This window comes from Cyrtonyx montezumae, unplaced genomic scaffold (assembly GCF_038088225.1).
Source record: "Cyrtonyx montezumae isolate F1298 unplaced genomic scaffold, pur_monq_1.0 scaffold_2, whole genome shotgun sequence".
NCBI lineage: Eukaryota > Metazoa > Chordata > Aves > Galliformes > Odontophoridae > Cyrtonyx > Cyrtonyx montezumae.
In genome coordinates this window covers 65736968-65809056 of record NW_027071936.1, presented here as the reverse complement: position 1 = coordinate 65809056, position 72089 = coordinate 65736968, and positions in this window count along the sequence as shown.

Sequence of the window (72089 nt, the reverse complement as noted above, 5' to 3'; positions counted from 1 at the left end):
GAACTGAGTAAAAATAATTTTGTTCATATCAAGATGCTGTTGGTGAGGTTGTTGAGCTGACTGTCACTGCTTTTTTTTTCCTTGGTCCTGTCTTTTTAAGTATCAGTGTATAATAATATGACAAATACATTGTATTTAGTAAATAAGCAAACAAATTTCAAAAAATAAACATTAAAAAAGTCAGGAAAAGACTCCTTGCACAGAGTGGAGAGGTGAAGACAAGAACAGAACTGATCATGTAAATAATGTTTGCAAGTCACATCACTTAGTGCATTACCAAGAGCTGCTCAGACACAATGTTGATAAGCATGATACAGATGAACACGCAGAACATAAAAAAAAGCAGAGAGAGACTGCAATCAGTGATATTCACTTTTTAAGCTTATCCAAATAGCAAGATCCAACTTAGTTTTCTTTTTATTGTTTCTCTGTCATCTAAACATGGAGCCCTAAATGAAGATAAGTGTGAGAGTTTGAAGCATTACAGGAAATTTCCTAGAGGATATTAGAATTCCCTAGAATCAGCTGCTTGAGGAAATAGAAAGTACAGAGACTCAAGCACCAATTAAGCAGAAAGATAAACTGTAAGGAATATAAACAATCTGGCCACTAACCTGGGGAGAAGCTCTCCTCCATGGAATTTGTCCATACTCTCTGTAAAACTGTGTATCCAAGGGAGCTGGCATGATCTTTGAGTTTTTTGTTTCGAGGATGAGAATCACCCCAACAAACACTCCAGCAATGGCCCAGAGCTGTGGAAAACGGCCTTTCCTACTGTTTGGCTTTATTTGATGTTTGATTTGGTTTTAGTGTTTATGAGAGATGCCAGAACTGATATGCTTGGAGGAAGGTCCCTTGCGTAGCAACAATTCACTCCTTTGCTAAGCAGTGATTATATTTTGATCGTATGCCACAGCCGCCTTCCAGCTCTCAGTGTGAAAGATTCATGTTTCATTTCTGAATCAATTTCTGGAAAATTAACAGAATTAGTCAAAGTGATACATGGTGGTGGTAACAAGGATGGGAGTAAGGAATTCCTCGATCCAGATGTTTTTGGAAAGAAAAGAGAACAGGGGCTATATAGAACAGCTAGAATGTTCTAGACATTATTAAGCATAATAATGCAGTAAGCAACTACATAAAACAACCACATAGAAAAGGAAATGTTATGAGTTTTCATTTAATAGGTAGGAACTGACTTAGAAGATGGAGATAGTTTGAATGAGACTGAAATAAAGTCAAGGGATATTATCAAAAGAAGGAGCAATATCGATTATAGTCTTTGGAAAATTTATTTCATCAAATTGTAGTAGGTAATATCAAGGAGAGAACGATTCTGGAAAACTGGCAAAGACTTAAGAAACTTCTATTAAAGGGAGACAGACTCATCCCAACATGAAGAATGGCCTAAGAAAACTGCACAAATCTACTTGGCTATGGACACTTTTAGGGATTTCAGGGATATGAAAATATGCAAGGTCTAGAAATTACATCAAAGCACTTAGGGGCAAATTTAATAGACAAGAACATAGGGACAAAAACGAGACAGTCAAAGGTAAGAAAATAAACATATGAATACAAATATATAACTATAAATATAAATATATGAAGAGTGAGTTGAATGTGCATGACAGAGTTGTTTTCCATCTCAAGAGAAAGACAGGTGTCTGCCATAAAAATAGAGTGTTTTGTTTTTGTTTTTTTTCTCAGATATAGTTAAGTGTTTGGTACTGTTACCATGACTGACACCGTAAGAAGTCATACTGTAATGGAAGAAAAATGATGTAGCATTTAGATGATCTTGGTTTGATAACATTCACATTTATGTATTTTGCAAGACAGCTGAATAAAAGCAGAGCTATGGTAATGATCACAGAGAAAACAGGGTAGAGGAATGGGAATGGATAAATACAGTACAGTGCCAGTTTTTGGAAAGATGGATGGGTTACTACAGTGAGTTAGCATCATCTCAGTTTCCAGAATAGTACTGACACAGTCATGAGTGGGGTTTCCCAGGGGTGGGCATTAGAACCTGTCCTGTTTAATATCTTCAGTGATGACCTGGATGAGAGCACTGAGTGCACCCTTGGTAAGTTTTCAGATGACACCGAGTTGGGAGGAAGTGTTAATCTGCCTGGAGGTAGGAAGGCCCTGCAGAGAGATTTGGACAGTGTTGTTAGATGGGCTGAGGCCAATGGGATGAAGTTCAACAAGATCAAGTGCTGGGTCCTGCACTTCGGTTACAACAACCCCAAGCAACACTACAGGCTTGGAGCAGAGTGGCTGGAAGATTCTGTGGAGGAAAGGGACCTGAGGGTATCAGTTTGGCATTTGAGTGGAAAATGGTGAAGCAATAATAACTATTATCTGAGAAGTATCAGACAGTGAATTACAAAAAAGCAGTGAAAGTCCACTGCAGGAGAAGTACCAGTGAACAATTTGATTTATTATTTTGTGGTACTGCAGACTGATGGCTCTTACTGTCCATATCAACAGGCAGGAGAAGGCTGACATCATATGAAAGAACCATATTGAAATCTAAAATTGTCCTGAAAAATTGGAAAAATAGTCTTGAAAAACAGAGTCCAATTCAATAGTTTTAAATGTAGAATTCTATCTCTAGGTAGGAATAAACAGCTCTGCAACACACAAGAGCAGGTGAGATCATAGAATTGTAGGGTTTGGAAGGAACCTCTGGTAATCATCTACTTCAATCCCTTTGTTAAGATGGATTCCCTATGGTATATTGCACAGGAAAGTGGTCAGGAGGGTTTGAATATCTCCAGAGAAGGAGACTCCATACCCTTTCTGGGTAGTTTGTTCCAGGGCTTTTTCCCCCTTACAGTCAAGAGGTTCTTCCTGTGTTCCAGTTTGTGTCCATTGCCCCTTGTCCTGTCATTGGGTACCACTAACTGTTGCTTCTCTTAGTCTTCTCTACCCAGTTACATATCACGAGAGAATAGTGAAAGGTCATCTAATGATATGACCATTGCTAGGATTGGTTTTACAAGGAAATAATGGAAACTGTGATCATGAGAAAGTTTTTGGCTTGTGATAAGCTCTACTACTAATTCAGAAAGGAGAACACATAAGATTATTGATGGTAGTTGATGAAACAAGGGCTATCTTTACTTTGGTAGTGTTGGTTGGTAACAGGTCTCCTACATTCTGCACAGTACACTTCTATGAAGGAGGCTACAAACACCTTGACGTGAACAGATTACAAAGTTAGCCACCATGCCACATCCATACGATCCTTAGGTCCCAGCCCCTTTACTTGGAATGAAGAAGCCTGTCTGGTTTACTGATTATCATCCACTATGGGAAATAGAGTTCTGTTGAAATTTCATAGAACCATGACACACATTCATCTGGAAGTCCAACACCTTGCTCATAACAGGTTTCACTAGATCAGCTTGCTCAGGACCATCCTCAGTTGACTCTTGAATACCTCCAAGTGCAGGGTATAGCTTCTATTTTCTTTTTCAGAGTAAAAGGTTGTTTCGTAGAGGGACTGAAGGGCTAAAACTGAAATTAGTTACAATTCTATAATCACCTTGAATGCCAAAAATCAGATGTTAGAAGATGATGCAGAAAAGAATGAATTACAAACATAAAGAAACTTAAGTAATGAGTGAAAAAGGCTGGAAGTGAAGGGGGAAAGAGTTAATTCGTTTTTTTTCTATGGGTTGCAGTATATACAGACAAACAGATAACAGGGTGTTAAAGTCCCAAGTTCTTTACTATTTTGATTGGCACAAACAACATAAATAAGTCAGATATAGTTAGAGTTTGTTCCTACATGTCCAGACAGCACTGTAAATGTTTAGAAATTTAAGGAGTGGTGAATCCTGCCAGCACTTTCTCAGACATGTTAAACTGTTGAGTTCAATACCGCTACTTCAGTGGGGAAAAGTTTTCAAGACTGTGTGCCAGTCATGTTCCTTAAACAGATTGGTCTGATATCTTTGGTCGACAGTCTTTTGAAAGCACATTCAATTCTGAGGCGCTTTGGAAACCTTACCTAGCATTAATTCCATTTGTATTTACAAAAAATATAAATTATAAGTGTCACGTGGACTGACATCTGCAGGAAAGGTTGTTATTTTTCAGACAGTTAGGAATAACAAGTCATCCTGCAGGCCAGAAAACATAATTTCCCATTTGGAAGAATGTAAAGAATTAATTATTTGGCAGAACAAATGTACTTGTAAAATTAAGCGCCATAATACATTTTCCCCTTTGATTCCCTCTGACATTTTCAGATAATCCAAGTTACACCAGATACAAAATCATATCAGCTGTCTAGCAGGAAAAAATTTGAATTTTAAGTGTAAATGAGTAAAAACTCATGTTTTGAGGGTTAATAGCCTGAGTTCCCTAAAATCATTTGATCCACAATTTAAAAATGCTTGAAATTCATTTTTTTGTCCTTGTTTTTGTACATGTTTTCCATGGTTATCAAAGACTTTGTGTCTGGAGTATATGAGAGCTGTTCATAGTGAGACTGTCAAGAACGGCATCCGTACATCCACTCCAAATCCAGAAATCCAGAAAATACCACAGTAACAGGGCAGAGCCTGAATTAAGAACCATTCTATCTCTCCAACAGTACCTTGAAAATCCCAGGAAAACATTTATGGAAGATTTGTGTATGTGCCCAAAGTAATATTTGTCTGATTGAGTTACTTCAGAGAAACACTTCTGTTTGGTGAAGTGTCTTCCAGACAAAGGTCACACTAAAACACTGCAGCAATGGAGCCAGAGCAAAGAAAAGAAATAAAGTGTATGTGTATAATATATATATATATATAGAAATATATATAGAAATATATATATATATATATATATATATATATATATGTAACATATCAGAAAAAAAAGTTATGTTTGCTATGGACTAGTTCAATGGTTACAAGAGCAACTGGAGCTCATTGAGGCCAAGAGCTCTGCCATCCTCATGGCTTTTTGGAAAAGATTCCCATAGCAAAAAGCAGCTCATTTCTGGGACATGCAGAGGGAAAGTGGTAGAAGACAGATCTCGTAACAGAGAAAAACTTCCAATTACATTGATAAAATCAGATATCTCAGATCATTTGTTTGGTGCTCTCTTTCTAACATGGATAATGCTACAAGTGACATCCTGCTGTCTGCATTTATTAATGAAGTAATTGCTCAAACAGGGTAGTTTCAAATTGCATTGCCAAAAGTAATGACTATTCACATGTAGATTGTTATCCATTGGTACCCAGAGTTATTCCTCACAGCTCATACTAATGACAGGTGATAATAAGGCAGTGATTAGTGAATCAGCTGCTAATAGTGTTTGCTCTGTGACTGCAGGTTTGTAGTCCTCAATTTTGTTGGCATGATCAGCCAACAAAAGTCATGCTGCTTTGACAGTGACAGAAGTTCCAATGGCTCCAGGAACGACTGATTGAGTTACTGAAGCAAAACACTTCTGTTCAGCGAAAAGCCTTCCAGACAGAGGTCACTCCGAAACACTTTGCAGCATTAAAGCCAGAGCAAACAAGAAAGTGAAGCACAGCTTCCCTTGAGGTTTTTGTTTTACCCTGTAGCTGGCCATGTTTAGTGCTGGTTGCAGAAAACACAGATAAATTGAGCAGCCTGATGAAAACTGAAAATGGCGTGGTCGTGGGGAGGCTGCAGCCAAAGTAAAAGGTGGCAGTTCAGGTTTCAATGCTGGTAGTAAGAAGAATTTAAAAAAAAATCTGAAAGTGTCAAAAAATGGAACTTCTTAACCAAAGTTTGGGAAGAGAGTGGCAGGGAAAGGCAAAGGGAATGAAATAAAAAAGCAGCAGGGCTTAATTCTGTGGTTGCACTGCTGTAGCTTAGGAAATGGGAAGAGGGAGATGAGGCCAGCTGTCTTGCTGATGGAGAAAAAGGGAAGGCAGCCATCTCCTGTACACGACTTCCTAATTTTATATGATTTAGAATGTGTTCTGTGAGAAATAAAAATCATTGTGCATGAAAAAGCAGTTGTAATGTGTTGTGGGTTTTTTCTTTCTTGATAAGGAAATTATAAAATGAACTTTAGCAAATTGTGTTAATTGTCTGGAAAGTTCAAAAACAATGTTTTATTGTACATCAAGTGAAAGGATGGAGAAGAAAAAAGTGAAAGTAATCTTCTTCCTTCAGCATAAACTGCTGATCCTATAATTATTGAAATCATCACCTTTGTAGGCTTCTGTAATAGAAAACCTAGACAGAAGATAAGGAGAACTCATTTGAATCATCCCTTAGACCTTGCTGGAATGGGATCTGTGCTGTTCAGCAGGTAGGTGGTCTGCACTACTGGATGAATGTGACCACCAGAACTATGGCATTGCACAGAGCACAATTTCCATTGAGCAGTGCATGAGATTACATTTGCTAATTCCTTTCTGTTCATAAATTGAGGTCAGCAGCAGCACAGTCTAAGCTGAGGTTATTGCAAAGTTTCTTGTTCAGATTCAAATCTCTGGCAATTTCTTATGGCCAGTGAACTTAGTTACCACAGCCAACAGCAAATTAAGCATTAGATTTATTTGGCTCCATCTTTTTTAGCAGGTTGTTGCAAATTGTTGTGACTTTATATGGCTGCCTCACCTGCAATGAAGTTATTCTCTGGTTCTGCTTTTCCTCTGTGGGCATGTAGTTTAATTTACCAAACTGCAATCAGGCCAATATTAATTGCCCATAATGAGTCAGTCATGCAAAGTAAAACCTAACCACCAGGAAAATATTAGAGGTGCTTTATCTTTTTTTTTTTTTGTGTGTGTGCATATTAATCTACTAACTTTAAATCCAGTGAAAATGCACTCATCATTAAAATTAAGGCTGAAACTTGTAATGCAGAAAATAATCTTATGTGGCAACTGTGACTTACAAATGGTTGTTACTTAACAAGAAGTTATATTTCAAGACTTTAACAATTCTGTAAACAGTATCAGATTAACTTGTATTAATTTAATGTTTGTTTTTTTTCTTGACCTGTGTGACTGGTACATGAATGTTAACATTAATATCCATTTAACAAAAGGTGACAGAGTAACTGAGGATACAAGGGAGGGAGGGAATGAAATGATAGCCAGTGTCTACTTAGAGGAGTGTATTCAAGCAAAATAGTGGTGAACTGCAGCCATACGCTTTTCAATTATGTTCAACTTGCCTGAAATTGCAATTCTTCTCATAATTCATAAGGACACCAAGCACATAGCTCTGGTGATACTGAAAACAGGGATGTTATGTCAATGAGTAATTAAGCTAAGTAAATGATGTATTTGCTGACTTCGAGATATGTAAAGTCCTCCCAAGGAAAAATTAGATAAGAGTATAATCTCAAGTATCTTAGGAATCTTGTGGCAGTGTATTTAGAGCAGTCCAACAGGATAATGATGTTTCTTTTTTGAGCATCAATTTCTGAGCAGATTTGAGATAACCCTCACTACTCTGCTCTTTGCCTAATCCACTGCAAAGCTGCCCTTTTCTGTTAGTAATAATCCAATAGTTTGAGCCTGGCACATTGAAATTTGGAGTGTTTTTCATATCAAACCATGCATTTATGGCAATTAACATAAAATGAAATAATTCTATTTCACAGTGGCTGATGAGCTGGAGCGTGGAGATGGTCACAGTCCAGTGGATAACAGCAGAGAACTTATAAGAGCACTTCAGTGTAACCAATAGCTATTAAATACCCATAAACATGGGAGCAATCTACAGAAGAAACCACCTCATATGAAATAATGACAGTCTCAGCACAAAGAAGGCAAAGCTGAAGATAGTTAAGACAAGTGAGAGGACCACTCACAGGGGTCAGTATCATGGGTAAAGTGCCTTTGAAGCAGCATCATGTATTAATTAGTTTGAGATAAGAAAGCTTTAAGAAAAAGGGCACATGAGCAATGCAGAGCTGTAAAAAGCTGTCAGCCAGTGTCACAGTAATATCATTATAACAGTAGTTTATTCTCTAAGACTTTGAGTTCAAATACTTAGAATTGATACTGGAAGGTGACTTTTTTAAGGTAAGAAGTCTGTTGGGTTGTATCAGTGAAAAGATGGATTTACTAGTCCTGTTTCAAGTTGTGAATATTTACATCTCTGCATTTACACAACTTTTTAACCCTAAAAGCCCATGTCCCATAAGGGAATAAACTCATGGATCATGATGACCAAACATTCATGTGAAGAGCCTCATCTTCCCAGTTTCCTAGCTGAAGGTGATCTGAGTGGTACTGGAAACAATGAGGAATCTGAGACTTCCTTTTGCTTTGAAATCCTCAGCACTTCAGGAACATGGGTGAAACCCATCTTGGCCTAGCAGAGGCCAACTGAGGTGAACCATCTCCTTGGAGTGTCTGAGAACATAAAGCTGAATTATGGTGAGATTGGACCCAGGCCAAATCTGGGGAGAAAAGCTTCTCTACATTCTGTACATTTGGAGTATACGTAGGAATCTCAGGCTCCTGTCCTGTCAATCAAAATCATAGAATCATTAAGGTTGAAAAAGATCACTAAGAACATGAAGTCCAACTGCCAGCACATCATCATCATGCCACTGATCATGTCCTTTAGTGCCATGTAACACTGAAGGTTGGAACTAGATTATTTTTAGGTCCCTTCCAATCCAACCCAAGACATTCTGTGATCTTCCTGTCCCTTGAATACCTCCAGGGGCAGCCTGATCTATGCCTGACCACTATTTCAGAGAAGAAATTTTTCTGAATAGCCGACCTGAAAATGCTTTCATGACAGCAAAAGAACACTTCAAAAGTTCACTTTGCTATTTTAAGCATTCAATATAGCAGAGCAGCTGAGCACCAAGACATGGCATTCACACTGGAAATGTATCTCTTATAGAGGAATTTCTTGGTCTTGGTTCAGAGCAGTTAGATTTGATCCAATTGCCTGGGCTGCAGAACAGCTCTGAGCAGACCCCTGAAAGGTCAATGACTGGCTGCATTAAACAGCTAGAAAAATTGCTTTGTTCCACAAAGCACTGAGCTGTGGTTAGTAGCTGTTATCTGCTGGAAAATGAGTCTAATTGTTCAGATATGCTGATAATGATCACCCCTGAAGTGGTTTTGATCAGCCAGTCTTCCAAAACATTTGACACATATCCAAAACTCTTTGTTCTTTCCATCAGCCACCCAACTTAGCAATCATGATTTTCTTTTCAATGACTTAATCTTTTACAACAGAGTGGGGAAATGGCCAGGCAACAGAAAGGCCCCTAGTGCATTACCTGAACCAAGCATTAGCTCAGAAAGTCGTTATGTTAAGTTATATTTACATGCAAAACCACAACATTCCTTTATTATCCACTTGGGTGAGACTCTGAAATGGCAAGAAAAAAAAAAAAAAGGAAAGGACAAAACTGCAGGAAACCAATTTTAAAGCTGTGCTCCATTGCTCCAGAGAGAGCTGGTATCGAGCTCAGGCAAGACTGCGCTGGGATGTGCACACATGATGGGATCTACACACTCAGATTTCAGTACTCACATGGAAGTTCAAGTTAAATATTTCCTGGTAGGTGAGAGATTCCTTGCTGATTAATGTGGGATCTTCTGGATGGATTTCTAAAAGGAAAAATAAGGAGAAAATAAGTCAAAACCCTCAATTTTTTTACATTTCTACTGTTTTGTTGTTGGTTTTTTTTTTCAGGAAAGTAGCTATGTGACAGCTTCACAGCACATTGTTTCTGATGTCTAAATTATAACAGACCCCCAGAGTAAGATGTCATAGTGGAGCTTCCTCTGTTGATGATCAGGTCTAAAGGACCTGGGGGGACGTGAGACCCTCTGTAACCCAGGAAGTCTCTTCCTACCTAGACTGATAAGAGAATGTCCTGATCTCCCTCCATTTACCTCTTCACACATCACCCCCTTACTCCTTCATCAGAGTTTGCACTAACAGAATTGCCTAAAATTCAGTGTTTAAAGCAGCTTGCTTTAGTAAACTGGTTATTTACGTTAATGTTTTAATTTGTAATTAGTAGATCTCAAAACGTTCTGTATCATCAAAAATGAGACATTATTTACCTCATTTGACAGGAAAAAATGAGGCTCTTACTGGTGAAATGAGTTGCTCTTCGTCACGCATTTTCTGCCATCTTCAGTGTTAGAAATAGAACTGAATCTCTTGAGCAATGTGATGCCCACTGTCTGAGAAGGAAAAAATTACCTTACAACCCAAAAGTACACTTAAAAAAAAAAAGAAAAAAGAAATTGCATAACACATTGTCATAAAGATGGCGATTTTCCATGCTGGAAAGGCCCTTCTGGCACTTAGTGATCAGCAATCCCAAAGTCACATGCAAAACCTATGAACCTATGAAAACATCTTTATCATCAGTGCCCCATGGTGTCATGATGTCCATGTAGCTGTCAGGTTCTGCCCTGAGTGTGTAATCATCAATGGGAGCTGCAGCTGTGGAAATGGCAACAGAATTTAGGAAAATTACCTTTGTCCACGTGCACACACCCTGGGAGAGGTGACTACTTGCCTGAAGTAGTCACAATGAATGTTTCATGGTCCATAACAATTGTGAGAGGCCATTACAAACTTCTCCCAAGAGTTCCTTTGCAACACAGTGCAAGGAGTTGACATTCAGATGATAACTTCTTGGATGTACAGTATGTTTTATTTTGCTTTATTATTTTGTTTTATTTTTAATCTAATGTTGGAGGATATCTCTTCTGCTTATTTGATCTTGTAGTAATGCTTGCCCAACTTGGCAGGATAAGTAAAGAAACCAACCCATGTTTTGGCACATGAGGTCTCATTGCTTCATTTCAGAAACTATTGGAGACACTGAAAACACAGCACAGAGAACAACTGTTGGCAGGCTGTTTTATTATTGCCATGCATCAGTAGGTGAGCAGTGAGTGACTGCATTGCAGATATAGTATATATATATATGTATATATAATTATGATCACATTTTTATATCAATTTTCCTATTCTATCATAGTAAATAATTTTTATCTAATTCTTCGACTTCTACTTTGCTTCTTGTTCTCTCTCTCATCCCACTTGAGGGAATAAGAAAAAGACTGTGTGTGGTTTGCTGCCTGATGGATTAAACCACGGCAACTACTAATCCCAGTCTTAGATACGCTTTCATTAGTTTTGAAAATCCATTTGTCATTTCCGTGCCTCCCATTTCATCTGCATCCAACTCCCTGGCATTGTCAATGGCTGTAAATACAAAGGGCATCTCAGATCACTCAGTGCTTTCTGGAGGCTGTCAACACCCTCTTACGGATGCAATAGATTCTTTTCCAAGAAGAGACACTCATTTTACAGGTGATTAGTGATTTTTTCCCTCTCCTGTACATGATGAGAAAATAAAGACTGTATGTGCTTTTGATTTTTTTTTCTCCCTTACTTCAATGGTCTCTAGAAGAAGAAATGTGTATTGGTATGTATTTAGGACATGGTTTAATGGGCATGGTGGGGATGAGTTGATGGTGGGACTTGATGGACTTAGTGGTCTTTTCCAACCTTAATAATTCTACAGAACTCTCAGTTTCTGATCTCTGTCAGCATGTCATCAGTCCTAACTGCCAACTGCATTTCTATGATTTTGGACTGGACAACTTCTCATGGCAGGGTTCTCAGTACCAGAAGTGAAGTTTACAAAGATCTTCTCACCGAAGAAGCCATTATTGGCACAAATGGAAGATGTTACTGCCATGTATCACTGTAGGCAGCCAGTGTGGGTTCCAGCCCCCAGGACATGGCTCATCCTTATCCATCCATCTCTGTACTATGAAAATACATTGTTTGGATCATCGTGTTGCAAGATATGTGAAATCTGCGTTTGTTCCTTCTATGCTACTGACATAGTAATTAGCACCTTTGGGCAACAGGATGCTCCGCACCTGCTGATGGTCTTGGGGCTGGGAGTTTGTGACTGTGTTACTCTTATCTGGCTGAATTACTCTTATCCATGTGCATGACCATGTGTTTCTGGTGAATGCCTTTCCGTTCAGCCCATTGCCTCTCCAAGCAGAAGTTTATAACAAGGAGAACCTTATAGCCTTATAGAACAGCTTAGAACAACCACTAGGAAAGTCACAGGTAAATTTCCTATGTAAAAAGTATTGGTTTATTCTGCAATAAATCCACAGCCTTATTCTGCACCTTGGTTTAGCCAGAAATGAAACAGAGACAATGCCAGCTGCAAGGACTGTGCGTGCTGACCTGGCCAGGAGCAAGACTGTTCTGTTTTGGAGGTGCTCCAAGATGCTATTATTGATTTTCTGCATCACATGTCAAATGTTTAGCACAGCTCTTGAATGTTTGAAATCCTTTCATGCTTCAAAGAAAGCATGACTGTAGGAGTCCCATACACAGTGGAACAGAAAGGGTTTGAAAATCATTTTCCAAAAAAATAAAAAAAGGAGGATTTTTGGAAATGAAACCTTTTATTTTATCTCCCTATGTTTTTAATTTGCCAGACAAGTGGGAGAGAAGTGCTGAGAAAGACAGTAACATGAACAATAACAGGGCAAAGATGAAAGCCATGCTCTTCTCTTGCTTATGCTTTAATTTTTCCTAGCCTTTAGCTTACATTATCATGTACATAGCAGCTTGCCATTCCAGGCTAAAAAAGATCAGCAGAAAATAAAAGCTCTTTTTCCTTAAAGAGCAACAGTAATCATGTGGCTAGAGAGCATCTTGCTCAGATGGAAGAGATACAAAGAGGGAGCCCACATATTTTCCAGCTCTTTTGATATGGAACAAGCTGCAGGCTCTGTCAGTCACTTCACAGAGGCTGTGGGGATCAGTTCCTCATAGTACTTTAATGAAAATTTTATCTTCAATATAACATAATATCCTTCAGACTTTACCCTTTTTGTCAAATTGGGTAAACACAGTAAAAAGGGCTAAAATTGTTTTAGGACAGGCAGAGGAGTGCAGATAACACATACAGTGTGACTGTGCTGCCTTGTTTCCTTTTAAAATAGAATGAAAAGTAAGATACTTCGTTCTTAGTACTTTGTTCCTCAGTTTCCCTGTTCTAAAGGGGTGTTAAAAGATTTTCACTGTCCCCCAGAGTGGAAAACAGAAATTCCCTGGCTACTGAAGATCAATACTGCTAAAATGAACTTCATTTTATCTGTTCCTTTGACAAATGAATGATATCCTCACTGGAACTATAGTAATTTATGTCTGTTGTATTCTTGAATATCCGGCCTTCCACAGGTCCAGGAACTTCACAGAGACTTGCAAAATTTTTATCATATTACCTGAGACTCCAATAAATTCCTCAGCCCCGAAAAACAGCTTCAACAGGACTGTTTGGAAAATGTAATGCTAAGAACAAATCGGCTTTTGTGCTGCTAAAACTTCTGTGTACAGTGGGATTGAAAATCCTCCATCATATTCAGAGTTGAATGATAGACCCAAAAGCAGGGATGGAGGGGAGGAATTTGGTCTTTAGTAGAAGAAGTAATGGAAGGTGCTTTACATTGGTGGCCCATCTGTAGGGCAGGCACTGAACCAGGTCCTGGAATGGTGCTATACACATGATAAAGTATTTTATATTAAATTTCACCAGCAAAAAAAAAAAAAAAAAGAAGGAAATTTGGATATATTTTGTTATATTTTTAAGTTTCCATTCCCCATCTGTATTTTGAGAAAACAAACAATTCCATTTGACCAAAAAAATAAATTCAGAACAAAAACGATGTTTCAGGAAAGACTGACAGGAGAACTAAAGTGACACTATCAAAGACTGCTGGATAGTGTCATCCACTATCATCCTCTGGATGCAATCAGGGATGCAGGAACAGCGGGTGGCCATACAGGCTGTGTGGTGGGAGCAGACCCAAGGTTCATCCATCTGTCTATCTGAGGTGCCTGCCATGTTCCTGCACATCACCAGGACTTGGGGATTCCCACCTTTCCCAGCCCATTTGCTGAGAGCAAGACAGAAAGATTGTCTTAATCTTTAACAAAAATCCCCTTTCCTGTAAAGGACTCTAAGTATTAGGTGTTCTACCCCAAAGAGGATTTCCGAGGTGCAAAGAACAACAATCATAGTCTTTTTATATGCAGTATGTTCTTCAGACTGCCTAACCATTATATCCTCTCTTCAGTCTTTTTATTTCTGGTCTGAGAAAGCTCAGTGATTCATTCAGGTCACTTTTTAACACACCTGCCTTGCCTGCTGTACCCTGGACTTCTTCCAATATGTTTCTGACTTTCTTAAAGTGAAGTCTGTCAAACTGTTTATAGGATTGCGAGTAAATCTTCACCCATTTCAAAGTACAGATAATTAATTTCTTTTCATATATAATAAAGTAGTTTTCAAAAACCTTATGGCTGGATTATTTGCATTATTTAAAGATGGTATGAAAAGGAGCTGGAAGGGAGCAAACAAAGGAAGAATCCTTTTCTCAAGTCATGCTGTCACCCACAGCACTCCTCATCTGAAGATGCTTTGGATGTCCAAAATTTACAAGGCTTCAGAAAGCAAACAGACAAATTTATAGAAATAAAATTCACAGGAGAAACAACCACCCAAGGTATATGAGTATGTGAATATGTGACAGAGGACTTGGTTAGGGTAGATGTCACCTTATCATAGAATCATAGGATCATTAAGTTTGGAAAAGAGCTCTAAGATCACCAAATCCAACCCCAACCCACTGTGCCCACTATTTCCCTCAGTGCCACATCTCCGTGGTTCTTGAACGTCTCCAGGGATGGTGACCCTACCACTTCCCTGGGCAGCCTACACCAATGTCTAACCACTCTTTCAGAGAGAAATGTTTCCTAATATCCAACCTGTACCACTCTGACAACAACGTGAGTTCACTGGCTTTCATCTTATGTGTGCAATGCATTCTGCCTCCTTCCTCATTCAATCGAGACATCGTCTGTCTCTGTTTTAGTCATAGATAAAATGACTTCTTGGGGATGGTCCCTTTGTTGGTGAATTTCATCCTGACACACAAAAAAACCCAAGTGTTCTTGGACCTTATTTGGTGTAGTCTGACTATTTTCAGATCAAAAATACTGAGCAAGAAAGAGGAATAGAGTGAAAAGTAGAACATGCATCTCATGTCAATTTGTCTCCTCCTCTCCGACCTGCCTCTGCAGCCCAGTTTCTTCCTCACTTAAGGAAGTTTCCTGCACTTGGAGGTGAGCAGAGGCAAAGCCATTTGTCCTTAAAAACTTGTGCAAAGAAGGAATTGAGGTGTTGATGGATGGCCTCTCTACACTTGGCAGCTTCCTTCTCTACTTGCTGAAAATGAGCAGCTGTTGCAACCTGGGTTTTGGCTGTTGGCATCATTAACAAGTGCACCTTCATCTCCTTCAGTTCCCCTGTGCTTCAGGAGGGTTTGAGTGTGTGGCGTGCCAGTCAGCTCAGTGCAGCAGTCAGAATCTGCCTTGATGCCTTTGCAAAATGTGACCCAATGGAGCCTCAGCTTCAAAAGAGCTCAGCCACTGCTGACACCATTATAGACAAGGTTCAGTGCTGCAATTTGCTTCATTTTTCCTGCAGCCTTCTCTTCCCCTTTTCTCCTCGAAAGGCCAGGTAAATTCAAGCTGTGTGGATTTTCCGGGTACCCAAGGAAACAAGTGAAGCTCTGCTATGTGACTGTAGTACCTTGGCTGCCACAATGCTTGAGTTTTCTTGCATTTGGTAGATATAGGCATGGGCATGCATCCCAAATCTATCTGAGCAGAAGTAAATTAAGGGGAGATGGCAGTGGAAGGAAAACAATTGTCCCAGCAAAAAAAATAAATGTAGATGAGTGAGAATACCATTTCTACACAAAAGAGGATGTAATTTCAGTTACAAATTAAAGACATAATGGTAAAACAAGAGAGCATGAAAGAAACACAGGTCAGACAACGTGCACCCTATCAAAATAAGCAAAGCTGTAAATAACATTGAAAAATACTCATCAGTAGAAGAGATCTGAACTCCAGTTCTACCTTTTTATGCAGAGCAGTTTTACAAAGAGCATGGGAAAAAGGAGTGCTTGGTGTTTTTCACAGAGTGTCACCGTGGGTGAAAATCAGAGCTGGTCCATCAGTGGCAAGAGTGGCAGGAGTGCAGCTAGCTGTCCTCCAGGGATTGTGGTACTCTAAGAGGAAGAAATGCACCAGCCCCTGAAATATCCCGGGTAAGTGTTGGTATTGAAATTTACAGATGTACAAAGAGCTTCTTTCAGAGTTTCCCTGTTGCAGAAGACCTCACCCTATTTTTCATTTGCAGGTATCTCTGTGCTTTCTGCAGATGTGGCGGATCCCTGAACAGCACACTTAAGCTTGCTGACAATAGCTTTGGTTTCCTAATTACTTTTCATGGGCTTGGAAACAATCCACAATCCACACTTCCCTCTGGGATTTGTAGACAACAGCCTGAAGACAACTGATAAGTTTATTAATGTATCTGCTGTTTCTTAGAAGACCAGAGTTCCTGTTAATAGCCTAATGATATTGCATATGTGGTTAGGGGGAGGAAACTGCCCCTCATTCTACTTTTGAATAAAATCAGAGGGATTCTGATGCTGTTTGTATGCCCCCACAGAGGATGGGGAATTACAATATGAGTATCTTCAGTTGCTACTGTGGCCAAACAGAATGAGCATCTAAGAAACATAGAGATATGGCACTGAGGGTTATGATCAGTTGGCATGGGGAGATGGGTTGTGGTTGGACTTGGGGATCTTAGTGATCTGTTCCAACCATAATCACCCTGGACTGGTGGCAGAGCAAGCACGCAAATCTTTACCCTAAGCACATAGAGAAGTGCTATATTACAGGATTTAGCAGTATTTAATCATGAGACCCAATATCATGTTTGGCTTAACCTCTATCTGACAGCAGGAAAAGGACTTCCTCAATTGACTTTCGAACAAATTCCAGTAATTTGTGTTTTCTTAAGCAAGTAGTTAGAGAGCCAGATTTCAGGAGAAAAGAGTCTGTTTGCCACAGCACATCAAAACGTGTCCTTAAATCCCGCTGTTATAAAAAAAGAAACCAAACCTCACTTCTCATTTAAAAGTTCTCATTTTATCTGCAGAACCTAATTATCTTTGGAGGGTTAAAGCATAGGGTCAGTATCGTCCCTGCTAATGTAAGAACATGTTGAATGGTCTCAGTTTGATCTTCATTTAGACTAAGAGTTACTTTCAGATTCAGACAGTGAATTACTCACATTCTGCACCAAAGTGAGTCATTTACTCCATCACAAAGGAACTCTTGCTTTTACTCCTGCACTTTTTGTACCTTATGGCATAAATCAGCACTAATGTCAGTGGGTCAAAGTAGCTTGCCACACACACGGAGGAAGAGAGTTTACAGATGTCACTGATTTTGCTTCCTGGGTCTGATTCTCCAGTGCTTTGCATTTGGAGCCCATCCCACTCTCAATTACATGACTGCAAAACATCTGAAGTTCCTCTGCCTCAGCATTCTCCACTTCTCTGGCACGATCATGAATAACTGCTGAGGGTACATCAAGGAACATGAGTTTGGCTCCTAGGATTTCAGTGGGTGGTGCCTCTGTTGGAAAGGTCTTCTGCTGATCTCTGTCATTGCAAAACAATATAAACACCGAGGGAGACCTGTCCCAATTAAGTTTCATAACAGAATTTAATAAAGGAAAGGTACAAGGGGCTGTGGTTGAAGGGAGGTCAGATTATCCAGTCGTAAACAAAAAACCTTATTTCCTTGGGCAGTGGTCTGTGTAGGAGATAACATCTTTCCCCGGACTCAGCTATTACCAGATGGTTTAATGAGAAAGAAATGTTCTGGACTGTGGGCCAGAAAAATGTTTTTTTTTTTTATTTGTTTGTTTGTGTTGATACTTTTATTTTTTTTTAATCTGACCTAATAAAAGCCATCGCCAACATTTAGTCACCTTGCCTTTTCCATGCCCTGTGGCTGTTGCTGGCACTTTTGTCACTACTTTGCCAGATGTGCCAATGCCCACATCCTATGGCAGACCTCCAAGCGGTGCCTGCCTGAAGAATCTCACAGCCTCGATGTTCCAGGTGAGTATGAGAAGGAAAACAACAGTCTGTCTTTGCAGTGCTTTTTCAGACTCTGCTCATCAAGAAGCCTTTTGCCCAGGAAGCAGGATGCAGTTTCTTCTTTCATCTTTCCCCTATTGCACAGATTGAAAACGCGAGCCATTGTCTTACATGGAAATGGATGCTGGAAAATGTGTCACTGGTAGCAATTTTTCTGGGGGAGGAGATCAGCTCTTTGCCAGCCATATATTCTATTATTCAGCATCACAGGCTTGATTTTTTTCTGAAGCTTTCAGCCAGATGCTCACCTGATCATCACCTACTATCACAGCAAAGCTTTCAGAAGATTTCATCTACCATTTAGACTATGAACAGAAGTTCCCAAAAAATCCACCTCTTTGCCTCTGAACTTTTAAGCCACCTCTTTTGAAAAGCAGCAGTGCTGCCTAAAGAGTCTCATAGAAGCCAAAATGAGGATATATCAGAAGCCATGCAGAAATGGATTTTCAATGAAATATCTTGCAGTGTCTTCACTCCTCAGTCCTCTTCATTTTCTTCTAAATAGTTACCACATCTATGTGGATTGGGATTGACAGCTGTGGGGAGAGGTGGATTTGGTTCAGCATGAGTAAATCTCAGGCTTGTTTTCCAACAGCATCAGAGTTCTAAGGACTCTGTCTATGAACTAAAACCTTTCTCTATTATTTTAGAATAAATTTCTATTTATAAGGTTTCTGAAAGAAAAGGAAAACCAGCCTAATACCAGTGAACCAAGAGCACAAGTCCTTGATTTTTGAGGCAGGCAACACAGTGGGAAGCACTAATGAAGCACTGATAATTTAACATCTGTTTGCAGTGAACAAGTCCCAGAATTCAATAATATAACCAACAGAGAAAAAAAAAAAAGAGAAAAAAAACCCCAAACAAACAAACAAACAAACAAAACCAACAGCGAAACACTGCTGCAATCACAGGCAGATACACAATAAACCAGCCTCAAAACCATTTTGTCCATTTTCAGTGTCCTCCCACAGGTTGAGGGGGAAATACGCAATTTCTTGTATGTTTTGGAAGAAATGTGTAGTGATTCCCAGAACAAAGCCAAGGTTATGTTTTCTGGGGTCATTTTTTGGCTGTACCTGGGATGAAATATCACAACAGGCAACCTTTCCCCACCCCTTGCTTCTGCTTGCTGGAATACACATCCTTCCCAAGTATATCAACAACCTGACGTTTCCAATTTCCAACAAAGAACTTATTCACCCCAGCAATCTGAATTTGGCTTGTATCTTTTGAGCTCTGAGCACTACACTTCAAGGCACAACTTATTTTTTAAACTAAAGAGTTAGTGTTTGTGCTAAAACTTCCCCCTTCCCTTCCCTTTCCATTCCTTTCCCGTTTTCCTTTCCATTCTTTTTTTCCTGTTCTGTTGGTTTTGTTGCTCTCTGATTGATGTATTCTCTCTGCTTACACAAAATACTAATGAAGAATTATCTCAGAAGCTGGATATCATCTGAGAATGCTTGTTTATGAGATAATGCAGTCTTCAAGTTATCCTCAATCAAAACAGTTTGGTTTACATAGTAGTGAATAATTCTATTCTGTTGGATTCCAGACTCTCCTGTGTCCAACAGAATTGCTCTGGTTCTTTCCATGAGCCACCTTCTTTCAATTCAATTTTTCACGATCAGACAGAATCTCCCATGAGTTGCCCTACAATCAAAACCCAGAAAATTTTTTTGTGGTAGGAGGAGGCAAAGATGTAGAGTGATTTTTTGAAAGCAAATGATTATCTTTGCTTGGAGAAGATAATGCAACTCTTGAGCTCATTTGCCAAAATAAAAAGAAACATTCCTACTAAAATTTACCACTTTTTTTCTTCGCAGGTTATGTTCATAGCTTTGTATGATCATGAGATATTGGTTTAACCTATGGTTGAAGTCAAGCTTGTAGACAACCTGGCATTTCCCTAACAGTGCTTGTAATCTCAAGAAATGTCACTTCTGCCTGTTGAAAGATATTTTTCATCTGCTGCTTCCAGCTCCCTGAGCCAGAAGGGAAGACTCACAGGCTGGTTCCTTCTGCGGTTCTGTCCTAAAACCAGAGTAGCAGTGAGACTTTCTCATCTGAGTGGATGCCTGAAATGGCAACTGCCATTCTTTGTGCAAAGAAAGCATTGTCATTGCTTGATTCGATTTCTATCTGAAATGTTTTCCTGGTCACTGTTTCTATTTGTTCAGCTGATTGTATCCCACAACTGTATAAATAAAAAGTTTTGTGCATTTTTCTTACTGTTGGTACATGTTGGGTTTTCAGATGAAAAAAGAATCACATAAAAACAATGTAGATATTAAATCCCAAAGCCATCTGGAATCAAAGGAAAAAGCTAGACAATCCTTAATCCCTGCAGTGTTATTCCATGAGGATGAAGAATAGTTCTGATTTCCCCTCCACCCTTATGGGGCTAGTCTGAAAATTCACACTAGATTGTGTGGACAGTGAAAATGAGATGGACATTAAGATCAGCCTTCAATTGAGCCAATCCCCTGCTTACTCTTCCATCTGGCCCAGGCATCTACAGATCCTGAGAGCTACAGTCAGGCCAAGAATTGGAGAAGAGTAGAGAGAGCTGGCTAGTGGAGCTGCTCCTATGGAAAGCATGCAGCCTACCAAGATGGACTGACATCCAACAAGACACTGGGCAGAATAGGTCCAGTGCCTTGTGAATCAGTGCTGAGGGAGCATTTCCACTTCCTGGAGAAGTGGAAATGCATAAGGCTGAAGGGATGACGTGGAACATTCATCTTTTGTCCCTGGTTGCCCAGAGGGGTGGTTGATGCCCCATCCCTGGAGATACCCAAGGTCACCCTAGACTGAGTCCTGAGCACCTGATGGAGCTGTGGGTGACTCTGTTCATTGCAGGAGGGTTGGACTAGATGATATTTAAGGGTCCCTTCAAACTCAAACAATTCTATGAATCTAAGAGAAGTTATCTGGTGATGGATTTTTGATTTTGTGGTGGTTCCAGATTGAGCAATGGGGAATATTACCCTCTTGAAAAAGACAAAGGAATTGAGTGTACACAGGGTGGTATTTCCAGCAGAGATAGCAGTTTCTTGTCTATCCCTAGAGCATGGAGATTTATGGCAAAGATGCAAAACAATGTGAATTCTGTTGAAGTCATGTTAGTGCCTGAATATTCACTACCTTGGTCAAACTATACGAGACATGGGGGTGGGTGAGAATACAAGCTGCCACAATCCATCTGTACCCAACAGCAGCGCATACCCTGTGACGAATGAGAAACTTTCATGCAGAACTTTCCACCTGCTTGTCTGTTTTTATAGCCTATTCACAACACAGTTTGCTTCTGACACAAAATGATGGGGAAAAAAAGCAGGATTTTCTGACTTAGTATATGAATTACGTACAGGTATCCTTAGAAATACTTCTATTTTTGATTTCTTTTCCACTTATTCCCACAAGCACTCCATACCAGCATAATATGCGAATTCTTCCTATCACAATTTTACTGTATTGTTATTTTATTTGCTCTTTGCTCTGTGAAGTTCTGCTGTTAGGTAGAAAGCTTTCTGAGAATGCAGCCTAGTTTCTTTGGTGTGTGTTCCTTGAACTGTCCTTGTTCTCAGACAGATTTATGGGGTTTCCCAGAAATGACCCTCAAAATCAGTGGAAATGCGAAAGCATAACATTTTTGCCAGACTCACATCCCATTCATAATTATCACTAATACTAATCACTTATCCTTGAAGACATTCAAGGTCATGCTAGATGGGATTCTGAGCACTCTGATTAAGGTGCAGGTGTCCCTGTTCACTGCAGAGGGGTTGAACCAGATGGCTCTTAAAGGTCCCTTCTAAACGATGCTACAGTTCTATGATGTCCTCACATAATGCTTAACTGCTCACATAATGTCCTCACATAATACTCATAACTACACTGAGGTGTTAAATGGCTGAAACATCAAAAGGCAAAGGAAAGAAGTACCATTGCTTGGACATTGTTGGTGTGGACTGAGAAGGAAGAGAACTAAGCAAACTATCTATGTTTAATGATGGCCGAGTTTGTAACTGAGACTGGCCTCAGCAAGTCAGCTTGATGTCACAAAGGACTGTCTCTTTTAGTGTATACTGAGAATAGCATAAACTCTCATACATCCTATTTCTTTGTCACCACTAATTAACTAACCACAGCCCAGACATAGTCGATGGCAGACAAACAGTCTAATTTTTAGTACTTCTTGACAAAGCTTCCATCCTCCACAAACTAATATTCTTCCACTTAATACTGGAGCACAGGAAAAATCTGACATAATATTTAGGCAACGGGTTCTCAGATTGCCTTATTTTACTTATTATAAAAGGTGAAATACCAAACGCTTTGCAAAGGTCTTCTGCTAACTTAACTACTCTGGCATGATTTTGATGAAAGCTGAGCTGCATATAGCTTAGCATTTCAGAAAAGACTGACAATCCCAGGAAGATAATCACCTGCAGCAGTAGGAACTGCCATTGTCCTGGAGGCTGGTAAATCCTTTTTATTTTTTTTTCTTTTCCACTTTGAAGATTATACTTGAATACCTCTAAGAAAGTGCCTATATTTGCTACAGAGAATGAGAACCTTAAGCTCAATCCTGATCTATCAAGGCTATGAGGCAGGAATTAATTTCTTAAGCAAAAAAAAAACAGTGTTGATGTAATTAAGAGTTTATAGTAGGGCATTCTTCACCACATAGCCTATCTTGCAGATTTATGATGATAAGTAGACCACACACAAAAAGCAAAATGCAAAATTGTCAGTTTAATGGTGTCTGACCATTTCACGTTCTTTCTTAAAGGGAGGAAATTCCTTCAAGTGGAATGTTCAGCAAGAGAACCTAAAATAGGACCTTTATTTCTTCCTTGCCAGACTTGGCTTTGAGCTTCAGACTCCTCCAAAGCATATTTCATGCAAGGCTCCAGGCAGTCTCGTCCCAGTCACTGGGTGCTTGGTTGCTTGTTTGGGTTGCCTAACCCAATCTTGTTTGGAAAGACAGCAGGTGGACAGACATTCCAAGGACTGCAGCTCAGGATCCCTTCCAAAATCCAAGAGAGTCATTTTCCCAGCCCTTGCGTGATCTAGTGATATTATTGAATAGCATAATATTGCATTACATGGGTTGAAATGAAAACTATACTTTTGTTTAGGCAATGGTATCAGGAGACTCACTCATGGGATGACTGAAAAGTCCTGAGCGTGAGTAATGAGGTCTCACACAGTCCTTCGTGCAATGACGACATAACAAGAATCACAGGCTTATTTGTGCTGAAGTAATTACGCCAATGTCAGCTTATCAAGCACAACTGTTCTGTGACCCTGTTTACAAAGACATCTTTGCTGCATGCAAGTTCTGCCTGTCTTCTCAGAGGCTAAATAAAATATTTTTGCAATTTCTTTTCCCTGAGGCCATAGGAGAGCTTTGCAGTTCTGGAGAGATGGGAGCATTAGGTGCAAAAAAAAAAAAAAGTGCACAGATGTTGAAGAACTCCAAAGCCTGTGAAAAGGACAGAAGTGGAGAATGCCTAAAAAAATATAATTGTAGCATCTACATCTACAGCTAGTATCTGTAGCTAGCAACCTGACCGAGCTGTAGCTGTCTATGTTCATTGCTGGGGAGTTGAACTAGATGGCCTTTAAAGGTTCCTTCCAACTCAAAAGCTTCTATGACTCTACAATCTCCAGATATGGGAAGTATCATTTCAAGCTTAAACACTTGTACTTCTTTTATTGTGAGGCTAGGCTGAGATCAACAGAAGAATAAAAACAACTGTGCCGGGTTCAGGAGTTCTCATTACTAACATCCATCAGCAAGACAGCTGCTCACTAAAATAGTACTACTGAGAGCCAGAGAGCTCCGAATTCAAAAACAAACCTAAAGAAGGTCAGGTGGTTCAGATGCAATTGATAAAGAGAAGGGACAAGTGGGAAAGGGTGCATGTGGCACTGGGGGAAATGGTTTAGTGAGAACCTTGGTGATGAGTTAGTTGATGGTTGGATCTGATGATCTTAGTGGTGTTTTCCAATGTTAATGATTCCGTGATTCCACGATTCTATGACTGATCAGTTCTATATACATACTTGTGCTGGAAAAGAAGGTCCTCTGTTGTCAGACATCTGTATAATACTACTGTGTAAAACAGGTGATGAGAAAATGAACTCAGTTTGACCCTTGGGTATGAGGAACTGGGGGAAGCTACATAACTGTACTACTAATATGTATATGCAAATAACAAAAATGTTAGTTTTACAGTTATATGTCGTGGGGATGAAAATATCTTAGTTTCATGCACAAACCTCATCAACTTCCCAGAAGAACATAGGAGTATGGTAAGCCAGTATCTGCCCACCTGTTGATCTGTCTATAGGGTCTATATGTCACCCTGTTTTTGTGGGCTGTGGCAGAAGAGAGCTATGAATTTACAAGGATCTCTCATGTCTTTAGGAGTTCAGCTACTTTTTCCACCCTTCATTTCCTGGATATGTCAGGACATGCTGCAAAGCCCAGTGTGGATGTAAACCTTGAAGAGGGACTTGTCTTACAGCCAACTGGGTTTTACAGATAGATCAAGGAATAATTCTTTGCATGGAGTAATACAAGGTAGAGGTGGTAATGAACAAATGCTTTAAAGTGTCCTTGCACTACCTTAGAGCAATAAAATGGGATGTAGTCTTGGATGAGGATGTATAGTAATGGAAACATGGATTATCAAAAAAGGGACACAGTTAGGTATACCCATGTGTCTTGTTTAAACTGTCTGACACAGATGCAGGACTGCAGCAAAATCCTTTTCTTCTTTTTTCTACCTGTTCTCAGATTAGGAGTAGACTGTGGATATTAAAACTCCAGTCTCTGCCAGGACTGAATGAGGGTCCTCTCTTGTTCCCTGTGAACAAACCTTATTTCTCCTCAAGAAAGTAGAAGACATCATTTGGAAAATTCCATCCTGTATTTTCTTTGTTGGTCATTCCTATGCATTTTGTCTCCAGTGAGCATTCCAAGCATCCTGATGGCAGATGAGATCTGAGCTATGAACAAAAATGTGTCTTGGGATTTTAATCTTCCATGGGACATTTGCTTGTGAACATCTGCCTGTTTGTGCAATCTGGCTTCCTGCAGCACAAAATCTGTTTCTGAAGGAAACATTTTGATGAACCCCTAGCATGCCTCTGGCATGGGGGGGGGTTCTGTCCCCAGAGCTGGGGGAGGGATGGGAAAGGGAGGCGACTCTGACAGATGCAGGGAAACTAGCTCTGACCTTCCCACCATTTCAGGGTAGAATATTAGCAGAGGGATTCCCTTGGGCTTCATCTGCACCATCCCTGCCTCTCTGCATTGACAACGATGTAAACAAAAATGGTTCTAAAATGAGAAAACTTGCAGCTGCATCCTCCAAGTGAACATGTTAGTGAAGTCACCTTGCAGGTTGCTATGGACAGAAGGGAAAAAATGATCACTAAAAGAGGACTTGGAGAACCTATCCAGATAGTTCTCATGGAGCAGCTGAGGTAGGGACCGGCTGGATAAGAGCTTTGCAAACTCCCTACCATCTCCTGCTGTCCTGGCAGTAAGTTAGTGTCCTTTCTGGATAGCTCTGGACTTGTCCCACCTTTCAGCTGCTCAGCAGTCCTACTTTCCTGGCCAAGCAATCCTGCCCATTGCAGTTTTTGGTATCATCTACTAATGGTATCAAATCTTGTGAACAAAAGATCTGTCTGGCTTTATGAAAGTTGGAGTGGCACACACCATATTCAAGAATTTCACATTCTACCATAAGGCTTTTAAAGTGCCTTCAACCATTCATTGTTGAAGCTTCCCTGAACTGCGCAGGGTCATTTTTCTCATTTTATAGATCCTGTGCCAAGGCGAGGTTACATGAGGGTATTCATCTCCCTTAACTCTTTAGAAATCTAAAATGAGTTGTTCTGCTCTACACCACTCACTATGACCTCCCATTAATTAGAATGAAAGAAGAGAAACTGGTGCCTCCAGGGGAAAATTCATTTGACAGATCTTTGTTAACTCAGTTTAGGAGGACATGCATCACCTTTTACTACATCTCTATAGTTTTTTTACAGGTGTTAAGGAGACCCGAGGGTGACTAGCTTGTTTAATGCAATGATTCTCACCTAGACTTATCTACTGAGTCTGGAAGAGACCTACATCCCCCCAAATCTTCCTCTTTATTTTACTTGACTATTCATATTTACCTCAGCACTTAGCATTGTGCTTGAGGATTTACGCTGAGATGATAATTTACTATTTATTGTCAGTTGATTGAAGTTGATGTCTGTCTTTTATTTTGTTACCAGAAGCAATACTGAATGCAATACTGCAAATATGGAGAATAAGGATTTGTGCAGTTTCAAATGTTATGTCAACCTGCAGCAAACAGCAGCTGCTCCAAAAGAAAGCACCTACTCACTCACCTACTATTACATGGCTGAGCAGTTATGTTTTCTGTCAGTGCAATATTCTCTGCTTTGGTTTCTTTACTGGGACTATGCTAGGGTCATTCTGCTCATTTAATAAAATGCTTCCGTGTGCTTAGTGCTTTAAAATGCCTTACTTCAGCATCTGACACTGTCTTTCATGTTCAATTCTCTGGGCATCTAAATCAAAATTTAGCAGCTGTTGACTTACACAAAATCCTCACTTGGTTCACTCCAGAGGAGCGCGGATCTGCTTACTGTGGGAAGTGAAATGGAGAACATGTTTCTGTTTTAATGCTCTCTGTTTTCTGACTGGTGGGATGTGTTCGCCTGACAGATGTAGACATGGAGGATATTTGTCTTCTTCCCAAATGAGTATAAAGTGTCTCTGTACCCATTCTGGGGTCCCCTGAAAGGCTAAGTCATTCCTGTGACCTTAGAAGTGCCTTCTTGTATGATATGAGCCCAGAGGATGAGGAAGTCCTTGCAGAAGATCCAGCCAGGCAGATGTGATGAAATCAGATCTGCCTGGTTTGATGAAATCAGATCTGCCTGGTTTGGTCATAAAATCACAGCCAGTTCCTAAAATACTTTGCCTTTTATAACCTCCCTCAGCTGATGATTTCCCTTCCTCTTGAAGCTGATGTTCACCAGATTCTTCTCCACTCACTTGGACATCACACCAAAGGACTTCACCTCCCCCTGCATGTCTATATGGGGAAAGGATGTGTCTGCACTGCTGTGCCTCTTTGCTCCCTGCCTTGTCCCTTAGTTCTGGATTATCTGATACTGAAGAAAAAATCTTGCACTTGACAGAGGCATGTTCCACCTTCCTTCCAGTTAGAACAACTGAACAGACCAAGTTGACAGTTAGACTCGATAGAGTTCAACTGAGGAGTCAAACTCAATAATCGTTATGGGTTCTTTCCAACTTAGAATATTCTATGATACTAAATGAATAGAGAGAGTGTACAAAGTCACAAAGACAACACAGCTAAATGGGCAATGTTTGCATGGTCCTAAGACAACAAATCACATGACAATTTATCTAAATAACATCTGCTCCTCCTTAATACTTCCCACTTGCTCCATCTCCATCTAACCTCAGTCTGTTGGGAATCATTGTAAAGAGAAGTTTGGAACAGTTTTAAAGTATAAGGCAATGCCCTTGGGGGTTGAATCAGGTTTGGGACATCAGCAAGTTCAGTAGGAACATATTTATTTGCTGGGAAGAGTTCACTGACAAAGAGTTGAACTGAGAGAAGTGCAAATACCCAAATATGAGTGATACCCTGCCTGGCTGGCTGAGAGGAGTGATTGGAAAAGCTAACCAATATTCTTTTTTTTTTTTTTTTCCCCACTATTTTCCCATCTGAGTAGGATTTTACAAGACCGCTCTACTATTCTATTTTATAAGTAGCAATGCTGAAAACATCAAAGTACAAATAAACCTGGAGAGCCTTGGAATAAAACTTTCAATTGTTATGAAGCCCTCTCTTAAGGTCAAATTTAAATTTCAGCAAGGTTTAGATTTAAGGGGTTTAATGCTACTTCTCAACAGCAATTTTTTAAAATTATTCATTACATATTTGGGAAAAAAAGGGAATGTTTTAATTTACAAATCTGAGTTGCAGTAAACCAAGCTCAAGAGGGCTCATTAATCTTTTCAACAGATATGGACAAAATGTGTGCTTCCAGTAGATGGAGAAGTGTTGTTTTTTTTTTTTTTCCTTTCATACACTGCTGAAAACATCTGGAATATGTCAGGGAATGCAAACCCTACTCTTACACAAGTATTTGGCAAGGTAGACTTAGTGTAAAGAGTCTTAACTTGATTAGCAACATTTTAAAGCTCAGTGAACACTTCAGTTTTGTTCCACAGAATATCCCTTCCAAGGGGGTTCCTTCACCTAAAACAAATTTCCTGGAGAAAAACAAAGCTCTGTAAAGAGTTAATCCACTGAAAACATTTCTTCACTGTAGAAGCCTTAATAGCAAAACTACTGCTCCCCTGTCTCACAGGCATTGAGTGTAGTCTGGCTGATTCAGAACAGAGCTGTTCGTTTGCTCATCCTGTGCTTCAGGGCAGCTGAAAGAAAAAACCCTCAAACATATTCTAGCTTCACTCTCACAAACTCTTTTTGTCCAAAATAAATAAATAATAAAGAAATGCACCCTAAGAGATGGACCTCACTGGTTCTGTGAAAACCAGGCCTGCAGAGTTCATTGCCTGAAATGTTGACCACTGCCGGGGTAACGCTGACCCTAGATGCACTGTAGCTCTGCAGCAGTCTTGTCTGCTTGGCAGATGTGTCTTGATTAAACATGTTGTGTTCAATAGCCATGAGTACAAAGTACTGCATGAAGGCAAATGATCTTTCCTGATACAGCCCAGGAAAGACAGCCAAGTGTGCTGACGTTGAGATGCATTACTATCAGCCCAGGAGAGACAGCCAAGTGTGCTGACGTTGAGATGCATTACTATCAGCTTGAACCAGCTGAGTATCTGGACTTTGTGATTTCCAATCTTCCCTAGCTTGCACAGCTGTAAAATTATATTAGTAGAGGTGCAGGCATCTGTGTAATGAATTTCAGCTGAATGACAATAGGTAAGGATCTTTCCCACACCCAACAGAGATATTCATGGCCTGCAGCTGGAAACTACTGTAGAGTCAAGAGCAGTGGTTCTGTACTTTCATTGGCACTAATATTAACCCAAGAGAATGGAAGATTTCCAATTCCTCATGCAATAAACAATGGGAGATAACAAATCCCTTACCTTTCTGTGGCTCCTTTGCTCATGGGGTATTTTTAGTCTGTTTTTTTTTCTTTCTATTCTAAATGTTTATTAAATACATCCTCGAAATGAAGCCCTTAAGGAAATTTTTGTAGGTGTTACACACTCTATCCAGCATGTCACATCCTTGCATTGCCAGTTTTGCACACTGCTCTGTGAATCCAGACATGGTTTTCTTACATTGCCTCCTCCAATAATGTAACATGTAGTAATTATGATAATTAATAAAAAATTCCCACATCCCTATCACTTCTGGAACCAAAGATCTTCCCGTTAGTGGTCACTGCAGCACAGGAGAAGCAGGAGCCAAAACATCTGCTTAATAAAAAAATTGCTATGTTTTCAGGATGCTTTATGATGCAAGAAATGTTTGCTACGTCACTTGGTGCTTCTCAGTGGGTGGATCATGTGAAGTAATTATTGACTAATAATTAAATGAAGGAAAACATTGAAGAAATCTCCAGGAGGGAATGCAGCGAATATGCAAGGAGCCTGTCCCATGATAGTTCTTTAAGCAACATGAGACCTGCAAACCTTAAATGTAAGCAGTACATGGGAGCTTGGTGTGCTGACTCTACAAGATACAGCACAGAGGGTGAGTGAGGTGTAAAACTCCGCGTCTGGACTCTGATTAAATCTCAGGGGTGGGAACTTGGTGGTACTAAGGGACTGATAATCTGTGCTGTAGTCAACCTGAGTTAGCAGCTTTTCAATTTTCTGTTGCACCAATCGCAACAGAGATGGGTATGATTAGAGTCGCTCGAGCTTCACCTAAAAGTAAGAAAATAGAATCAAACTGGCTTAAAAGAGAAGGAATTTGGGGGAAGATACTTGCCAAGACAAGTCAGGGCAACACATCTGTTTTCTGTGACTGGTTGATGGGCTGAACCTCTCTTCCCCCTCATAGGGACCCCTACTGGATAAGATTCAAACACTCAGTTATAGTGAGTGCTTTCCCTGGGAAACAGAAATCTCAGTGCTATGGTTTAATGTGCTTGAGGTCAGCTATATTATTCACATTATTAGTACTTGCACATGCTCTGCTGCCAATGTATTTATACTGAGCAGTTCAACAGAATCTGTAATCTATTGCTCCAATAAAGAACACTAATCATAAGAATACTCACTGGTTGTGGTCATACTCCTTCAGGGTGGTTGTACAAATCTGTTTGACTAGCAAAAGCTGCTCCAAACTATGGGTGAATCCATAATAATAAGAGTTCTCATTCTCATTCCCTCAGGTTGGTCCATTTGAATGCAACCAGACCTCAGTGCTGAAGAGGGCATTAACCCATTAGAGTAAAAACTATTTTTCAGGCTCCTACTGGTTTGATGAAGTGAAGATCTGCAGGGCAGAAAGGACATTGGATTTCATCATGCTTAAAGTTCTGCACTGAAATTACATCTATATGTTTAGAAGGAGATGAAGGGCAGATAGTGTGAGGCACGACCACAACCGTAGATGATATATGTGGCAGAGCTCATAGCCCCCTCTTGTTCCAAGATGATGTTTCTGCATCCACACAATTTATTTTACTCATACCCACATTCAGACTCACTGGATTGAACAGGGAAAGTGCTGCATGTCAGGCACAGTGGGATTTCCGTTCACTATATGTCTTCATCAGGGCCCAGAAATGAGGGCAAGATGCACCCCTTTTAAACACTAGATTTATCCATATGTTATCACCACTGCTGTTGCGACCCCACAACTACTGTTGCTATGTTTAAGGAGAAGAATACTGGAGAAAATGAGAGTACTATATTCACAGGGCTTGAATTCCACCTAGACTATCTATCGGTCATTCATGGTCTGCTCACTTAACCACTCCAGGGCTTTAAGATCCAAAAATAGTCCATGGCACTGTCTCGGTATTAAAAGTACACTTTTTCCTTTAGTAACAACCTCAAAATTAGTTTTTAAAGTTTTGAATCTTGAAGGTCCATCTTGCTTGTGGATACTGAGCTGCATACAGAACAGTGGGGTATGAGCTGTAGCAGGGGAGGAAAGGAAAGCCGTCACAATCTTGCTGAGTCCACGTGTAGAGCAAACCCACACTGAATGCTCCCAGGCAACAGCACCAACATCCATTTGATAGAACAAGATTTACTCCCTCCCAAGCTTATCCTCCGGTCTGATTTCAGTTTTGAACCTGCTGACTTTTACCAGTCAGCTCTAAATAGTAACTTCTCCCTTTAGCATGATTCCAAAAGGGGAGAAATAAATAAACAAATAAGCAAACAAACAAAAACAGGAATGCTCCATCCTTCCCCTTTTTAATTGTAGGCATTGAAATGTTTAGGGATGACTTCTTCTGCAGAATTTCTAATGGACTTCAGACAGCTGCAGCTATTTACAGAGATATATTCAGCCTGCACATTCACCACTGGATTAGCATCGCCTTTTCATGAACATTTTATACCGTGAGCATGGCATGGAGAACTTCAGGAGACAGAGCATGCAGTTTAACCGAGTGTGTGGAAAACAGCTTTTGACCTTAAAGGACCCCGAAGTATTTTGCAATGTATAAACAGTGTAGAAATACACCTGTGCCAGGACTAGGAACTCCGGGGAATAAAATGCAAAAACCAATCAAATTAAATCCTGAGATCTAGGAAGGAAGGTGAAAATATCACACTGTACTGTGAGCTGCATTTTCATTTCAGATTAAGGTTACTAGCAAAGGTGGATGTTGAGTGGGTCTGCTAAGGCTTTACTGATGCAAGTCTATGCATATAGTACAGAGCATTAAACTGACTTTGCAAATCACAGGCCAGCTTCAAAACTGAAGGAAAGGTGGATTTGCTTATCCTTGTTTCAACCTTTAGAAGTAGGTACAAGTGTAAAGTAACATTTCTTTTACTGTGAAAAGTTGTTCCACATGAGAAAACATCAATCTTTTTCTTGTAAAAGTGTAAAGATGGAATGATTGCTATTACACAGTTTTTCTCCTGTTTTCTAACAGTTTCTGTTAGAAGAAATACAACAGGAGATTCACTGAAGTCAGGCACTTCCTAAATATTGTCTCATTTGTACAAATTTGTGTACTCCTCATGAAAGAAATCCCAACCAACCTTAGTTTTATCTTTGTCTTACTACTTTTGCCCTTGGTAAAGCTTCATGAAGTGAAATATGGAAAAAGAAAAGATTAAAAAACAAAGCAAAGCAAAACAAAACAAACAAAACTAAAAATAAAAATAGAAAAGGCACTCAATTTTACATATAACAAAGTCTGCCTGGACAATAAATGATCAATGTGAAAAATGAACAGATTCTGTTCATCTCTTATTTATCTCATCCCCTGAAATTACTGATTGACTGAGATCATCAAAGAGGTGTTTATGAGCTTAGAATGAGCTCGGTGCCTTCCCTGCAGACGTAATGAAGCAAAATATCACCTGGAATATGGAAGCTACCGGGACTTGCATCAACTATAAACTTTTGCCCTCTGGTTTATGCGTTTACCAAATTCTTCACCTGTCTTTTTCTTAACAGATGTCTTTGTTGGTGCAATTTGGGTGCCTGGCCTATGCAGAGGCCTCACAAAAGGTTGTGTTTCAGTGTAAACTGGAATATATTTGGGCAGACAGGGAATAGTCTGTGGGGTGGAGGATGGCATAGGCTGTGGGAGAATGTCTACGCAAGAACATGGATGGGACAAGAAGGACCACAATGAACTTGATGATGTTGGTCAGGTACCAGGCTTCACCCAATATGAACTGATGGTAGGGTGGCAATGCAGCAGAGGGGATGTATTAATAAGGAGGAACACGTCTGGGGGCACAGCAAGGGTGAGTCAAGGAGAAGTGGCATAATTAGAATATTGCTGTCATGATGGTAGGACCATTGCTTATTGAAGCAGATGTTTTGTGTTAATGAGCACAAGAAAGGAAAACAGAAAGGAAACAGAGGGATTTAGAAAGACGACATAGGGATGGATGGATGTGCTCATATTTCTTTACTTGCTTAGGACTTACTTCTTATAACCGACTGAAATCCTGTGCATTGGCATTTACAGAGTACAGAGATCTTTTCTTATATAAATAAAATAATAAGATATTAAAATGCAGTGTTAGTTTTTTTCTGATCATAGTTTCACTGGTATAAGTTTGGAATTGTACTACTGAAGCCTGTCCATCACACAGCCTGTGTGAGAGCCACATCTGGCCCTTTAACTAATGTCCACTTTCACTGAATGGAGGCTACTTTTCCTTATCAAATCTGAATGCCATTTTCCTTTCTTTACCTCTTGTTGTCCTTCTTTCCTCAACGTTCCTTGAATTTCTGGAGTAGAATGTAGATAATTCAGAGAGACAGCTGTGGGTTGTGGGTGGTAGCGTGGGTGAGATACATGCATACCACGCAGGCAAATAGATATATAAAAATAGTGTAAATACAGCACTCTCAGACTCCTTTTGTAGCCTGCTTCATCATCTTGTCTTACAACTTGGTGAGATGATTTCACAGAATGTTTGAGATCAGTTTGATACATATTGTTACCATAACAACAAGTCTTTCTCACACTTTTTGTTTTGGTTTGGTTATTTCTTGAAATATCGTCTTCTTCATGAACTAGCTTATCTGAGAGAAGCTTCTCCTCTACCTGTATTTTTTAAGGGAATTAAGCTAATTAGTGAAAAAATGCTTAGAAAAAATGATACCACCTCATGGGAACAGCTCACTGAACCCCATGCACAGAGCCAACACACTATACTGTGCAATGAACTGGGGCTTGTACTACTCCTTGTATGACACTGATTTACAGCCAATGGAAAGTAGGGAAATACCTAGCTGATTTTCACTCTGAAGTGACTGAGATGCTATTTCCTTTGCAATGCCACACATAGGCCAGAGGACCTTAGCTGTTACCATTGACAGCTCCTCTTAATGGTGTTTCACAACAATAATGTGCTTCATCCAACAGAGGAAGAAGGACCTGGAGATGTGGTTTGAGGACTTGGACAACTCTGTTTCAAGTCGTGATGGATCTGTCTGCAAACACTGAATAGTTTTCCTTTGGCATTAGTGGGCTTTTTTTCCAGGGTTTTGCTGAATTATATGGAGAAGACAATGTTAAATGAAGGGCTTACTGTTACTACCAGGATTTTGGATTTAATCTTCTCAGTAAGATTAAAGATGGGTTCATTTCTGCTCCAGTTTATCATGTTCTGATAAATAAAAGATTTCTCCCAAAATAAATTCCATGATAACATGCTTTCTTCTTTTGCCCTTTGATTTTTATTAAAAATACACTGTGATCTTCAGCAGCATTGCAAAATGCACAGCATTGCAGGTTGAGTATGTGGAAGTTTGTCTGATGATCCCTAATATCTTTTCAATAACCTTGAGGCTGACTTATCCTCCCTTCTCTGGGTGTTATATCAGATAGAATAATTCAGCAATGGGATTCATGTTTCTGTAAGGAGATATGTACATAGCTCAGAAATGCAGATTTTAGTGGTGGGATCATGGTTGCATTCTTCAGCAGGAACTTTCATCACAGCTCCAGCACTAAGTGAATGGTTTTTCATTTCATGATCTAAATATGAAATTGGGCAAAATTGTATAAGCATGTCACCAAATGGCCAGGCCTGAGGAAGCCTAGGGATTTGTTCAGAGCATGTGAAGGGACAGTTACCAAAGGGAAAGGAAATGGTGAGTCTTTCTCCCAGGGGACAAACATACAGAGTATCAGGAAACGTTTCATAGCAGTGAAATCTCTTTGGCTGTGGAGTTGACTCCCAGAGGAAGTCCTCTTGGAGGGACTCCAATCCATTGCATGAGGCTGCACAAGCTGCAGGGGAACATGTGATTATTGATAATGTTTGCTGTGATAGCACTAAGCAAACCACAGCAGCACACAGTGTAGAAAAGATGATGAAGTGGTGGATGCCCCAACCCTGGAGACATTCAAGGTCAGGCTGGACGGGGCTCTGAGCTGTGAGTGTCCCTGATCATTGCAGAGAAATCTGACCAGATGGCCTTTAAAGGTCCATTCCTACTCAAACCATTCTATGATTCAATGAAAAGGCCTTATATGTATGTATATGCAATTCAAATTCTGCTTCCTATCCTAACTGTAGAAGTGGTTGAGGCACTCCAAAGAACTGTGTGAAGCCTGAGGTTCACAAAGTAGGCCTTCTTTTCCAGCTGCCCTGTGGGTGTGATCGCAAATAAAGATCAATAGCACTTACTGGAACAAATAGCAGTAGCCACAAGTCCTTTCCTCCAAGCCATAGCCAAGAGAAAAGGCAATGGCTATGTTTTGTGAGCAGTGGCTTGGGTACTGGAGCTTCCATGCAGAAGTTGCTGGGAAGCTCTTCTCCTTAGCCTGAAGCTTTTAATCTTTGCCTCCAAAAAAGAAGTCAAGGATGCTGAGTAGGGTAGTGATTGTCTGGAATGTAGTTGACCATTATACTTTTATCCAATAGGCTCTTTGTTCGTTAGAGTGGGCTACCAACTAAGGGAACCAAAGAGGAGAGTGATAGAAGCTGTAGGAACAAGATCATGCCCTGGCTGACCAGCACACCCTGAGCATCTTTGCAGATACAATATAATAATTTATCATCACTTTATGGAACACTGCACCTCAATAGCTGGTTCTGGAGGCAGTTTTCCTTGGAGTCAAAGAAAATACAAGCTTGTTAATACAGTATGTAGGAACAGAGAATGCAAAGCAGCATTATTTTCAGTTCATTCCTAACTGTGAGTTAGGACCCTTGCTTTCAGCAGCTTCCTCCCATGGCCCAGCACAATTTTAACTCCTCTGCATGTCCACATTCTTTTGGGAAGTTTTTATAATAGCATAAGGAGAAGGTGTTTTGCAGTTCTCTCCAGATTACAGAATATGGTTTTGAGGAATGCTTGGGATGGGAAGAGACCCTATGCAATCAAGTTTTGTGCAAACAGAGCCCAAGTGGACTGATCCATCTCAACAATGCAATGTGGATAATATCAGTAAGCTCATGTAGAGCTCTCTATATGTCTTAGTTACTATGCACAGACACATCACGAAATTTCTCACAAGTCACAGTGAAATAGCTGAACATTTTCTCTCCCTGGATCCTTTAGGGCTGAACAGTATTACAGAAGTACTGGCACAAATGGATGAGAGGTGCTGCTATCCCAGGACACTGGAAACTGAAATAGCTTTAACATCTTCACTTGGAGAGTTAATTGGTCTTTTATTGGGATGGAGTATTAGCAGTTTACCAAGGTATATATAACCTGGATTTTTACTAATCTATCATATGGGTGTGAAAATGAATTCATCCTATGATACAGGACACTGCAAGTGCATGTGACTCACTACAGGTTTTTATCTTCCTTTGTGGTACGTAGCACTGATTGGAGATTGAAACCTAATAACAACAGTAGAAATCTGGGTAAAAGGAAAAATATGGGGGTTCTAAGAGCCTCCACAGATCGATTATGCTGAGAACAGATTTTCTTTGTGATACTGCATGCAGTGAGGATGCTATGTGACTGTAAATCCCCTCTGTTAGTGCACCATCTGTCTTTGCTTGGAAATTCCTCATTTTCAGCAGCCTTGATAGGTGCATAGCAAAATGGCTCAGGTTTAAAGATCAGAAGAAGCAACGTCTGTGCCATTTATGACTTGATTTCTACCAAAATGAGCTTAATTTGTCTAAATTTGGTCCAAGTATAAATAGATTCTGTCTAGACAGACACTGTAATAGAGAAGCAAGACAAAGGTTTAACTGTACCATGCTCCTGGCTTTAGTAGATTGATCCAGAGGCATTTCCAGGCTGAGCTATGCTATCAAGAAAAGAAAATAGAAATGGGTCATCATGCACTCGTCTTTTAGGATTCCACTCCTTGGATTAACACAGTCTGGGAGATGAGACCCAAAATAAAGCCCCTCTCCCTCCCCCCAAAAATTAGTGCAGAAGCAAAAGAGATCAGACTGCTGAATTACTGCTCCTGTGCTGAAGTCCCCATGACAGACACCATGTCATGGAGGCTGTGTTTTTATGCCACACTTTTTGTAGCACCCCTCTGTGATTTGAAAGTGCAAAAGAGGCCAACAGCATTTACTGAGGCTGACAATGAGATTATGGTGAAAAAGAAGATGAACAGCATGAAGCTGTTGGATATATGGCCAACACTATGTTTCAGTGCACTCACAAAAGAATAGAATGTATTGTCTTGAATGCAGGAAAAAAAAGAATAATAACAAACATCACAACATAGATCCTCAACTGGTTTAACTTGAGTTTGAATGAAATCTTTGTTTAGAATGAAACTCCAAAACAAGTGCATACATTCTGCGTATTGATGGGTCAACAGTTGGACTTGATCTTAGTGGTCTCTTCCAGCCTTAAATATTATGTGATTATATGATTCTAGAAGTAAACAAAGAATTCACAAACAAGTCACAGAGGGAAAGCTGAGATGACAATTCAGGTCAGCTTTTCTTTGAGATCATTATGAAATGTCATGCTTGAAAATGTGAGGTGGTGAGAAGTCTGCGTTAAGGAACAAAGCGATTCTGCTTGAGTCATTGAATCTATATCAGTAGTATTAGATCCTTCTCTAAAGGAAAGGATTGCTCACATCAGAAATTGAACTAGTTGCTCCAGAAGTGATCATAAGTGAAGTACCAGAGATCACAGGATGATGTTATTGCAAGGTTTGTTTGATGCTGCACTTACGAGAGCTTTGCTCAGTTTCCAATCTTGAGTGCTGTATGGGAACTGCTGAATCACGGCCTGAACCACTGATTGGCCACCGGAGGTGAGCACCGAGTCAGCCATGGGGGCACAGGTGAAGGTGATATACCTGTGTGATTGGAAGGGGTGGAGCCTGGTTCCACCTCTCCCAAACCCCATTTAAGGGCTGACCAGCACCAGGGAAGGATCTCTTCTTGGAGATCCCTCCCACATGGAGTCCCCTGTGAGCCTTGACATCTTGAAGGCGAGCCATCTTCTCTTTTGTATTATCTGTATACTGTTTATATAGAACTACTTAAAATATACCATCCTCTATACTATCTCCTTGTGGAGTACCATCATTGGGAGTTATTTGCCTTACAAGTGCATATGGGACCTGGCATTGATTTTACTTGCTTAGAAAAGAGGATGAAGCCACATTTGCATTGTTTTTCAAATGTGTAAATACACTTTTCATTTTGGAGGGAGGAAACTCTGATTACCAAAACAAATTAGAGATGCAGCTCTAGGAGAAGAAAGCAAAAGAATCACAGCAATAAGGAAGGTTTATACCCTGGCAGTTTTCAATTGCAAATCAAATGAGGAATTAAAAGAAAAAACAACTTGATTGGACTTTTATAACAAACAGAAATCGAATAGATCTTTCTTTCTTTTCTGATTAAGATTTTAGCTTGGGCAGCCAGGAGTTGTAAAATCACTTTCCAGTGTGACCAGACTCTCCAGATTGCATGGTATTGTTCAGATAAAGTGGCAGGCTGGATGACTCACTCATCAGCCAGTGCGTAGGATAGTGCATGCACAAACAAGTGAGAGTCCCAGAAGACATCCCTGGGATGAAGATTTAAAAGTCAATATACTTCCTTTTTAAACATTCTCTACCAGATTGTAAAAATAGTTCTATACCTGGTCTTTCTGGAAATTCTCAGAAACCCAAGTGATCTACCAAATGTCATCTAGAAGTTATCCATTCAGAAAGACTTTAACCTCAGGCAAAATTGCTTTGAATATATAATGTAATTAGGAGATGTGGGGTTGATCCCCCACCACAGAAAGCGTTTAGCTGAAATGATGGATATTTTTGAAAAGAGCAAATAGGTGGTTTTCTGCAACACATTTATATAGCCCTGATTTCATAACATTGTAGGAGAGGAGGAAGTTAGTGTGAGGGACAAGTCAGTTCTCGTTATTCAACAAGAAATTCTCTATCAAGAAAAATGGCAATTGCTTTTAAATTATTCTGGAATCTGGGTTGAGGGAATGGGCTCAAAAACCCACTCCTGTTATTACTATTCTATTCAGCAACATGACAACTTACCAGTTAAAAACTTCAGATTTCCAAAAATAAGATGGAATACTGTCTTCATAGGAAGACAGTACTTTGAAAACAGTACAGGGAATTTAGCTGTCTGGTAGAAATGCTTCTGTCCTGGTATCCTCAAGGCTCTCTATCCCAAAGCAGTTATGGAGATTTGTAGTGTAATGTGAGGCAGTGAAGATGTTCCATAACTGGAATTAGTTGAGTTGCCTTCCAAAACCAAACTGCCATTTCAACTCCAGCATGCACAGCAGTATTCCCACTGCCTGAACTTGGACGGTGGTAGCTGTTGGTATCGTGATCTGAATATACCAAAGGAAGATAAAAAGCCTCAGGTCAGGGATAATAGCAGTTCTACCAGCATTGAAGATATTCACAGTTTAACCCAGCTGAGCATTTAAAATAAGATGTCTTGATCAATGACTTTTTTTTTGAAGGCATTGTTTGTTATTACACAGTATGCTTTAAGTAAAGGCTGGAGAAGAAACAGAAAGGAAAATATGATGGATGAAATTCTGAAAGTCTAGAAATCCTAAGGAAATTCTGATTTTCACAGGGACAAGATTTTATCTCTAATCCACTGATCTGATCACAAAATCTTGTAGCAAACACTTCACAAGATCAGCTATCTTCCATTTTACTGATTGTGAGGAGATGTTTTCGTCAAGTAAAATATGTCTTCCATCTGAAATCTCAAGCACACAGGTTTGCAAGGTAGTTTCTCCTTTGATGGTAAACTTGATAATTCACCAAGCAGGTCTTTTAGATCAGGATTGAAATATTAGACTTGTCACTTCAAGAACATACTTCTTTCTCTCTCTGTTTAGAGGGAGAAACATTTTCCTTGTCTTCTATTTTGTTGTAGGAAATTAAAGTATTTTTTATTCATGTTTCATCAATGGGAGCTATTGAAGTGTGGCAGTATATTTTTAGGAAGGTCGAATGGTTATTTTTGTATGTCTCTGCCTAAAAATATCTCTGTATATTTGAAACACTGCAAAATCTTGGCAGGATTCATAAACAGAGCATTTAACCCTTGAGATCCCCTTCTTAATAGAAGCCTTTGAAAACCAGCTTGACCCAACTATAAGCTGCTCATGACTGAGATAAACATAGCAGTCAGAGGTCCCAGATCAGGTCTCAAGCTGGAGGTAAACCAGGAAGTGATCAGATCTGACCTTGTTTGTTCTACTGTTCTTGAAACAATATAAAAATTGTCTATAAAAATCTGTACTTCGCACATGGGTTGAATGTCTATGGTCATTGGTCCAAGTTCAACGGTTCCATAGTGCCATACCTATCATGCTTGTTCCACCAGAAAACCCTGAAAATCTTCAGGGTTTCTCCAATTCTCTGGAATGGTTTATGTGTTACATAAAAGGCCACATGCTAAATGTTCTTAAGTCTGGCAACGCATTATTGACTTTCCTCCTCTTCTGCAGCATCTTGCTGCCTATTTGGTTGCCCTTCCTTCTCTGCCTGCTAATGTTGCTTGTTGGATTTGGAGATGAAGAAACTTCATTTAGGAGCTGCTTTTCCTTCTACCAGAGTGCCCTTTCCTGAAGTTCTCACAGTCTCATGTTCAGAAAGGCTATTCTGCTGGATAAGCTATTTTTATACCACTTTTATATTGGATCTCATTTTAAGGTTCCATGAACTGTAGACTCATTTGCAGCACTGGGTACAACCAAAATGAACTCAATGAACAGCTCTACTTGACAGTTTAAACTTCCCTGAAGAGTTCTTGTTCTCCTTAACAACAGTGGTTGGGTTTCTACACCATCAGTGGATGCACTTGCATGCAGACAGTTTTGCTTTGGCTGTGCATTGGACTTGTAAAAATCCTGGGACAGAGACAATCTGCTTCTGCTTCCCTGACCCATGCAAGTTTTTCCACCTTTCTGACAGGATGAGGTTCCTTACCTGATCTCTTCCTTTTAAAATCTATGAGGAAAAATTTCAAACTTCACTGAACAGAGGTGGAGAAGAGGTTTGCTGGTAGCTTTGCATACAAAAAAATTATTTTTTTGTACTTGACATCAAGACTGAGGGTCAAATGTTCAATGACATACAGATAGGGAATAAAGGATTATCCTATTGTGCCATTCCTACACAGAATCATAAAGACTGGGAAAGATTTCTAAGGTCATTGAGTCCAATCATCAACCTATCCCCACCATGCCCACTAACCATGTGCTACATCTTAGGAATCTGATGAACTCACCAGTTTTCTGGAAGTAGTCAGAGCAACCTATGAGAAGAAAATATTGTTGACCTTTGTGAGGATATTTTCAGAGTAATAGAGCTAGAAAGAACCTGCCAAAAAACAACTGGGCATGAGAAAGTATATGAATATGACACTCCTTAGAGTACAGTGATTATCATATCTCTTTGACAGAAAGCCTGAAACATTCAGAATACCCATGGATGAGGGATTTCCAGACAGTTTTCAGAAGAGCAGTAACTGATCACCAATTATGTAATTATTTTAATTAGAGAAAATTACATGCCTGGCACCCTTAGCATTACACCTGCCACAAACGGAGTCCCATGGTCTGATTCCAAGTCTGCTTTATTTAAGCCATGACTATTAGAAAACATCACTGTGCTACATCAGACCTCCATCATTTTTGGTTTAGATTCTAGCCCTGTTGTGTTGTCTTCCTAAGAGACACTCAGCCTCATATATTCTCCTCCAGCTTGCTGATTTTTTGTTTATTTGTTCTCCAAGTCAAGACTAAAATGAGGCGCAAAGATCAGTTCATGAGCAAATGAAGGGTGGAACTTGGTTTGCTGATGTGTGCGTTTTGTCATCATCTGAGTGAAAAAGTATCAGAAAAAAGTATCAGAACGTCATTATTCCTGTGTAAATGCAAAAAAAAAAAAAAGCAAAAATATCCCACCAATTTGCTGAAGATACAGAGAAGATTAAAACAAAACCAATAGAAAGTGTTCATATGAAGCATAGCAAGAAACCCTGAATCTCTGTGTAATTACAGACTCAAAGGGAATTTTAAGCAAGGAAGGGGGTGTGCATATGAATCTATTCATGTGCAAATAGAGAAACCTCCATGAAGAAATACCTTTGACTGTTAATGAAGAGCCATCAGTGGAACTGCAGACAAATCTCACTTTTTCCAAGGATAATGTTACCAAGGAGTGATAAAGGTCTCAAAGTACAGGGATGGATTAAATACAGTGTGGACACTGAGGTCCTGAAAGGGGGAGGAGATGAAGATATAGGAATTAAAAGATTTGGGTAGGTGTTAGGGTTGGTTCTGCTGAAGTTTCGCCTGTTCTTCCTTTGTCTTTCCAGCTTTCCATTACCTTGTTATTATATGCTATTCTTTTCTTGCATCTCAGTAAGAGCTGGAGGAGCAGATCTCATCTGTACAACTTGACACTTCCTGCTCTGAAACATTCCCTAGATAGGAATGTGTGAGGAACAGCATGACTTGTGAGCTCAGTATCCCTGCAATTAGCTCTGTGTTCCACACCTCCTATTGCATCTGCCTGAGCTCCCTCCATTGTAGAAAGTGCAGACTCTGGGGTCCAAGGAAGAAAACCCTTCCCTTATTTGTATTGCCAGAGAATCCCAGGCACTTCCAGTCCCTGCCCACAGGGAAGTCTCCCTTTTGGTAAAGTAAGGTCCATTCCTGTGATGACCTTCAATATTTAATCCACACTTTCTGCTGGGTATTTTTGCCTGGGGACATTAAGTATCTTGGCCATGTAGTGCCCGCAGTCAGAGACTGAATGCGAGAACATTGCCTCCATGACCATTTCCCTCTCTGCATGAGCAGTTAACACTTTGTAGATTTGAAGCAAATAATTGAGTAGAGTACACAGTGGAAAATTAAGTACACGTCCATGAGAACGTGAGACTCTTTATGTCTGTACTTGTGTTCTTTAATAATCTGAAAATTGAGACTCTTGGTGCTTCCTCTTTTCTAGTAAAGATACTGTGATAGAGGATGTCATCCTGAGGGACAATAGCACTACACTGAACCATAAAAATGCATTCTTTTCAGGAGAAAAGGGCAAGTAGCTTTATATTACTGCCTAAAGATCATGTCTTGCTAGGTTTTTCTAACAAAATAAACTTTACATGCACTGCATTTCTTTCTTTATAAACAAGGTTGAAAGATCACTTCATCTGGGAATGGAATGATGTGCAAAGAAGCAGTCATCCAAATGACTACTGAATACGTGTTCTCAGCAAATCCATGTATGTGCTTTAAATGTCAAGCTTTTTCACATTTATTCTCTCTGACATTTAAAGACTTTTATGATCAATGCCAGGCATCACCTGGATCCACTGACCTGCTGCAGGTCAAAGAAGGAAGAATTCCATTGCGTTTTAAGAGAACTTAATTCTCAAAATATGTCACATTGTTTTAGAAAATGATCCAGATTTACAGATTTGAGAAAAAGTCGACATTGGTATGTCCTGTGGTAAACTGTCAGAGCTTAGTTATTTTGGAAAGCAAACGTGCACTCATCAGAAATCTTTACTCACTTGGCCATATGCCTGGCATCATGAAGGCAATTTTCTCCTGCATTAATTAAAATGAACATCTATATTCCCTCACATACATGAACGTGAATATCACTTGAACATTTAAAGAAATATGGATAAAACTATACAAGAATAGTTATTGCAGCTCATTAAAGCCCTTATTGACTGTGATGGTCATGGTTATGATTAAAGCCCTTATTGACTGTGATGGTCACTGGTTTTCTGTAATTGTTCTGTCCCACTTTCCTCCAGTATCTTAAGCATCAGAGAGTGATCAGTCACTGTATCTTCACCGCTGTCAGCACTTTTGTAGGGTATAGGAATATTATCTGTGAGTCTGTCATTAAAATACTTGTCAGTTAGACATAAAGAAACCTTCTGCATAGAATCCTATCAAGTCTGCTATGCAGTATGGTACGGTATATCTATAAAGAGATGGACACCCAAGAGAAAAATATAAATCTAATTTCTTAGTCCTTGCAGTGAGATGTGGTCTTCTCTCTCTCTTAATGTTCAGAACATTAAAAAACTAGTCTATCAGGTGCCCACAGATCAACAGCACATCCTCTTTGTTATCCTCCACATGTACTTTTAAATAGTCTACAAGACCATATTTACAGGCATAATTTACTTTGCTCTGCAAAGAGGTCAGTTTTCAGCAATATCTTCAGCACCAACTGACCTAAGGCCACGGAGGAGAGCGTTGCCATGAAGAACTGCTGGTATAGCTGTGTTTATGCTAAGGGCAAAGATCAATCTGTCAATCCACACTGAAAAAGTCATCAAATCAGACTTCTTAATATTACTGCTATACAAATGATTGCTAAATGTCCTATCCTTCCTTTTTCAAGCAGCATAGCAGCAGGAAAAGCAGTTGCAGTGATACTTCTTTTTTGGCTGAGCAGATACTGGGGAAAGTTAATTCCGAACTCACCTGACTGCTTTCAAGGCAACACATTTCCAAAGCTATGTGTTTTCCAAATTTACAGTCTCTCTGGAATGAGGAGTTTGAATTTGAAGGAGCTGGTGTACTTGAGGTCAAAGTGAACCACATTCCCTACTGCTAAATACAAATGAAATCTCATACTGCTGTGCAAAAGCGAAATAAATGCCAAAAGCTAACAATCCCAGATGAGTGTTTGTCTCTGTGCTAATGTGAAATGAGGGTAAAATAAAGTTTTTATTTTTCAGTGAAACTTTCTGATAACATCATCCGAAAGACCTTGAGCTAGTCTCACACAGATCAGACTTCAGACTTCAAAACTTTTAAAGATGTTCAAGAGTTCGGTCATAGCAAGTCCTGGAAAGTATGCAATGGGAATTCTCACATTTTAACGCCTCCTGGAACAAAGCAACTGAACATCAGTCTCTGATCAAATTTGTGTGAGCAAGAAATGAAAATGACAGGAAAGGCTTTTAGTTCTGTAAAACTTAATTTATCTATTTTTTCAATGGAGCAGTTGATTACAATGCACAAGCTGGCAAATTATACACCTTTACTTGCCAGCTTGCTTCAGCATCCAATTTCGAGATACCCGGTTTCCAGGTAAGGTTGGAAGATAAGCACAGAAGATCGTGCAATGAAAACAAGCAAGCTATCAACAAGTTTTTTCCCTTAGTTTCTTCCATGGTGATTCCTTGTAATAAGGTAGATATCTGTGCAGCAAAGCAAAATCATTTTCAAAGTATGACATATATCCTAGATTGGGGTCATCACTAACTAAATTTCTATACTGCTTTGCACAGCCATGAATTTCACTGAGGGAGTGTAACTTTGAAAATGCTTTCAAATCCATTAATTTCCTGAGTACTTGAGTAAAACAACTGCTAAACCAGTTAGGCTAATTACCAGTAAAATATAGATCACAAGTAATAGCCAGTGATGCAATTCATTTACAATATATATATTTTTTTTAGGAAAATACAGACTAGCAGTTCAGAAATTCTTGCACAAAGGACAATTTAATTGTATTTGGTAAATGTTTTTGCTGTTAATTAAGTATGATTGGGCACACAAAATAATACTATCTAATATGGCATTAGAGTTTTGCTACTTTTAGCTTCCAGTGCATGACTGTATGACAGAACAGAGATTAGCGAAAAACAGAGCTTCATTCATGTCTCTTTTTTTGTGAGATCCAGAGCTAGCAAAATACAGCACTTGTATAACATAGATGGGAATTAAAATTTGTTTTCTAGCCTAAGTCACATGACTTTGATCGGAGTTACAAAGGTTTACTTACTGTTGGATACATCACTTGACAATATTATTCTTCTCTTTCCAAAATACTTCAAAAGGAATATCATCTCCTTAATGTTTTTACTATGATAAAACACTAATGAACTACAAATGGATAACCTTTAGCTGCCAGTGAATTGCATATTTATTTGGACAGATTTTAATTTTTGAAACTCCTGCAAGAAGCTTCCAGGGAAAACTCATTTTTCTCTCTGACATTAATTCATATTTTCTTCTCCTTATCCTCATTGGAGTATGATATAGAAATATCTGTCAAGGATCAAGACTCCAATAAACTAAATATTGAACCTGAAATCTCTCAAGCAAACACAAAGGCCATGCATACATTAAGTTCTTCTTCTTGGAAGGGCCAAGCAAGAGAGTTTCTGAAAATCTATAAGGCAACTAATACAGCCAATCTCACCCTAGGACATCTGCACATTTCTTTAGCAATGCAACCAGTCCCTGAAGAGCAAGGCATCCTTCAAAGCAATCTGTGCTCAACAGGAGATGGAGGACTCCAACAGTAGCCATGGAGGGTTGTTTTCTTCTCCTCCTCCCCTGCAGTCTTTGCAGATATTGATCTCAAAATTAATATATATATATATATATTTTTGTCACTGCTGCTCCAGAAGCCCCAAGAGTATTGAGCAATGTGGAAATGGTTCACGCTGAATCATACAGTGCTTTCAGCCAAGGCACTTTGCAAACTCCATGGTTATCCCATAAGGTCTTGTCATTATCCGGGGATTGTTCTCACGCTACATGAGCGCTAAACTTAAAGTTACATCTGCTTTGCTGACCTTGCCTGAAGACTGAACATTGTTTGTGTGTTCTCTGACTTGGAACACTCTGTGTAACTCCTGTACTGAAGTGGGAAGGAAACATTTTTCTCTATTTCCTGTGTCCTGTGTGAACTTTTCTGTTGTAAAATGTGTTTGTTTTTTAAAGACAGAAATTAAGTGGAAATCAATACTTTCCTTCTGTTACACCCATTTAAAATTCACCCACTGGAATTCTGGTTTTCAGCTGGTACAAGAACTTTAATGGAGAAAGAGGAGTCCTGGGAACAGTAACAATCATAATTCAATGGATAACACACCATTTGTCATATCAAAGTGCCTATTGCAAAAGTGTATGAATGTATAACTTTCAAGTCAAATTGAGGGCTACAGGAAAGCCAAAAGGACAGGGTCTCCTTTGAAAACAAAATATTCAAGGAACAAATGCACAACTCCAGATGGTTGTATCTCTAAGATTCAGATGTTGGTATGCTAGCAGGAGGCATGCTTACTAAAAGAGAACAACCATGGGAAATTTGCCATCTACACAGACAATACAGAGAGAAATCCAGGTGAGCTCAACCACTTCTTACATTATTATAAAAACCTCAGTCAAACAAGCTAAACAGATCCAGAAGATTATTTTATTAGGCAAAACTTCTTGAAGAAAGATATTGTGTCTAATGTATTCTTTGACAGGTTGAGGGGGATTAAGGGAGACGGGAACATCCAGTTTGTAGTGGATTCTTTACCTAACTTAGGATACAACTGGTCACACTCTGCATCTGTGTTTTTCTATACTGACATCATATTAGACATTGATGTCAGAAGGCCTACTTTAAAACGAGCTAAAATAGGTGAAATGAAGGCCTAAGAGTCACAGTATCTGAACTGGATTTTTCTGACTCCTGAACTGATTCTCTTCACTCTTTATATGCTTCAGAAAGAGAAGATGATTGCTGTTTGCAAACATTTGCTGGTCCCTACCATCTGTGGAAGTTTAAACTCTCTCCTCTCCCATGAGGCTCCACTAATGTCTTTGTCAGCAGACAGTCTACGTGTTTTGGGGAGCGGGGAGTGCATTATTTCCCTGCTGTAAGGAGGCTGAGCCTTCATGCAACAGATCTAAGACTGAATCTCCTCTGGATCAAAGACAGGTAGCAGGAAGGTCATCTGTTAGACAAACTATTAGTGTTGCCTGAAATGGGGAGGCTAGTTTCCAGTTCCTGTTCCAAAGGCTATTTGTACCTTTTCGGCTAGCAGTTTTTAAAGGATTGATTATGATTACGTGGCATCCTTCTTATGCAACAACAAATAGGTTGAAAGGCCTGTAATTCAGATATCATCTAGTTTGTGTTGGAGAGGCAGAAGTTGGAGCCAGTCTAAAGATCTAGATCTTCTGTCTCCATTTGACTATAATTACGTGACAGAGGGGCAGGAAATCTATCACTCTTGGATTTTTAATCTAGCAACATTTGCTGGAATAAAACCAAGTTTCACTTAGAGGCTGGAAGAGATCACAAGGCCACAAGCTGCAGGAACAAGTTTCTTTCCAAAGTAAACCCTTACGGAATGAGACTTGGGTTTCCTGTCATGGGAACTTCTTACAGAATCAACTCATAGAGTGGGAGACATGGAGATGTTGAGATGCATCCCTCATGCCTTTGTGACATGGATGTGAAGTTTAGAGGCAGTCAGACACTGTTTTTTCTTTATTTTAAAGGCCATTCTGTTTCCCTTTCATTTGTCACTAATGAGAGAAAGTTAGAAATCCATCAACCAAGCTTATCAGAGCAACACATACACAAAAATGGAACCACTGATCAAATCTTGCTTTCAGTGAAGAACTCAACTTGAAGATAGCTGTAAGTTTTACAAAATGTTGAGGTAAAATTTGTACATGGATAAAATAAAAATGGTAGGCCTTGCTTCATCTCTGGGACACTGCTAATAAGAAGAGAACAAAAGAAACATCCCCATTAAACAGATAGAAAATATTTGCAACACACAGTCTAAAACACACAAATTACTGATCTCCTTCTGGTTTCAGCTTGCAGTATCGTGTCCAATATCCTTATAACATAATCAGCATTACTTAAATAAAGAGGTCCACTCTGCTCTCTGCCTGTTTAGAGACCCTTGAAAGACTGAGAAAGAATCCCATTGCCACATAGTGCAACTGGAAATCTAAACCAGCTGGTAAGCTGGTAAGCTCAAGAGAGCAGTAGTTATCATTTGGCAGCAACTTTAGAGGCAAAAATATCTGAATTTCTTCATTAATTTTGTACAGAATAGCTGATGATGCTGAGGAGTAAGATTAAAATATATTTCTAGGACAACTGTAGGCAATATCAGGATTACAATTTGGATTAGTTTATCTTTTAAGCATCTAAGGATTACTTTTACCTCACATCTGTTATGGAATTAATATTGGATATACGAAAAGTGGTACTTAAGGGACTGTTAGCATACTATATAAAGAGTGAAGTCTATCTTCAAATCCTAATATCCACTGTTCTTAAAATGTACCATGCTCGTCCCTAGAATGAATAAAGCAGGCTTGCTTAAGCAGATTAAGATGTTTAGTAACAAGATGAGTCACAAATCATAATAATTAATTTTCATTACTCCTGTAAAAATTTTATCAATTAACTTTGAAAATAAAAAGATTTTTTCAAAGTATGAGAGGTTATAAGTACCAGTTTCAATAGAGTATTCAGGCTTGTTATAACTGAATGGTATGTGAAAGCAGCAAAAAGGCACATTACTCAAACAACATGCCTTACTTTCATTTGTGCATGTGGACTCACACTCAGAGAACATTTTCCTTTTCTCCCATCCTACAAAGATGACCACTTTATGCTGAGGATGCACGTACTTGAGTTGATGGAAAAGCCAAAAATCACTAGGGAAAAAATAAGACTGGCAGGAAGCCATGGGGATTGTTTACTTTGCCTCCCTTTGAGAGGTGTGACAGCCCTGTCTCCTTTCCAAGGGATTCCTCTCACTGCTGGTGCTCTGAATGTAGACATGGCTTTACCCAGAAGGGCTCTGCTGAGCCGCAGGGCAAATGAATTCTTATGCTCAGGATTTTGTTCCTATTTTGTTTTATGGCATGCCCTCCCCAGTGGCAGGAGCATACTTTTACCAATTAAAGTCATCTATGGAAGCCAGGAAGCAGGGAGGACTCCTTGTCCCTATGGCTCTCTGTCCCTGCCGAGGTTGAGTAACGTCAAACATAGCAGTGGAGCTGCGGCTCCCGCAGGGTGGCTATTTAAACAGCTGCAGACTCCTGGGAAAGGCCATCCATACAACTCATCTGCCACCATCTGACCACAAATACTTGGAGCTGGCTGCCCATAGCCAGTATCAATTATGATGGATGTTGGTAATCCCAACCAGATGAGGCATATCCCTGAAAAATTTCTGCTTTCTTCAAGATGGGTTAATGATTTCTTCATTCTCTCCTCTTGAAGGACATCAGACAATATGGATAGCTTATCCATTCCTAAATTTCTGTATAATTGGTGTAATAGATTTGCTTGACTTTTTACCTCCATCAAGTCATTCCTTTCTCTCTTCTTTTTCTTGTACATAACTTTAACCCCATGATGCACTGCTCAGCTCAGTTCACACATGGCTCAATAGAATTTCAGTTCATCATGCACGTCATGGATACAAACTGAGTAGAATACTTCAAGTTCTCCTAAGCACGGAAGAAGGCAGGAAAATGTGTGTCATTCTACTACCTGCTGGATCTAGGAAATGATAAATTCATGGTTTCTTCTAAGATTATTATAGTGATGGTAATCTGTATCTTACTGACTGGTTTATAATTCTAAAGAATAGAAATAAAAAATATGACACTTCCTAAATTCAGTCCTCCAATCTTTTATAGTTTGCCTTCAACTAATCCGAATATAATAGGCACTCACTATAAATAAAAAGTTGTATTTTTTCAGCAAGAGGCTACAGAGAAATGTATATGTTCTGATGATAACTGACCTTCCAATAGCTGATGTTGCCCTGTCACTTATTCAGGGCAGATCATATATGATAGGATACCTTTGCTGATGTTCTTTCTGTCACGTAAGTACAGTCAAAATGCAAATGAAAATTGTTCTGCCTCATGCATGGGACAGTTTGATAAAATTCACTGCAATCGCATTTCAGCTCAGAATGTGTAGAAGAGTACTCTCTTTAAAAATAAATGAAGCTATATGAACTTTGCTGTTTGCTATGCATCACAGTCAGTCCTTCTCCATAGAGCATGAGCACTGAGATTCTGTAAAGGTTAGGTCACAGCTGTACTTAGATACACCTTTAGATAATTCAAGCTGTGCTTTCTGTTTCAGAAGTCTTTTGGTAACTATCTAGTGTCCTCACTTCTTCCTGCTGTTTCAGGAGCCCATAGTGCCTGGCACTTTAGTGAAGGAAAAATTTTGCCATTGTTAATACGAGGTGATCAACTCAGGTGCAACACCAGAATGCTGAGGTAGACATCCTCCAGACAGAAGATTTTAGAGAGAGGAAACAGTAGAGGAAAGGATGTCCCATCTCTGGAGGTGTTCAAGGCCAGGTTGGATGGGATGCTGGGCAGCCTGATCTGGTGGCTGGCAACCCTACCCATGGCAGCTGGAAATAGATGATATTTAAGGTGCCTTATAACCTAAGTCATTCCATGATTATTTGAATTTACACACAATAACGTTTTTCCTCATCTAGGAAGCCTGGAAAGACAAATGCAAACAAAATCCAAAGAATCTATAGCACTAACACATCCCTCAAACCCCTTCCACATTTTAATTAGCCCATGCTGGGCCAAAATCCAACCCAGTTGCCTGAATGCATACTTTATCATGCCAAGATTTAAAAATAGGATTTCTCTCACTAGATAACTTAGAGCTAATATCATCATAAAACAGCTCTCTGGGATTTGAGAAAAAGTAGCCTGAAGCAAAATGTCATTCTCTCTTTCCACTTCACTTTTATACAGTGAAAATATAAATCCTTCAAGCAAGTCTGGATGACAGTAACCACAAAGAACCAGCAAGTCCCATAGACCAGAGTTTTTTCCTCATTTTAGTTCTAGCTTAATGCGGGTAATTCAAGCCAGGACATCTTTACAGGAAATTGTTGAAGATAAACTCACCAAAAACTGCTTGAATCAACTGTTTTGCATAGTCCAAAATAACACAACAAAGAACAAACAAATAAACAACCCCCCCCCCAAAAAAAAAACCCTATAACAAACGAAAAAAGGACCCCAACCAAAACATCTGCAGATACTTAACTGCAACTTGATCAAGTAATCACAAACATGACATCAAGATAAGCAAAAAAATTAAAAACGGAGGTACCTCTGTATCCAATTTCAATTTCGGTTGTTACCTTCACCATCCTCTTTTGTGAAGACACTGGGCCATCTGGGGCTTTTGCTCACGAAACTCCCACAGTTTTTCATCTGCTCCAGCAAGTCCTCTATCATCCAACTTCTCTCTTGCTCATGAGAGATGAAGGCAGCTCAGGTCGTTCTAATCCCTGAGGCATTGACCAGTTGTGTCTGACTTAGGGTGATGAAGAGAAAAATAATTAATACAGAGGTGCTTCTGTCCTAGTGGAAAGCACCCAGGTGTTCCCAGTGAGATGATAAATATAAAGATATGTTTGGCATAAGGAAATGCAAAGCTTGAATGACCTAACTGGGCTGTGTAGTTAAAATAAATCCTAATTGAAGGAATGTTTGAAGCCATGCTTATTCAAAATATTTAAGCTAACCTACGAATTCTGTATAATTCACTTTTTTTGCCAATAGGTGGTGCTAATAATTTATGCTTTTCTATCTTTTGCTGGGCAAATGACTGAATAATTTAGCTATACTGACTGTGAGCAGACCACCTATAGAGGTGAGTTTTACCCCACTTTGAATATACTGCTGGGAAATGTTAATTTTGCTGAAGTAGAAATAGCATGCAGGAGTAAGAAAACCTTTATGTTTCAGAGCAAGAGTTATATGGCTAAAGTAGAGTATTGTTCCTTTGTATGATTCAGAAAATAAATAAATAAATAAGGATTTTCATGGCCAAGCATACATCCTCCTAATCATTTATCAGCAGAAGACTTCCAGATACTTTGTTCCTTCTTCTACACTAAGTCAATAGCAGTATGTCAGAGAGGTCAAGGGAAGTGTATTCATTCACTGAAAGGAAAATTACCAGAAAATACCCTTTTGGCAAAGCCTTTTACATTAAAGACCCACAGGTGTGGGCTCTGTTGGTCTGCGGGTCAGTGTCAGCCAGACAGAAAAATGCTGAAGCTTTCTACTTCAGGCTGGACATTATCTTTCAGATAATTAGTATTGTTGCATTTTTTTTTACTTGATTATTAAATTCTACTCATTTAAACTATTTCTTAACCACTTCCCACTGCAGATTTGTGATCTTGGATCAATATTACAGTGTAGCAAAATGTCACTAATTAGATGAAAGATGTTTAAGCAGCTTAAATCATTTTTTGAAGTCAACATATTCAATAGTTGACGTTAAAAGGAGGAAAAGATTATAAGATGCCGGTAGAAAACAGAGCGTACCAGAAAACGAGTTCTAGAAGCCAAATCCTTATCTTCAAAGTTAAGTCTATTTGGCTTTGGAAAGTCTTTATGATTAGAGGTCATTAAGCATAAGTTGACTGAGGTATGCTTGAGGACTTGTAGAAGTGATCCCATTCCCTGGCAGGAAAGTGATGTTAGACAAACTCTCAGGATCCCCTTAATCTCTACAGTGAAGTTTTCTCTCCTATACTGTGTAAGGAGGAAAGCCTATCTTTCATAAACTTCTGATTCAAAATTTGGAAATTTTGTGGGTTTTTTGCTAACCTATTCACAAGAAATTTCTCCTTAGGTCTTCAGCATTGTCAATTAAAGATTAATGAGTCAATACTGGGGATGGGGGAAACCTTGAGTGTCAAACATCCAGAAAACAGCAGCTTCTTTTGTTGCTAATTTACTACAAATATTTCCTATTCCTTGTGATTGAGTATCAGTGTACCAGACAGCTTGTGCCAGCTATTTTTGGGTCAAACTGCCTTGACAGCTAATATATTGTAATATTACAATTGTAAATTTGCAGTGGGAGAGCGGCTTCAGGAAACTGGCTGTGAACTCACAGCCATCAGTGTAAAAGCTTTTATACCATTAAGGCAATGAGTCTAAATGTTAGGCAATTCACCAACAGTGTGGGGTACAAATGTAATCATGAGACCTTGCAGTGATGATTAATTCAGTGCATCTATTTGTTTCTGACAGTGATTAATATAGATCCGTAGGTGTCTGGTTGAAGTCCTAATTATTTATTACCAATTTCTAAGTATATAACAGAAGTGGAAAACAGGTCTTTAGGGGATGGATCATGTTTCTGGATCTATCATTCTTTGATTTCTCCAGTCCTTTCACTTATACTCACTGAAGTTAAGTCACGCATGAGAGTCCTTGGTTCAGTAGGAGCCTCCCCATGCTACTGTGACCCTCAGCATTCAGACAGAACAACAAATGGAGAAATCCAGCAAGTGTCAGATTATTTTGCTTCCCCCTCTTTCAGTTCCTGACTGCAGTGGTGATAAAATGCAGTATTTCTTTTTTCACAGTTCAACCTCGGAGAATTTACTGCTATAATCTGACAAAGCATCCAAAACGAAGGCAAGCTGGTTTCCATGGTTGCAGAAACAAACATCCTCAGAAATGCTTTTAATTAAAAAGGAATTAATCAGAATGGAACTTCAGAGCATTTAATTTAATGGAGTTTCCCTTTCACACAGCTACAGGTCTGGCTCAGTAGCCACTGAATCACAGAATCATAGAATCATTTGAAATGGAAGGGACCTTTAAAGGTCGTCTAATTGCTTTAATTCATTTTAAGTGGAGCACACTTTGCTAACATACTGTACTTCTGCATGTTTACCTCTTATTTTTACTCTCTATATGAAAATACTAATCGTTCTTTACCCTTCTAAAATGATCAGTTTTTCAAGTATGTGCAAAAATTTCTGAGCTAATACTGAATTATTTCTTTTGGATAGACTCGGTGATGTCAACAGCTGAACAGCATTTTCTTAAAATACTGATTGCTCTACAATTCCCTGTAGAGCTGTCTAGAGAAAATCAATGAGCTTCAGTTGAAGAAAGGAAGGAGAGAATGAAAAGGTAATATTTTCAGGTACATAAATTGCTGGGCGTATTTATCAGAATCAAGAGAAGGAAAAAGCAAAACTAACATCTGTAGGAACATACTTTACAAAACCTAAGGAGTTTCTCTTTCTCTTCCAGCAAAGAATACGTAATGGGGTCATTGAATGAGGAAGAAAGTCATTCTAAATGCAATTTACTTCTCTCTTCCATAGAAAAGTACTGATCAAAAATTTATATTTTAAATGCATAATGAAAGTAAATATATATATTTATATGCATAAGGAAGATCTTTCATGGGTAAATTTTTACATCTCTAAATATAGCAACTCAGTACCAACTCTGAGAAGCCAGTGATTCACATCCGGAGCAATCAGAAGATGGATACTCCAACTCCCTCATATTTTACCATCTCAGGGATGTTATACAGAGCAGTAATTAGCTGTTGACATGAGACTATATTAGAATCCAGCTTTCAAACTGCCCCAGGAGTTTCATTTGCCCAGAACTGAGCTGATGGGGACTGTGCTCTCTTCCAGCTAGCGAGATGTGCCAGCTGCCTTTGGAAAGCCTCAAGCAATACAGTCTCTGACCTGAGCAGCTCTGCAAATCCTGCATCAGCATCTGCCTCATCACCTCCAACTGTCCTTCTCATTCTCTCTGAACACATTCACTAAACATTTGCTGAATTGCTTTTACAAATGTGACAGCTATAGACAAATGTCTCTTTCAGATCTAGGTACATATCAGGTAAATTCAGTTGTTGGTTTTTCCTGTTTCTTTTGACCTGTCAGGCTGAATCCAAGTCTTTTTGCCAACAGACTGTGGGAGGTTATGGGAAGACATCCTAAATTGTCTTCTCTCTCAGCCTGGAATATGCCAGGCCCACAGCCATATTATATCAAGCTGTATGTGAATGTGCTTTGTTCAATTAATGTCGTTGCTGAGATCCACAGACCGAAATCCTATTTAAGAAATGTTCCTGTAACAAGCTTTATAAGTGCATGAGCACATTTATGAAATATTATCTCTTCCTTATTTCAGAACCTTAAAATCTCTCATCTCTGCTTTATCATGATTAGCAGATGTAGGAACAGTTTTCTCTCTGTTGCTTATCAGGAAGAGCAGGAGCACGAGTTCTTGACTCTCATCAAGCAGTGATTTTCTATTGCATATCTTTTGGGGTTAAGCTGCAAGGAACTGAGAGAAATTACATACATGTTGGCTCTGAACTTTTTGATTGAACACGAGGGATTTATAGCTGCAGCACAGTAAAGACCAGTGGTCAGTTTTGGCCCTAGGTTAAATGTATGCTAAATGTCTCTAGAGTCTGAATTCATTTACTGAACAAAGTCTGCACACCCAGGCCACAGCTATCCTATGTAAAACAGGTTGTGGTGTCACCCAGTAAATCCTGCTTTAATCTGCAGCTTATCTAGACTGTCTCATATTTAAGGAAGCATTTAAAATATTAAGAATTTTATCAACAGAGTGTGACATCACTACTTATTCCTAAGCTTCTGCCATAATCAAAGAAGGAGCGAGTGTCAGAAATGCTTCCACCTAGGAGTGTGGCTGACTTTCCACTCACTTAATCAATCTTCTCTAAATCTGACGTCAAGTTTTTGGGCCAGGGACTTTTCTACTCTATATTTGCTTTATCTATAATAACTGAGACACAGCAGATTGTGAGCCCAACACTAAGACTTCATTTCAGAATATAAGTCCTCATCTCCACTCCTCACATGGCCCTAAATGCCCATAGAATTTGATTAATCTTTCCACCTAATATCAGCAGATGCATCCTTAGATTAATACCAAGATTAGGTCTTGTATTTCTCTCTAGAAATATAAAATGTGGTGTTACTTTGCTATGAATCAGATTAAAAGATTTTTTTTTAGTGTCCCTGATCCTTTATATAAAATCAACCAAACAAGTAAAAATTCCAAGTGTAAGACTTCCTCTAAGTCATGAAAGAAGATACATGGAATAGGTGGAGTTTTAGGATCTCTGAAAACTGATGGCTTTCAGAGTAAGTACACCCATTCTGTTGATTGCCCAAAGGTAATTTCTCATTCAAGTGTAAAGGCAACTGTCCTAGGATCTAGCCCCTGGAAAGCAGAAATATTCAGGAGAACGACGCAGATGAGGAATCCTAGAAAGATAATGCCTATCTTGTGCTGGTCTGGTACACTTTGTTCTCAGCTTATGGAAGCAAAATGAAACCTCGTTAAAAGGTCAGCTTGGAAAGAGAGGAAACGGGCCAGTTCTCAGGAGATGTTTTTGTCAAATTTCCAAGAATACAAATGCAGTTTGGTCTGAGAAAGAGCCCTGTTCAATACAATAAGCTTCTAGAAGAGAAAAGGCACTTGGTCACTATGTGTTTCTCTTGCCTCTGAGACTTGCACCATGGCTGCTCTGCCACCCTGGCAGAATTCACTCATCAGCACCTCAGTACAGGTATTCCTGTTCATCATCTAAACCTTCATATTCTCCTAATTGAATTACTCATCTGCTTTTCTTCAATTCAAATATTGTCACTCCTCTAAGAGAGGTAAAACTTTCCAGTGTTTCCAAAAGATACTGTCCTTACACCAAAGAGTTTATGCTTCAGACTTTTCTTTCATGGACAATATTTAAGCAGGTGTCAGAAGACAGCTGACTCCATCCTAGGTCCTCTCCATCACCTCCCAGATTTGCCAAGGAATGGAATTGTTTTCCACTTGAAGGGAACATTTGGCAAACAAACTATCACCTAGTCCTGTTGGATGTTTTTCCAGTTACTTCTAGAAAGGCTGATAACCGAGGGAGGTGATATCAAAGAAGGCCAGCATCTTAGAGATCTGGACATAATACCTGTGGATCCCAGTGGACAAAAAGTATAACATGGGGGTGAGCAACTCATGTGCACTGTATATCACTGGCAAATAAGCACAGATACTCACTTTGATATATATGATTGTAAATATATTTAGATTTCTAGCTCTACCATTTGTAATAATTGACAGTCTTTGGCTAATAATTGCTCTTTTGGGGAAATAAATTCATAAATAGACAAATATATCAGTGTTATGACAGCTGAAGTCTTGGTTCTGTTGAAGTAAAGGAGAACTTTACCTATCACATCAATAGATAATCAGAATCATTCAGGAAGACCATTAAGTTCTGTTCTGAACTCTCTAGCTCAAATCCAAATAAACCCCACTTCCACTTCACTGGAGAGTGAACCCACACTTAAAAGGAAATAGCTAAGATAAAAGTTTAGATTATTCAGTAGAGTTATCGCTAGAGATCTTTTGAATCCAAACTTCACTTCCATGAGTATAAACCAGGAGGAATATTACAGTGGTCAGTGGTTAATTTTAAAATCTGAGTCAAATCAAAGGGAAAAAAGACTTCAAAGTTCTACAATCAAATTAAAGCAAATATCTTATCATGTGAAGAAGGTAAACTAGAACTGTTTTTTACAAAGTGTTTAGGTAGACAGAAGTGCAAATAGAAGACGCTTCCAGAAGTCCTCAAGCTTCTTGCTAATAAAGTACTACAAAAACACACGCATCTGGATAACACAATCACACTGATGTTCCTGAGAGTGTTAATTCTTGTTTTCTTTCTGTGGAAATAAGAGAGAGATGACATGTGTGCCCTTGACTGGAAAAGGCACTAAAATAAGAAATGAGACACAAGCTGCTGAGACACAAGCAAATAACACCAGCTGAGTCAGGAAGAGGGCTTAGTGACATAGGTTCTTTTAGCCACCAGCACCTTTGATCAGAAACCTGAATGAGTTTTAAAATGTCAGTTTCCTAATAGGCAGTTCAAATTACAAAGCATAAGCAGAGTTTGTGGGAAAAACGAAACTCCCTTTAAAGGTTAAAGGAAGGAAGTGATGAGGCCTTCTTTTTTAATGCCCTGTTTTTAATGCCCTTTTAAATATTGTTCTGCTGAGGCTGAAAAATAGAAGTGAAATTTCAGCTTTCCTCTTGCTTACAAGGAAGAGAGATTCAGCAAGCACCTGAAAGGTTGAGGTCTTGCAAAACCCAAGTTCAGAATATAACAATACCTTGTGCTTCCCCAGTGCTTTTCTCCTGCAAAGCTCCCTGCAAATGAATGGATCAGTGAGTAGAGCAGGTGGTAAGATTCTTTCTTTTCTGCAACTAGGGTTGCTTTTGGACTAGATGATCTTAGTGGTCTTTTCAAAAATTAAGGATTCTATGACTGTGGTTTGAGCATGATATAGATGACAGAATTGAATGCTCCCTTAGAAAGTTTGCAGAGGACAAGAGGTTATGTCCTTAAGTTGTGGCAGGAGAATTCAGGTTGGATATTAGAAAAAAATTATTCTCTGAAAGGATAACTGGAAAATCTGAAAGAAAAACTGGAACAGGCTGCCTGGGGAGGTGGTGGAGTCTCTGTCCCTGGAGGTGTTCAAGAACCTTGGAGATCTGGCACTGAGGTATATGGTCAGTGCTCAGGGTGGGGATGGGATAGTGGTTGGACTTGGTGATCTTAGAGGTCTTCTCCACCCTTAATGATTCTATGATTAGGTCATTTTTGCAATTAGGCTGCAATGCTAGTGGACATATTTGAAGAAAAACAAAAAGAACAATGAAGTCTTGTTATGTATTCACCTGAAAACTGCTTCTTGGAGTTGATTTTGACTGTGGTGGGGATGCAGACAGGGCCCAGTCTTGACAGCAGGTATATTAGTGAAATATTCTTGCACCATATGGGCATGCTAATATTGTGAGTTTGCAACTTGAGCTGAGGTAGACCATGGGCACAAGCCTACCAAGAGGTATAGGTGAAATTCTCAGATACCTTAGAACTACAAGCATGCAACTCTAGCAGTATTCGATGCCTGTGTCATACCACTAGCTTTGCTGTGACTTTCTAAAGCTGGCTCTGATCTCTGCTATACTGGGACTCTCAGAAGGATGCACGACTTGGGTTGGTGTGTTGATGATCTTAGTGGTGTTTCCAACCTGAATGATTCTACAGTTCTTTAGGGAAAACAAGGACCTAGCTCTTCAGTGTCATCTATTGTGCAGAACTAGAACAGTGTCTGTCTGTCTGCCTCAGTTACAACTAGTCTATGCTGAAGAAATAGCTCAGCATTCAGCATCATTGCCCTGAATTCCAGTTTTGTCTATGTGGGTCATCAGCTCCAATAGCAAATAGCAAACTTCATTGTATTGTTCATTTTCTAAGTTCTTTGCATTCATGTGAAAGAGCACAGTGAGTGCACAGCTCAGGATGCTGGATGGCATACTATGCCTAAGTATGAGTAGCAATCTATTTCACTCCCATGTTGTTCTTTGACAAAACATATTTTAATCAGGAAGCCAAAACCATTAAAATATCCACACAAACTCAAGAAAAACTGCATACCATGTTCTTATTTGGTGTAAATCAGCCTCTCTAGCAACAGTTCTGGCTCTATATCACCAAGACTTTTGATTTTCTAAAATAGGAAACTACAAGCCATGAATTAGAAATAGATGCAAATGATGTAATTAGTTATTTCTGTCAACAACTCAGAATTGGCCGAGTATTATGTTCAGAAAGCCTCTAATATATTACTCTAAAATGTTTTCCAAAACATGATTGTTTTCGTAGATACTATTGGAAATACATGAGCCTGTACCAAGAAAATCAGTTGCCTGATAAAGGGAAGAATACAGCTTAGAAAGCCTGCCTGCACGTATTATATCTGTCTGTGGATGTCCCAGTTCGTTGCAGGGCAGCTGAACTACATGATCCTTAAGAGTCCTTTCCAATTCAAACAACTGTATGATTCTCTGCTTATTGTCATATAACATCACGAAGTTGAGATATAGTGACCTGACTAATATCTGAAGCCATGTATCTGTTTTGTTCCTTGTTCTGAAACTTGCATTTCCAATCTGCAAGTTCCCAATCTGCCTCATTTCACATTTGCATAAGTGTGTGGGTTCCTGCAGCACTTACTGTAGCCAAGAGGATTTGACTTAAATGGAAAATGCTGTTTGCTGGACACACAGATTCCAGCTGGCACTGTCTTTTAAGAGTACTAAAAATTTCTGTCAGATTCAGTACCACAGATCTATTTCTCAGCAGAAACCGTGTAAGTACTCAGAGTAGAACTTAGTCTGCATAAAATTTAAGAATGTCGAGGGGGTTGTGGAGGAGGAACAGGAACATCTTTACAAGGTAGCATGAGCTCAGAAGGTGGGATGGGGCTCTGTACTCACATTGTGTTGGTAAGTGAACTCAGAGAGACAACAGAAATGAATTGTCCCATGGGTTGCACTGAGATCTAGTAGGGTTATCTCCTAAATTGCAGTGATAGTTCAGTCTCTAACTTGGATGAACTTCTAGATACAGATTGGGCCAGTTGGCTCTAAATACATTCTCTCAAGTCAGACAACGGGAAAGCTGAGGAGTTAAACCATCTAACCCAGCTAAAGAGACCAGAATGAGTTCTTAACTGCAGGCAGATGTTACCACAGGCAAGTTAAGCCAAGCTATGCCAAAGAGTTTGGCCAATAGCTGCCCTCTGACCCTCTCAAGAGGAGAAGTTTTGCACTGAAGTGCAAATCAGTTATTTTCAATTGCTTCTGATGAGTAGTGAATCAGCCAAACTATACAATCAAAATGCATGAAAAGTTACTGATGAGTGGCTGTGGGCTTGCAGTGACTGACCATTACCAGGAAAGGATTTACAGTGATTGGGTTCTTTGTTTCATCTCCTACAAGATTACTATAACTGAGAGAAAGAAAGAAAAATCTTATATTTCATAGCCTACCAGGGTTCTGGGAGCTCTGTTCTGCTTCTTCCTCCATGATCCACAAACAGAAAGGTCCATAAGGTGGACCAACCTCTTTCTTCTCTGACTTAAAGGAGGTTCAGATTTTAAAAGTTGATCATGAACTTTTCTGATTGTTGTAGTTGGCATGAACAGTACTTGCATTGTAAAGCAAGTGGATAAGTCTATAAACCTTTTGAAACCCACTGAATATCTGGCTTATTACAAAGATTACCAATGGGACTCCTGACTAACTCAAGCCTTAGAAACTGAAGAGACTAATTGGTGTATGTTCTGGACTGGAAGGCAATAAAAATGCTGTCCATTTTAGAAATATTGTGGGTTGTGCTGACTTCCATGTTTTCCACTATATCATATGTTATACAGAGCTTAATAATTGACTTCATTGCATCTCCACTGACCTGTGCTGAAGGGCAGTGTGCCCAACTCTGGCGTAAGGCAAGTGCACAACATCACTGGTTTAGCTTTGTTTTTTATTAATTAATGTTTATGAAATAGGGTGGTGATGATTGCAGTGGTAGTGTTTTTTTGTTGTTGTTCTTATTGTTGATGCTATTTTGTTGTTGTTCTTATTGTTGATGGTTTTTTGTTTGTTGTTGTGGTGTTTTTTTGTTTGTTTGTTTGTTTTTTAATATTGGAAATTAAGTTTGAAAACACCAGTCAGGTTACAAACTGGCACCTAGATCTTATAAGCTGGCCATACATACTAGTCCCCATTTTTCTCCTGGAATGATCTCTAACTCCTTCAGAAATTAAAAATTAGGTTCTGATTTTTTTTCAATGTTAATTCATTTAAGCAACTTAACTAGCACTGGAGCACTGACAGTTTGCCATGAGAGCTGGTGGTTGCCCAGTCCCTGGAGACAATCAGGCAGGATGGGGCTCTGAGCACCTGATGGAGCTGAGGGTAGTATACAGTGTAAGTATAGGATCATACTCATCCCATTTAATTACTGCAGATATAACTAACAGTATCTAGGAAGTCTCAGTAACGAAACAGGGAGAAATCTCAGGAAAAAGAGATGACTGAAAAACCAAGCATGCCAGAAACAAATCAGTCAGGAATGTGCAATTTCCATGGTCCGTCTTCACAAAACTCTGATAATTTCAAACGGATGAGGACACTTTCACTTGGCAAGGGGAAATTCAAGAGTGAAATCCTGAACTGAAAGCAACAGATATGGAATAAAAGTTGCACGTCAACAGGAAACTAGATAGTAAAAACTTGGCAACTCCTTTCAAGATCTTTTCACTTTTCTTACGAACTCCTATGTCTCATTTCAAGTATTATACAAAAATAAACAGCTCAAGGCTGACAGAAGTACTATTGCTGAGTGTTTGGGGCAAATTAGCACTGAAGAATGTTTTTTATAACAGCTCTGTCCTTCGGTACATTGCAACTATGGAAAGATTTAGGTTATCTCAATGTCTATAACCCACAGAATATACTCCAAAAATCTGCTACAAAATTTTCTTCAGTTATCTATAAAATGCAGTAATGTTCTCTCGATTAAAACTTAGATAGTATCCTAATCAAAGGAATAACTTCAGCTGCTTTAGCTCATTGAACATGGTTTGATGTCAGAGTTTAACCTTCATTTTTAGGATAGAAATGGTTTGCTGCAGAGGATTGTGCAGTGTTTCTTAAAGAATGCCAGAACCTGAACCTCAGTATCTTTCCATTCTCCATGCCTCTTCTACAGGATTAAATCCCAGAAAGAAAAAAATTAAAAAATAAAATAATAAAAAAAACAGCCAACAGCTCAATCATGATTTCTGTTTTCGCTCTCAGCACCACAACCAGTGTGCCCTGCTCATACACACAGTGCTTTGAAGATGGGCACTGAGAGCAGTCTCTATTATGGACAAGGGAAGACCACTTCAGACACTTTTCCTGCACTCTGGGGATCTGGTTCAAGACAAGGAAAAACTTCAGGCTGCCTTTTCCAATGAGGGCTGAAAACTGTAGCTATGTGTAGGCTGGCCAGGGGAAAATGTCAAATTCTCATGTCGTAAGATCCATATTTTTTGCTGTCCCCCAGTTCTGCTCCCTGTTTGATTGTTATTTTCTTCACCAACTACATGTTTTTTTTCTGTATATCCACTGTGTGATGCTAAGTTTCAGATACCTCCAGGACTTTCCTGTCATCAGTCATCAAACTGGAGGAAGGAGTTTTTTCCTCTGTGTAGAATGGGAACTGATTTTTGTGCCTACAAATGCTCAGATGAATGCTACTGTGTCCTGTAAATATGCATACAAGTAAGCCTAAACTTTAAGATTTTTTTTATCTTTCAGGTATTTATGAAAACTTTACCATGTCAAACACATACGTTTATGTGTAGGCTGTCAAGAGAATAGACCAATAAGGATGAAATAAACTAGAGGATGTTAAAATCTCACAAAAATCATGAACTTGTGTGGATTTAGCAGCCCAGAAATACATATTCCCAGAATTTCTTGCAAGAATCTAAGATTTGATCCATTTAACACTAGCACATATTCTACCTAAAAAATGATCAGACTGGACTATCTCTATGAGACAGTGGATACAAGTTTCCCTATATAAAATGTCTCTAATTGACATACTTGGGATTTCTGCTTTTGTGTTCACAGGTTTAAACTGTTTCTTATTTTGCAGCTTAACTTACTGACCTAATGCTAATCTTACAGTGCAAAGAAGTGCCACTATGTACTCAAGCAGTAGAATAAACTTGAAAAGGTCATTCACAGAATCACAGAATGGTTTGGGTTGGAAGGGACCCTTAAAGGACATCTGGTCCAAACCCCTTGCAATGAACAGGGACACCCACAGCTCCACCAGGTGCTCAGAGCCCCATCCTGCCTGACCTTGATTGTCTCCAGGGATTGGGCATCCACCACCTCTCGTGGCAATCTGTGTCAGTGCTTCAGTGCTAGTTAAGTTGCTTAAATTTATTAACTGAGAAAAAAAGAATCAGAACCCAATTATTACCTTCTGAAGGGGTGAAATAGCATTCCAGGAGAAGAATGGGGACTATCATGCATGGCCAGAAAATAAGGTTTGTAACCTGACTGCCAGTTTGTAACCTGACTGGTGTTTTCAAACTTAATTTAAAATATATATTAAAAAAAATCAACAGTAAGAACAAAAAACAAACAAACAAACACCAAACCTCTACCACTGCAATTATCACCACCCTATTTCATACACATTAATAAAAAACAAAGCTAAACTAGTGATGTTGTGCACTTGCCTTAAGCCAGAGGTGGGCACACTGCCCTTTGCCACAGGTCAGGTCAGTGGAGATGCAATAAAGTCAGTTATTAAGCTCTCTATCATGAAAGGTGGGAAATCTCTCACAAATACATTTTCTCTATGGTTTGAGATAAAAAAAGGGGGCAGTGTCTGCAACACATCTGTACAACTGCACTGGATAAGTCTGACTTTTCAGTTAATATAAAAGGACAGAAGAGAAAATTCTCTGGAATATTTAAATAGGAATGAGTCAAGAAGGTGAATGCTGGTCTTCCCACCAGCATCAGGGTAATATGCAGAACTGCTTGCTGAATGTTAGAAGTCTGTGGACTTCAAAATCTATGGGAGCCCTGAAAGGGAAATTCACTGGGGATTATTAAATATGGTGAAAAGATTTTAACCACTCCGAATTCATGAATTGTCAAAAGTTGGGACTGGACTCTTGGAAGAAGAACCAAATTTACCTTGTTGCTCTAATTTTTTTTGTGTCTGACAAAGGCCACTGTTCGAAAGGGGCTTAATTCTATGTTAAATACTATAATTATTGCTCTCTATTCAGCTTTGCCTGCAGAAAACAGTCAGAGTCCATGCATGAGCTGCTCCTCCCATTAGCTTAAAGACATGAGAATGAACATGTATAAAAGAGCTAATGTTGTCTGGAGTCAGTTTGACCAGAGAGGTGGTGGATGTCCAACTTCTGAGACATTTGAGACTGTGAGACATTATTCTGGATGGGGCTCTGAGCAACTGATCAAGCTGCAGGTGTTCCCCTTCCCCTCAGGGAGGTTGGAATAGATGACTTTTAATGGTGCCTTTCAGCTCAAACGATTCTGTGATGCTATGAGTCTGCCATCAGTGTAAAGATCTTAAATATCTGCAGCCATCACCAGCAGTCAAAGCTCGAGTTTGGAGAGAAGCAAAGTGCCTGCCCTCTAAAGGGATGATGGACTGGGCAGGCAGCAGCATGGCACAAATCACTGAAGCAATTTTATTTAATGTGCATCTCACAACATTGAAAAAAAGCTTGCTGTATTTTATGGTGCATTTAAATAACCCCTGTACTTGTGGTAAAGAACTGTATCTGGAGTCTTGCAGCAAGTGGGAGTTTTAGATGTACCCCCATGCTATTTCTAAAATAGCTAAGGAATGAGGAGAGCATTTGATTTCTTGGCTGGAAAAGTGGAAAGTTCTTTCAGACGTCAGAATGCCCTTTGCAGAGTTTCTCAGGGTGTATGTCTGTAAATTGGCATTATGGGGGATCTGGGCTGAAACTGTCCCTCGATGAATATTGTTCAATGTTTAATGTGGTAATGGTGAAACTCTCAGCATCTGTGTGTATTTTCTCACTGGAACAAGGAATATTGGTTTTCTGATTTCTAGACTGAGATGGATGCTGAATTATTTAAACCTGGGGAGCAACTACAAATATGTATGCTATGAAATTTCACATTTGTATCTCATTCCTTTCTTCCTCTCTCTTCTTACCAAGCATGATCCACAGACTTCTGTTTCCCATGTCTCTTGTGCCATGTTTTCCAAGAAAATCCCACCAAACACTCATATATGGCCTTGTGCTCATTCCCAGCACTCCATCATATCTGTTTTTAAGAAGTTAACTCAGCTGAGATATTTCTGTATGATAACACAGGATTCACAGCCCGTTCTCTACTGAACACGTGGGTTCACCTGTTTCATCTCATAAAAACAGGTATGTCTGCTCAGACCAAATGGGTCTCAGAAGATCCTGCTCTTCATCAATGAGATTCAAGGGAAGACAAACTGTTGTTGCAAACAGGATATGCAGAACATAGCAGTAGGATGTTCTGTCTCTGCTCACTGCTCTGTTCTGGCCAGGAGAGGAGTGTGGGACAGGTACCACCACCACAACCTCCTCTACCACCACCTATTCATGCAAAGCTATGGAGTAAATTCTCCTTTCCAGCCATTTGAGCAGAAAGGAAGTAACTAAGTACATCCAGCATGAGCTTATAAAAGAAAAAGTCATGATAGATCAGCCTGACAGCTTTTATGATTAGGCTTAAATGATGAAGGTATATTATTCCCTGACTTGGACAAAATCTTTGTCACAGTCAAAAGATCAGAAGTTGATTTGGGGTGAGATAGATGTCCAGCTGAGTGTAGCAGAGATCCTTGCTGTCCCTGCAAACATTCAGCTGAGCCAGGTCACTTCTGACCTGATATATTGTTGGCAGTATTCTCGTATGCGTAGATGAAGAAATGATTTCCAATATGAGTAGTATATGTTCTCTTCTGAGGCTCTAACTATGAGAGACCCTGGAGAAATACCTCACATACAGCTTGTCAGCCAACACCTATATAGCAAATTTCAGAAACTCAGCAAGGAATTTCTATCTTCAATACATATGAATGATAAGAAGAAATCCACTGCCTGCCAGCAGGTCTGGATCCAAAGCAGATGTCAAGAGCAAAGGCTACTTTTACACTGACCTTCTCTGGATGCTTGATGTGGTGCTTGCTGAACCCTCTCAAACTCACAGAGGTCAGAAGCACACAGGTACATTCAATTTTCTGCTGCTTCTGAGCACTATAGTTCAATCAGCAGCTCCACCAGTGAACCAAAATGTCTACAGAGTACATTACATGTTGGTCTGCTGATGCTTCACTAGGACTTCCTCAGGATAGAGGTTTTCAGCCATGTCTGAGTCACAAAAAGTGGGGTGGAGTAAGGAAATCTAGCTAAGCCACACAACCTATCTTCTCATGGAGGCAGTGGTTCTCTGAGCTAACTTAATTATTAATGATAGATGTTTTCATTCCTGGCTCTGAATTTCTATTATCCAATTTGCTACTGTAGAAAAACATCCTTTCCTGTGCTAGCACCTACTAGAATACTCATGGAATTGTATGAGAATGTCAAAGTCATTTCCCAGTCCCCTGTTACAGTATTCCTCATTCCATAATCCTCTGTAAAATCCCTGCACTCATCTTCTTTCTGAGACAAAGAGACGATGTCAACACAATTGCGCTTTGCATGAGAGCATCTCCATGTTTTTAATTGCTTTAATTTCTCTTCTTGGTAGCTTTTCTATTTATAATCTATCAGTTTTGCATATTAAACAGTACAAAGTCTTTTGGCATTCAGTGTGGGAGAACCATGAATTTACTTAGTGTCACAATGATCTATTTTACTTTCTGCTTCTTTCCTAATGATTCTTAGCATTCGATTTAGCATATTTTTATTAGTGTTGAGCTTTGAGCTGATGCTTTCATAGAACTGATGCTGTAACATCAGGCTCTCATTTGAGTCGTAATAGTTAGATGAGAGCCCATTGGATTTGTTTCCCAGTATATTGTTTTCCACCTTCACATTTATGTTCCCCTTCACTTCATGTTTATCCACAGTGAACTCATTCTGTGATCTTATTTCTCACTTAGTCCTGCAAAGTCTTTTTCACATTCTTTACAATCGGTCCTTGTCCTTATTGCTCTGAAATAGATTTTTATCAACAGCAAATTTTGCCATTCTCACTGTTAATACATTTTGTAGGTCACCAGTGAATGTGCTCACCAGGCTAGTTTCCTACAGTGTCCTTTTTGTTACTTCCCTGCATTATGAAAGCTACTCATTTACTTCTAGCATTCACTTTCAATCTTTTAACACTATCAGGACTTATCTCCTGCTACTTTTTCATAGCTTCTCTTTTCAGAACAGCCCTCAGAAAATATATAAAGTGTCATTCAGAGTATATCATTGGATTGTGTATTCTGTTGGGTAGAAAAAAAAGGTTATCATCCTTTCTAAAATTGTAGAAATCTAAATATATCTCTAATTTATATTTTTTTCTTGTGATTTACGGAAGGAAAGAGTTTACAGTTCAGAGGTTGATTTTTTCCATGTTCTTCTCATGTCTCACGCTGTATCTTGAAAGGTTCTTACTCTAAACACATATTTATCCAGAGAAAATTTCACAAATACATCAATAACCAACCAGCTACATTGTCAAAAAACATACAGGCAGATATTTCTCACCTCAAATTACTCTGAATTTTAACTTCACTATTTTTAAACTCCTTTCATGGTCTGCATAAAAAAAAGATCAGGAAGAATAATTTCTTCCTTTCCACCTATTTTCAGGTAAAATATTTTTTATTGATATTTTAATATTTTAATGGTAATCTTGACAACTGACTTAACTAGGAGTTAATATCCTTAAATATAGCCATGATTAACTTAGTGAAAATCATGCTATGTAATTCTTTCATGAAGTGATCTTTATGACAGCCTTCATTCAGATTGCAATAGTTGCAATAGTTGTAGTATTGCAGTTCATTAAATGTCACGTGGCAGAACTTTTCCAGTCAAGAGGTATACTGGTTTCCATATTTAGCATGTGGAATTGTATCTGAAGTAGAAATAAGAGATCATTTACAGCAAACTTCAAGAAATACACTCCCAGAGATAACAGTGAACACAGTGAAGTGTCTCCATGTCTCTGCAGAAAAGATCTATTATAAGACAAAGTGCTACTGTTTTGTGGCTGAATCAGAGGATAAACAGCAATCACAGAAGTTTTTTCACACAACACTTCTGGTGGAAAATAAAACTCAGTTGAAGAGAGCCATCTGTTAAAAAAAGGAAATCTGAATCTATTCCTTACTGGTGTGAAAGTAATTGGAATTCATTATATATCACTTACAACAAGGACTCTTCAGGGCAGCTATGTTTATAAAAGCACAAGCTCTTATCATGGGGTACAGTTTTATGAGTCTCCAGAAACCTGGCAATAAATGATTGCTGTTCTTTTTAAGATTTGCTTGTAATTTGATTCACATTATTTTGTGACATTTATGGAATCACAAGATATCCCTAGTTGTAGGGAACCCATAAGGATCCAACTCCTTGTTCCACATAGAACCACCCAAAAATCAGTACATATGTCTGAGAGTGTTGTCCACTTCTTGAACTCTGGCAAGCCCTGTGCCATGACCACCATTATCTTGATGAAGAACCTTTTCCTGATATTCAACCTTAACCTCAATTTGAGAAGTTGTGTGACAAGATGATGGTTGGCAGAAGTATTCATATTTCAGTTCATGTTAGAATCACAGAATCATTACAGTTGAAAAATACTTTTAAGATCATTAAGTCACCACTATGCCCACAAGTGCCTTCTTGCTTCAGTTGGACTGGCCTTAAAACCCTACTCATGTTGGTAGACATCCTCTTCAACATGAGTACAGAGGTTATTTAAATCTCTTCCAGTGTACAAATTCTTCCAAAATTACACTGAAGCTCTATGGTGAGGCCAGAAATGTGACCTTCATACATTTCTGTGGAACACCCTGCACTTATTATCTTTAATGAAAAAAGATGGAAGTCTTTACAAATGGACGTGGTTCAAATAATAGAAGAAGAAATCATGTATCAAAACTCAGATGCAGTGAGGAATGCTAACAGGTATCAGAGAAGGTGGATGGGTTGGGCAGTGGAGCCAGGAGATTTCTCTCCCTTGAATTAAGGAATTGAATTGGATTGAATGTAAACTAGGCATCATAGCTTGAGCAAACAGGTAACTTTAGGAAGAAACACAGGGACCATAGAAATGCAGGTACTGCTGAAGAGAACTGCTGTTTGCAACTCAGTACAGGGGTGATCTCATGAAGATAAGGACAACACAATGGTGGGTAGGGTGGTTATTTACAATACAATGAAAGGTCCAGAGAAGATAAGTGGAATTGCTGTTTGCAACTCAGTGGGGGAGTCTGTGAAGATGAGGAGGCAGATTTGCTGGTGAGGTAATGTAATCCCCTTAACATTTGGAAATTTACTTTTAGCTTTAATCCTATGACCACCAGAGATGTCACTCACTTTGGAATTTCTGTCCATATCTTTGAGATGTAATGAATATTAATGTGTTATGCCTTTAAATGCGCAGTCGTTTCTCTCTTCAGTGTTCATGTTTGGTGGAGAGATCCTCCATGCACCCAGCGCTGTAATAAAGGGAATACCTGCTTCACATAACTCATTGGCATGTCAAGATACTTTGTCGGATTTCTCGACATCTCCCTGAAAAGTCTCCTGATTGCTGCAAGGAGATCACTGGATCCATTCAGGTACAAGAAGGAAGAGCCTTTCTTAGATCCTGATTTCTTTCTTGTGGAAGAGAAAATTCAGTCCTCAGTATCCATTTGAGGATGAATTACCCTAATTCCATCAGAGCTGCTGGAGTTTTCACTTTATGTATCATCTGCTGAAGACCAACCTGCCTTCCATAGAGGTAGCATAGAAAACCAGTGCTATTGCTCCACCTAAATCATTCATTCACATTCAGGTGCTTTTGCTATTTCTTGGTGTAGAGATTTCTGAGTGTACCAAGCTGACAGAACTCTTCACAAGAAAACTGTCACAGCCTCATGCAGACTGTCCTTTAGTGACTAGATAAGTAGCATGTCTGATCCATAATCTCTTCCTGCTGGTTATTCTCTGGCAGCAGTGCATGAAATGAATATCACAATAAGCTCCTGGAGGGTTGGCAGTGTCTCCATCAATTGGCACAGGGCCTGATTCTCCAGCTCAGCTTATGGGTAGCTGGAGTAACCACAGAGAGCAATGAATGAGAAGGAGCACTGTCATCCCAAATGGATTTCCTAACAGTGGAGTAATACTCTGACACTCTACTTACTTGTGAGAGATGTTAGAAGATCTGGATGTTGTCAGACAATACCTGAAGGGCACTATTATCAGGGAAAGAATAGATTGCCATAGGCAGTGTACTCTTCTGAGATTAAAAGCATTTATTAAAAGTAGTCAACCATATGGGAAGGGATGAAGTGGCAGGCCTAGAATGAGTAGAGGAGGTTTCATAGATATTATACCCACATGGAACAGAGTGCAGTACTGACTCTGTCGGTATTTTACCCCCTTTAAGTTTGAGCAATATTCAGGATAATTCAGCAGCTGTGAAAGTTTACGAAGAAATAAAACCTGGTTTGTTCAGGAAATCAATAAATTATATTGATCAAAGTACTAGGAAGGATAT